At 44.7% G+C, this 72,089-nt stretch overlaps 2 protein-coding genes across 8 annotated transcripts; one reads left to right on the forward strand and one right to left on the reverse strand.

Moving 5' to 3' along the window:
- Window positions 1-17,000: 17,000 nt before the first annotated feature.
- On the forward strand, window positions 17,001-23,129 carry LOC120645408 (wall-associated receptor kinase 5-like). Its single transcript, XM_039922193.1, has 3 exons — window positions 17,001-17,961; window positions 19,998-20,151; window positions 21,884-23,129. Exons 1-3 carry the CDS (start codon window positions 17,001-17,003, stop codon window positions 23,127-23,129), a joined length of 2,361 nt encoding a protein of 786 aa, XP_039778127.1.
- Window positions 23,130-59,566: 36,437 nt separating this feature from the next.
- Window positions 59,567-69,098, reverse strand: LOC120643853 (DNA topoisomerase 2-binding protein 1-A-like). 7 transcript variants are annotated; one of them, XM_039920336.1, is made up of 19 exons: window positions 68,753-69,096; window positions 68,591-68,633; window positions 67,310-67,431; window positions 67,124-67,231; window positions 66,159-66,300; window positions 64,449-64,540; window positions 63,930-64,023; window positions 63,363-63,813; window positions 63,136-63,275; window positions 62,654-63,003; window positions 62,005-62,116; window positions 61,949-61,965; window positions 61,560-61,856; window positions 61,266-61,434; window positions 61,023-61,198; window positions 60,908-60,934; window positions 60,734-60,816; window positions 60,391-60,508; window positions 59,567-60,301 (listed from the first exon to the last, which is right to left on the reverse strand). In XM_039920336.1, the coding sequence occupies exons 1-19, from the start codon at window positions 68,972-68,974 to the stop codon at window positions 60,203-60,205; spliced, it is 2,862 nt and encodes a 953-aa protein (XP_039776270.1). In that variant the 5' UTR covers window positions 68,975-69,096; the 3' UTR covers window positions 59,567-60,202. The 7 variants fall into 7 exon arrangements, with proteins under 7 accessions (XP_039776270.1, XP_039776274.1, XP_039776271.1 ...); XM_039920340.1 differs by lacking the exon at window positions 61,560-61,856 and having other exon boundaries at window positions 68,753-69,097; XM_039920337.1 differs by having other exon boundaries at window positions 61,023-61,156; window positions 61,949-62,116; window positions 68,753-69,095.
- Between the last annotated feature and the right edge of the window lie 2,991 nt (window positions 69,099-72,089).

Raw genomic sequence — 72,089 nt, forward strand, 5'->3', positions numbered from 1 at the left:
GAAATTTTTTGAGCACTTTTTAGGTTTATGTGTTATAGTTAATGTTGTAGCGTAATGTTTTTGTTTATTTAATTTGGATTCTAAGTCAATGATTTGCGGCAATTTCTTCACGTCTTCCTGGTACTCACCTGCTAGTGCTGCTGCTTCTTATTTGTTGTTATCCTGGTTGCTCAAGGGGTGAGACAAAAAAGAGAGGTTTACTCTCTCATTCCCAGCTTAATTCGTAGAATCGATAGAGCGTGTGAACACTATGACACCAACCATTCATTTCTTCGTTGTTTCCCCTAATCCAATAATAGTTCCTCCACACTCCACACTCCACTCCTCCACGTCGTCCACTCCGTATTCGCGCTGGCTTATAGCCTTTTTTCTCATTTTTATTTTTTCTTATTTTTTCTCACCCCCTTGTCGTTTTCTAATGGAATATGGATTTAGTGCACCTATTTTGTTCCTCTTTTAGCCTTGGATACTTATTTCATCAATTCAAATATGCTGCAACTGATTTGACTAAGACAGTGAAATAAACAATGGTTGATATAAGGTTGTTTCTAGTTTTTTCAGCACCATTTATTAGTTTCAACATGACTTTTGACTGAAATGTTAGTAAATAGAACACATATTAACTTTGTCTGTACATGTATCGATTGTATGCTAAAAATAATATTACAATTATTCAACTAAAATGATACTATTTCTCAGTAAACTGTGAGGCTACAACTTTTCTACTTTTTCCAGCGTGGTGCTGTGGTGTGCAAATATTTTTCTGAAGCTTGTCTGGAATTTTTTTATCAATGTTTATGCTTGTAAAAAAGAATTAAAAATTATGATAGTAATTGCCGTGGTGTGCAAACCCACAGCCGGGTGGCGTAGTTGTTGTCGGTCAAAACCCACCGGCGAGTAGCGACAGGCAACACGAAGAGACGGGAGGTCGCCGGGGCGCTGGCAGGCACTGCTCCCTCGTCAACGGCCCGCAATTCCAGCACACGCCGCGGCTTGTGAAGACGCAGGGCGTGCCACCTGACCTATACCCGATTAGGAAGGTGCGAATGTGATTGCAACGATTTGCCTGCATACACAAACAAGTGGAAACGTAAGTCCGAGCCGTGGTCGGCTCCCCGGGACGACTCTTGCATCGGCTTTAAAGAGCCGATCGAGTCCCGGTGTCAGATTGGATCTGTTTGTATCCGGATATCAATAAATAAAGCAAATAACTGTAAAACTGCTTCAATTAAATCTAGCTAATCTAATCCACGATGGTAAAAGCTTCACTGCTAGATCGGAACATCCTACACGTAATTGGGCCTAACGAACGTAATAAATAACTAAACCTTAACTAGAATAGAGGCCTAAGAACAAGCTAAAGCCGATTCCCGGATCAATTCCCTGTTAAGACTAAGGCAGAGCATTTAATACGTCACCGGATCATCCAATCCATTTGCAAGGCCTAACCTAGCAGATATTACGCCAACTCTTAAGTATAAGAGCAAACCGTAACATATCAGATCTACTAGACGGAAATGAAGCAGGGTGTTGTTTCCGTGCAACTAACTCTATGCAACAAGAATTAGCATAAGATTGAAACGTGATTGCACAGAAACAACGTGATATTCGTAGATGATAAGCAATAAACGCACGATGAATCTACTAAAAACCATGCTACGAACATCAGGATAACTAGTACTACTCGCCATCAAAAATGTTTCAGTACGAGTAATACCAAGGTAAAAGCAAGAACAACACTGCCCTGATCGCAAGAAGCGATCAGGGCAGCATGGCGCTTACTTGGATGAAACCCTAGGATTAGGGGTGGTGGTGCGCCGAGAGTTGTTGTTTGCGAGACGTGATGACATTCTTATTTTACGAATAACATAGGGTACATATTTATAGTCCGGAGATTTGGGAAACAATCTAAGCTAATGTGTCCATATCGGACTCTATCTCTAACTCAATCTGAACTAAATCTAATGATACACGGCCCACATGGCCCAAATGCTCACGCAGGAGCCGATTCATAAGTCTTCTTCAATCTCTTCATTAAGCCCAACTCATTCGCGGCCCATTAATTAACCCTGTTAATTTATGGCGATAACACATGCCCCCCTGGTTTTGGCAATGATAATTCCAAAACCACTCCGTCGCTTCATCTTCCCGTTAATGCTCATTAAAACTGCTGCAACCACCAAGGAAGACGCAACGTCTCTACAACTGGCTCCTCGTAGAATGTGAAACTGCCGATCCGTCTCCCATCTTTTTACTATTTAACCTCACCCCGAATTGGCTCTCTTCACGGCAAACTCTTCTTCCTCCCAAGCCAAGTAGCACAGAAAAAACCCCGATCCTCTAGCAGCCATGGCGATTTCTTCTTCCTCCGGCTCCAACTCCTTCGGAGATTCTTCCTCCGCCTCTTCTCCTTCTTCTTCTTCCCTCTCTGCTTCTTCTATCGACTCCATCCCGGAGAGCCGAGAGCCAACTCCTGAGTGGAACCCGACAGCAGTGTACGAAGCGTTGGCTCCTCTGCATTGGGATGCAGAGGAGTTCGACTTCGGGGTCGTCTCCGAAGAGGACGAGCCCATGACCGAGGGGGAAGACCTCCAACTCCTGTTCCAGGAGGAGTTGGAGAGCAGCGATGAAGAAGACTCCTCCTCGGATGGAGCTGATTCCTCCTCGGAAGTGGATATCGGCTCCTCCTCTAGCGATGAACCGATGGGCGGAAAGTCCTTCCACTTCCTCGGGTCCTCCGAGGAGGACAGCGAGGAAGAGAGCAGCGGCGGCGGTGGTCGGAGCAGCGACTTCGGTCCGAAGGCGGCAGCAGCGCCTTCGACAGTGACGACGACGACGACTACGACAGTGACGACGGAGGAGAAGCGCCGGCCCAGAGCCCCAAACACCGTAGGTACTAGGTACCTATGAGTAGTAGAAGTAGTACTGTAGGAGTAGTATTGTAAAGCCGAATGATTAATTCCTTTGTAAAAATCGACTTTTCCTTGTAAAAACCTTTCCTTTTAATGAAGTTAATTTCCTTCAACTGCTGTGCGTCTGATCTATTTTCCAAAAAGCCGATGGCAACGCATCAGGCTTCTATAAATATCTAAGAGCCGACGAAATTCAAACTAGAAGCAACCCGCACAAGAGTAGAGTATCACTTCCATCTTGAACCGAATTCGAAACAAACTCTTAAATCTGAGCGTAATTCGAAAACCCAGCTCTACAAATTCGAGCAAGAACTCTCTAAGCATCCGGAATTCGAGTCAGAGCCCACAGCAACCAAACGCTAAGTCAACAGATCTGAACCATGGCAGACTCTGCAGCTCAGACAACAAATTCTGCAATCGATGATGCGGCAATCTGTGGCCTGAAGGTAACATCCAGCCTAACCCTCCTAACTTTCTTCAGCTTATTAGGCCTCTGAACAAATTAAACTCTGAAATATAACACCATATGTAAATTTCTAAATCTTTGAACTTCAGGTGTCAGATATCCTTCTGCTGCATTCTTCCAATCCAAAATCTTTCTGTCTTGGCCCACGAACTTACGAAAATCCCATAGATTTAATCTCTTGTAAAGCAAATAGGATCCCTTTCATAAGTCAAAACATCGATTTGAACCTCTGGGCCGACTGCTTAAGAGTCTGGCCTAACCCCCCTGAGAGCTGGACTACATGGTACAGCAGAGTAGCAAAAGCTTATATGCCTTTGTCGCAGGAATTGAACATAGCCGATGTACTTAGCTTATCATTATCACCCCTTGACAAAGATGAGAATCTTCTGAAAACTATCGGCTATTTTTGGTCTGATGCCCTGAATTGTTTTCTCTTTGGCCATGGTCCTATGACCCCTACTCTGCTAGATGTCACCATGATCACTGGCCTAGACATTGGATCTCCTAATCCTGCTGCCCACAAAATGGCAGAAGTTCCCTTTAAACTTTCATCCAAGGTTAACTGCACAAACTGGGGCACTTACATAAACCAGCACATGAAGACAAAAGGCCCAGTGACTGAAAAAGAACACACAGCCATCTTAAATCTTTGGCTAGAGCACTTTATCTTCTGTGTCCCTTCCTTAGCTCCAACTAAGAATTATCTTCCCTTGGCCTATCATTTGGCCCATGGCAACCGCACTGGCCGAGGTAAACTTTTCCTTGGAGAAACCTACAGGTATCTCCATTTGATGACATCTAACTTGCTTAACCAAAAGAAACTGAGAACTGGAGGCCCTTGGTGGTTTATTCAGTTGTGGGCACAACTGTACTTTTAGCACCAGATCCCAAACTTCCAAGGCCTGATCAAGAATTCCTTTCCCGATGAGAGTGGCAAACCAATTAGATGTACTAGTTATGGCCAAGCTTTATTTAGTCTTCCTGGCAGCAGACTGAATCCGACAGATGTAGCAAAATGGTTCAGAGTCTTCTACAAAGGTCTAGAGGACCCACTCTATTTTCCTTTCACTGAATCTGAAGCTTTGGAGAACCCAACTGCCTTTAGACTGGATAGTTTTGCCGATGACGACAGCACTCGGCATCTATACTCCTTGATGATTCGACCTGGCTTTCTTCCTGTTGGCATGAGTACTTCCAATAGAATTATTAAACCAGGCTATGAAACCTATCAACCAGTCATAGCAGCTCGGCAATTTGGCTTAGGACAAGTCCCTCCCCACTTCCATATTCACCACTTGGTGGAGAGCAGAGCCGATATGCCTGATGGTCTCACCAGCCCAAGATGCTACAACATGTTCGATGATCTCCACATTCCAATACCAGCCGATCTGTCCTTCATTTCCTCATCAATCGGCTTTAACACATGGTGGGACATGTGGAAAACTCACGTTTTCAGAAGAGCTCTAGGTCCTCGACTGCAGCAAATTGACCCTGAACACGTAATCCCCGAAGAAGAGGTACTGAATTTATGCATTCATTCTTTCCAAGTCTTCCATTTCTTCTCTTAACTAATCCTGCTCACCCTGTTCGCAGCAACAAGATGGTCCAGAACCTATGACCAGCAACGGGGTGCCATTCCACTTTCTTCCAACTGCCCCTGTTGTACTCTTCTGCAAGGGATCACCATCAATGAAGAAAGTGATAATGACTATTCAGCCAGACTTACTTCAGTCGGCTTCCAAACGAAGACAAGCTTCTGCAATTGTTGCCCCCCGAGTTCCAACCAAAAAGAGGAAGATGATTACAAAAATGATCATTAAAAAAATTGTCCAATCTTCCCCAAGTCCATCAGATACTAACTCCAACCAGGTGATCTATCCTTTCTGAAACTTCTTCCTTATTACGTACATATGTACTCTGGTTGACTGTAATTTTATTTTCAGGACATGGCTGAAGACATTCCCAATGCAGAAAGCCCAGTACAACATGAGATGACTGCAAATCCTAATGTACTGATAGAGGCAAGCGAGGGGCAAGCTGACACAGTCAATGTTCTTGATGTCGACACAAGCTCTATTAGGACGATCGCCCTTGAATCGCCCAACACTTCTTCTTTAGAACAGGTAACATTACAAGAACCAATTCTGAACCAGCCGATAGCTTCATAAATGCACCTTGCTCTAACTTCAGATATGTCCATAGGGCTTTGACATTTCAGGTTTGCTTTTCTTTGACCCGGCATCAATGGGTTTGACTGCCCCTGGAGCAAAAGCACCATCTTTGCAGCAATCGGCTAACTTGGCAAATCAGCTCCAACTCATCAAGGATCTACTATCTGCTCCGATCATTACTCTGGTTGATGATTCTAGCAAGATAAAAGAAATTCTTGAGCAGATAGAATCCCAGCTTCCATAATCACTTCGAGTCAAACTTTGGCCAGCCGGCCATCTTCCTTTCTTTCGGGCAGAGGTGAAGGAAGCACAACAGAGAATAGAGTTGCGTCATTCTCAAATCCCTCTGAAAGCTGACATCGCTCAGAAGTGCAAACTACTCAACCAAAAGAAGGCAACTCTGGACGCTAAAGCTGATTTCTCCGAGAGCACAAGACGACTCAACCTCTTGGAAAAGGAACTGATGGAACTTGAAGAAAAGGTCCGCAATACCCAAAGACTGATCCAAGAGGAGAAAGCTTCGATCGCAAACTCCAAGCAGGAAGCCTTAGAAATGACTGAACAAATACAGGCAGAGTTTGCAGAGATAAGCACCTTGAGTCGACAGATAATATCAGGTGATGACAAGGACGACGAAGAAATCATTGCAAGAGCTGACGCTGTACGTGCAAAAGCCATCCATGCCATAGAAGGATTCCTGAACTAGTAGAACTATTCAGAAAACATTTGATGTCGCCTGTTAAACCTGACACTTGTACTCATTTAAAACACCTTAAGTCGATGGTCACACATCAGCTGTCTCGCTTCTCATATATGATTTTTTTACTAGCCAACTCAACATGTTGGCCTCTCATTCATCATTTTTTTTATTTTTTTACTGGCCAACTCAACGTGTTGGCCTATCTCTTTTTTTTACTGGCCAACTTAACGTGTTGGCCTATGACACTGCAGCCAGATGGATCTCATCGGCTCTTGTTAGTCGCCCTCCCACATGCTCGGAAAATATTTCTTGAGGTGTTGGCCATTAACTGCCACAGGAAACTTGACACATTCCAACTCTTCAAGCATGTAGGCATTTCCAGGCAAAACCTGATCAACCTTGTACGGCCCGTGCCAAGTTGGAGACCACTTGCCATATTTTTTATCTTTAGTTCACAATGGTAAAACTGCCTCCCAAACTAGATCTCCAACCTGGAATTCTTTCGGCTTAACCCTTTTATTGTACAAACGAGCAACTTTAGTCTTGTTTTCCTTAATTTTCTCAAGCGACCAAAGTCTTAGCTCTGTAAGATCCTCCATATTGTCGTTCATCAAGGCTGCATACTGTTCAACCGATAGATCATTCTGAAACTCAACACATCTCGATCCGGCCGTAATCTCCCATGGTAACACAACATCTTGGCCGTAGACCAGATGGTATGGTGACGTCTTGATGGATCCATGACACGAAATACGATATGCCCACAAAGCCTCTGACAACACCTCATGCCAGCGCCTACGATATTCATCGATCTTCCTCTTGATCAGCTTGATCAGGCTCTGGTTGGATGCTTCAGCTTGTCCATTAGCCTGGGCATAATATGGAGATGATCTGATCAGCTTGAACCCCGTGTCATCGACAAACTTTTTAAATTCTTCCGATATAAAGACCAATCCTCCATCGGTCGTAATGGTCTGAGGGATCCCAAACCTATGGATGATGTGTTCTTTAACAAAACTGATCACATCTTTCGATGCCACCGACCTCATGGGTACTGCCTCCACCCATTTTGTGAAATAATCTGTGACAGCTAGCACCCATTGGTGACCTTTGCTAGATGGCGGGTTAATCTGGCCAATCATATCCATGGCCCAACCCCTGAACGGCCATGGCTTAATAATAGGATTCATTACTGAAGCCGGCACCATCTGAATCTTGCCGAATTTCTGACATGCCTGACATCCCTTATAATATTTGAAGCAATCTTCAAGCATAGTGGGCCAGTAATAACCCGATCGCCTAATCAGCCACTTCATCTTATGAGACGATTGATGAATACCGTAGGTTCCCTCGTGAACCTCATGCAAGAGCCGATTTGACTCTGAAGGTCCCAGACATTTAAGCAGTAGTCCTTCCAAGGTTCTGTAAAACATATCATCCCCTATCAGAACATACTTCATAGCCTTGAGTCTTATCCTCCTGGGAGCCCCCCGAGCAGAATCCTTCAAGTAATTGAAGATATCGGCTCTCCAGTCTCCAGGTTCTAGAACCCGAACCTCTACGTCGACCCCATCGGCCATTTCCTTGTACCCGGAAGCCATCTGTGCCAAATCATTGGCTTCGTTATTCAGAGTCCTCCGTATCCAGTGGAAATTAATGTATCTGAATCGTGACATCAACTCACGGCATTGCATCCATATCGGAAAAAGAGCCTCACTCTCACATCTATATTCTTCCGTGAGCTGAGAAATCACCAGCTTCGAATCTCCAAATATTTCCACCGCTTCTGCACCAGCTTCGAGGAGCAGTTCCATCCCTTTGCGAACGACTTTATATTCCACCAAATTATTGGTGCATGGGGCAGTCATCCTGATGGAAAAAGAGTAAGTCGCCCCTCGAGGCGACACCAACAGAATTCACACACCGCACCCATCATCACATGCCGATCCGTCAAAAAACATGGCCCAAGCACGAATAAATAGTGCAGCAATATCAGTGCTGATCCTGTTTGCAACAAGATCCGCCAGTGCCTGTCCTTTGACTGCTTTTGCAGGCTGATATCGAATATAGAACTCTGACAATGCAAACATCCATTTTCCAAGTCGGCCTTTCAGAACAGGAGCCGACAGCATGTGCTTTATGACATCCGATTTGCATATGACAATTGTTTCCACCGAGAGCAAAATATGACGAAGCTTTGTACATGTAAAGAATAAGCAAAGGCAAAGCTTCTCGATTTCAGGATACCTGGTCTCGGCGTCTAACATGCGCCTGCTGAGGTAGAAAACCATCCTCTCCTGGCCGTCGTGCTTCTGGATAGGTACACATAGAACGGCCTATCTTGCTGAGGAGGAACCAACACTGGAGGCTTTGATAAATATTCTTTGATTTCATCGAAAGCTTGTTGCTATTCTGCCCCCCAGCGAAACTCATCATCGGATTTGATCTTCACTAAACCCATGAATGGTTCGATGCGCCCAGACAGATTAGAAATAAATCGTCTGACAAAGTTAATTTTACCGATGAGCTTCTGCAACTCTTTCTTCGTAGTAGGTGGCTTCATCGTCTTCACAGCTTCTTGACTCTTCAGGCCGATCTCGATTCCCCGTTCATGCACCAGGAATCCCAAAAATTGTGTCTACTCTGTGAGGCCAGTGGATAAGACCAGTCTCAGTCCGTTTTTTGTCGCTTCGATCCGATCACAATCTTCCAGCGAGATCCCTGAGATCGGCTCTTGCCCTTCCGCGTCCCAGGCGTTCATGTTTGCAATCGAAACCTCGCTGGAGTCATCTGCACGGACCACCTCCACTTCATCGCCATCTCACTGGACCAAACACTGGTGCATCGTGGAAGGGACACAACAATTGGCGTGAATCCAATCCCTCCCAAGCAGCACTGTGTACGTACTCTTGCTGTTGACGATGAAGAACGAGGTTGGGACGGTCTTGCGGCCAACTGTTAACTCTACGTTGAGGACACCCTGTGCCTCCGACGGCTGACCATTGAAATCATTGAGCATAACGTTGGTCTTGATGAGATCAGCAGTAGAACGACCCAATCGGCGTAGCACTGAATACGACATCAGGTTGACTGCGGCGCCAGTGTCGACCAACATCCTGTTCACAGGCTTGCCATCGATGAATCCCTTGAGATACAATCCCTTCAGGTGCTTGTAGCTTTTCTCCTTGGGCTTCTCGAAGATGATCGGCTGTGGGCCGAGATCCAGCTGCGCGATGGCCAATTCCTCCGGTTGAGGTGCCCGAAACTCCGACGGGAGCACGAACACCATGTTCACATCAGCCGATGGCTTGTCATCGGCTCTTGGCTGCTTGGGGTGCCACTCCCTCCTTGGAGGACGCCTCTCCACCCTTTGCGGGAGCCTGACTTGTTCTGCGAGATCCGGACGTGCTTTCCTCAGCACGTCCAGGTACTTTGCTTCCGCATCTTCGAGATTGCGCAGGCGCTGCACTCTGTGCTTCTGTGATTGGCTGAGCCCGTCAGGACACCATCGTGGACGATGATACTTATCTTCCTCTTCTGGTTCGGGATCATCCCTGGATGGCCGCCTCACACGGACATCGTGACGTGTTTTGGGCCCTAAGCGCTGTAACACTGATGTCTCATCTTGCTGGCATCCCCGAGGCCTGCACTCCAAGCAATCATCTATAGTAGGCAATCGGCTCATGCCGGAATTCCAACAGTACCTGAAGAACAGGCAATGCCAGTGGTCTCGTATAGCCTGGCGTCTCCCCAGCATCCTCCCTGTGCGGTGCTCGTACTCATCTTCTTCCGATTCATACCGGCAACGCAACTTGTACTGATACTGGTATTTTTCCATAAGCCGATTAGAAGCCGGAAGCTGGTTGCGGATGTGACGCACTTGTTCTTCAGTGACATGTTGCTGCTCTGGCAATTGCAGCAACATCCTGGGGCCGTTTGCCAGAAGCGGCCTCTATCCTCTGCTCGTCACGGTGGCACATGGGTCCCGCCATGTTGATCTGAAACGCCAAATTCTGGCCCTCAGGTCCAAGATCCAACAGCTCTACCACATTAGCTTGCAGGAACGGTTGACTGTCCACTTTCATCGTGTGCTGGGCCAGAATTAATCGGCCTTGCTCGATAGCCGATTGGATCTGCCGACGCAGCTCCTTGCAGTCATTCGTGGCGTGGGTGAATGAGTGGTGCCACTTGCAGTACATCCTTCCCTACAGCTCTTGTGCCGTCGGCAGCTTGTGATTCTCTGGGAGCTTCAATTGCTTTTCCTTGAGCAGTAGATCGAATATCTGCTCTGCCTTGGCCACGTCAAAGTCAAAGCCCTTTACAAGCCCCTGTTGTCTGACCCACTTGCACGGGACGGGGTTTGCCCTCCGGGTCCACTCTACCACAGCCACTTCTTGTTCCTCGCCAGAACCATCGGAATCATCTGCTTGGGCCATGTTTACATGGCGCTTGAATTTCTCCTGGTACAGGTCCGGATGATAGTGTTCATATGCCGTGAGCTTCTGTACCATGTGTGCCAGCGAGGAAAATTCCAACTGGAAAGCCAGATCCTTGATTGGCTTAGCGAGTCCAAGAACAGCCAAATCAACTGCCTTCTTCTCCATGATGCGCGATGAGTAGCATCGGTTCTTGACTTCTCTGAAGCGCTGTACATACTCTGAGACAGTTTCCCCTCGCTTCGGCCTGACTTGAGTGAGGTCGGCAATGCCGGCTTCAGTAGCTTCTGAATGATATTGGGTGTGAAACTGATCTTCCAGCTGCCTCCATGTCCGGATCGAATCTGGGGGCAGTGATGTATACCATCCGAAGGCTGAACCCGTGAGAGACTGGGAGAAGAAACGGACCCTTAAAGGATCCGACACTGAGATCATCCCAAGCTGCGTCAGGTATCGGCTCACATGTTCAATGGAGCTGGCTCCTTCTGATCCACTGAACTTGGTGAACTCCAGAAGCCGATACTTGGGTGGCAACGGGATCAAATCATAGTCACTTAGATACGGCTTGGAATAGCCGATCGCCTTTCTCTTGGGCAGGATGCCAAACTGATTCCTCAGTAATGCACTGACCTGCTCCACACTAATAACTCCTAGGGCCGAGGGTTCAGCACTCGGCCCGGTAGCGTACTTTGCCAGCCATGCCTGCTTCTCTGCGTCTGCTCCTGAAGTTGCTGTACCTACCAGCTGCCCCGTGTGTGTTGCGCTGATGTTGTCAGGTATGTACACGCACGTGTAGCCGTGCAGGATCTCTTTGGGCAGCTCGCTCAGGAACTGTCCTTCTCCGGGGTCACTGCCGATCTTGTATACGACGTAGATCGGCGAACCCTGCTGCCCTGCTACCGCGAGTGAGTACGATACCGGCGGCCTAGATTGCAATGCAGCTTCTCCGCTGTGGCTCCCCAGGATTGGCCCCGATGGGGAGTACTGGTTCTTGATCACCTCCTGGACAATGCGATGTGCCACGCGCTCAAGCTTGTTCATCAGGCTTTCTGAGTGCCGATGAAGCGCATGGGCCACCATATAGTTCATCTCCTGGCGTAGGGCCCTGGTGCGCTCCTCGAAAGGCACAGACAGATCAACATTGTCGAGAGCGCCCTCTGGTGAGAACTCCTTCCACCTGATGCCGTGGCTGTGGGTCCTCTCAAAAGAGCCGATGAGATCGGCCTCAAACTAAGCTTTGACCTCATCATATTTTAGCTTGTGTTCCAGAGTCAGCTCTTCATACATGACAGGCTTGGTGACCGGCGGAACCGGTGCTTGGTCTTGAGCTCCTGCCATCTCTGCGGTGGGCGTTGTTCATTGATGAATGTCCCACCGGGCGTGCCAGAATATGTTGTCGGTCAAAACCCACCGGCGAATAGCGACAGGCAACACGAAGAGCCGGGAGGTCGCCGGGGCGCTGGCAGGCACTGCTCCCTCGTCAACGGCAAGCAATTCCAGCATACGCCGCGGCTTGTGAAGACGCAGGGCGTGCCACCTAACCTATACCCGATCAGGAAGGTGCGAACGTGCTTGCAACGATTTGCCTGCATACACAAACACGTGGAAACGTAAGTCCGAGCCGTGGTCGGCTCCCCGGGATGACTCTTGCATCGGCTTTAAAGAGCCGATTGAGTCCCGGTGTCAGATTGGATCTGTTTGTATCCGGATATCAATAAATAAAGCAAATAACTGTAAATCTGCTTCAATTAAATCTAGCTAATCTAATCCACGATGGTAAAAGCTTCACTGCTAGATCGGAACATCCTACACGTAATTGGGCCTAACGAACATAATAAATAACTAAACCTTAACTAGAATAGAGGCCTAAGAACAAGCTAAAGCCGATTCCCGGACCAATTCCCTGTTAAGACTAAGGCAGAGCATCTAATACGTCACCGGATCATCCAATCCGTTTGCAAGGCCTAACCTAGCAGATATTACGCCAACTCTCAAGTATAAGAGCAAACCGTAACAGATCAGATCTACTAGATGGAAAAGAAGCAGGGTGTTGTTTCCGTGCAACTAACTCTATGCAACAAGAATTAGCATAAGATTGAAACGTGATTGCACAGAAACAACGTGATATTCGTAGATGATAAGCAATAAACGCACGATGAATCTACTAAAAACTATGCTACGAACATCAGGATAACTAGTACTACTCGCCATCAAAAACGCTTCAGTACGAGTAATACCAAGGTAAAAGCAAGAACAACACTGCCCTGATCGCAAGAAGCGATCAGGGCAGCATGACGCTTACTTGGATGAAACCTTAGGATTAGGGGTGGCGGTGCGCCGAGAGTTGTTGTTTGCGAGACGTGATGACATTCTTCTTTTACGAATAATATAGGGTACATATTTATAGTCCGGAGACTTGGGAAACAATCTAAGCTAATGTGTCCATATCGGACTCTATCTCTAACTCAATCTGAACTAAATCTAATGATACACGGCCCACATGGCCCAAATGCTCACGCAGGAGCCGATTCATAAATCTTCTTCAATCTCTTCATTAAGCCCAACTCAATCGCGGCCCATTAATTAACCTTGTTAATTTATGGCGATAACAGTAGTGCACCCGCCTAGACCCAGAGGGTGAGTACTCGGGGTTTATCTAGGATTAGCCCAATCTAGATACAAGAACACGAGAAACACAGTAGGTTTAGAGTGGTTCGGGCCGTCGGAGCGTAATACCCTACGTTCACTGTGCGTTGTATTGCTTGTGCTCTCAAGAGGTTGAGAACGGGGTTGTTCGGAGTGAATCCGAGCTTGTGTTGTGTCTGCCTTTTCTTGGCCTTAGCTGAGTCTGTGTGTCTGCCTTTTCTTGGCCTTTGGTTAGTCTGTCTGTCTGCATTTTCTTGGCCTTAGCTGAGTCTATGTGTCTGTGTGTTCTAGCAGGCATGCTCTCCCTTTTATATATCCAAGGGGAGCACGTACACTGAGCGGGGCCCCGACATGTGGACCCGGCGATGTATTATAAACTACACTTTGGACTTCAATGCCTCAGATCCGGAGATCTTGTCGTCGGCTTCCGTGAGTAGCTTCTGACCAGGGATGGTCTTGAGCTGTCCTGTCAGAGTAGAGTCTAGCCTCTGCAGCCACGCGTCGAGGTCATGATGAAGCGCCAAACTACTGACTCAGTCCACTGTAGCAGCGTGCATTGTTGCTCCAGTCAGTAACTGGTCATTATGACTCGTCGCCCATGCGCGCGGCGCTGAATCTTTAATGCTTGCCTTGGTAATTGACGAGCCGCCTCGGTAACTGGTGATTCACAATATGGACTGACAAAAGCTGCCCCGTGCCCAGAGGCAGCAGAGCCCGCCTCAACCACTCGCACTTAATGCGGGTGGGTGAGGGAGCTTCCAGCAGAAGGCTTGCGCCCGCGCCCGCGTCTGCATGACACGTGGCGGATCCGGACCCCTCCCGAGCAGCTAGCTGAGCCGAGAGCTCACGGGGGTCCGGATAGGCACGTGGAGGTCCCGGACCCATCTGCGGGAGTCCGGATGGCACGTGGAGGTCCTGGACCCACCTGCGGGGGTCCTGGTCCGCGGTCACAGGTGCTGAGCATTTCCACCTCTGGGACACGTGGTGACACCGGACCTGTCCCCAAGCGGGAAGCGGGTCCGGGACCGTTGGTCCGGTGAGATGGAGTCGGACCCCAGGGGTCCGGCTGCTCAGCCCCTTAGGGTGTGGTTACGAATAACTACGCGAGTCTTGGCACAGTAGGAGTGGGTACCCCAGCTGCAGGGTACCGACAGTAATTTTTAAAAATCTCCAAGCTTACCCAAGACTAGTTGTTTGGAGTCTCATTACTATGTTACATATTGGCTTAGTTTCTTTATAATGACATGATGGGTTATATTTAGTCAAACACAATGGTATTTTGGGCCGATTTTTATCATTAATGGCAGTGGTTGGATTAATTTCTTTAAAATAGTACGGTGTGCTATATTTAGTCCGACACAGGGGTATTTTGGGTCGATTTTTATCATAATGGCAGTGGTGGGTAATTTTAATTTCTCTTATTTTCTTCAATTAATATGGGAATTTTTAGGCCTTGAGAGCGAACGTGGAGGCTCCGTTTGTAAATAATAAGATAATAGATTAAACGCCTGAAATAGGAGAGGATTTTTTCCTAAAAAAAAATAGGAGAGGTTTCAGCCTTAGCTTTCAGGGCTGGGGACGAGTGAATAGAGAGGTCGACGGCAAACCCCAGCAGTCAACGGCTTTATATTAGTCCATGCAACCGGGGTCATATGCAAAGTCAACGGCTTTAGTCCAGTCAACGGCTTAGAGGCCGGTGGAAGGGTTCTGCTGTAAGGAGCTGCAAAATGTGGAGTGTTTGGACGGAGATGCACATCTGAGTGCGTGGCCAGATGAAAAATGAAATCCCAGGCGTCTGATACATACATTGTAGTTTTGCTATTGGTATCTTAATTTATCCCCGGAGATAGGAATCACTGCACGCACCATGCCCAGCCAATAAACCACAGTGTGCCAAGCACAAACAGCGCCTGAGCAGAATCACATACTACTGGACTTTAGTAGTGAAGCTGCTACATTATACATTGATATTTTTTAATGACTCATTCATGTGTTAGGTCATGATCGTGGACATTAATTATATTCTTGTAGAGCTCTTCTTAATTATGTTGGTCCATAATATAATTCTTGTTGTGCTTGTGATGTTTCATCTCTTAAACTATGCCAGTGGATCGTCATTAACTGACTTAATTGAGGGAAGCACAGTGTGTACATACACTAGACTCCCTACTTTTTGGAAAGCTAACCAAAAGCAGCAGCATGCTAATCCTTAAACAAAATATAAAAGGGCATCTTTTATTTAAATATTCAGGCAAATGGCGAAACACACGGTATCTTTCCACAAAGCTAAAGATGCTCGGCTCTAGCATGCATGGATTTGTATATATACAACCTGCACATGTAGTTGCGCACAACCTGCTAGTCAACGGCTTTAGTCGTCAGCCGGGGTCATGCAAAGTTTAGTCGTTAATAACACCGGGCCGGGCTTAGAGGGGGGTGCGATCGAGGAGGCATCAGTTGACATGTGCAAATATGCTGCACAGACGAGGACCAAGGTGTTGGTGGAGAGTGTCTCTGGGAGGGACGAACACTACAATAGTAACGAAAATGCGCACGACGCGAAGTAGTCGACTCGCGAGTAAATATGAAGGCTTCGGACGGCTGTCCGGAAATTTCTCTCTTTGGTCAAATTTGTCCCATCAATGGTCATTACACGGGTATTTATAGGCGCCGGCTTGCCTGCTGCCTTCCTTAATTTACACTGTAGCACCCCTCAACGGCTACATTCTTAGGACATTCCTAGTACAAGGCCGTATTTTTACACTATGCGATGGGTTACAGCTGGACTCTCGCTCTGCCTCCTGGGCCCGATCATGGACGTCACCATCTTCCCACGCGGTCTTCGCCGTCGTCGCCGAAGCCATTCGAGCGGCACCGCTTCGCAGCTCTTCGCGCCTCGCCACTCATGGTCTTCGCCGCTCCTCTGAAGCCACTTGGGCGGCATCGCGATGCTACCCTTCGCGCCCCGCCGCTCGTGGTCTTCTCCGCTCCAGTGAAGCCATTCGGAGCGAAGGCGCCTTCAGCCCTTAGCCTTACTGGCGAAGGCACGGTCGCCGCGACCGGGCCTTCGCCTTGACTCCGCCGGGTCCGCTGACCTTGGGTCGATGGCCGAAGGTGGCGTCCCCAACACAACACAAGGTGGCAGTGGCCGGTGGACGGGTAATGCTGCAAGGAGCTGCGAAATGGAGTGCTTGGATCGGAGATGCACTTCTGAGATGAAAAATGAAATCCCAGGAGTGTCTGATACACTGCAGTTTTGCCATTGTTGTTTTGTATCCCGGGAGCTAGGATTAGGAATCATTGCACGCACCATGCCCAGCCAATGCCAAGCAGACAGCTGCGCAGAACCACAGTACTGGACTTGTTTAGCCAAAATGTGCTCCTCGTGCCCAGCAGCAGATTAAATCAAGTTATCAATTAAGCGCGCGCAGCTGGCTACGCAAGTGCACAGGAAGCCGCGTCGTGCTCGCATCCGCGCGTAGTTGGTGATGCATGAGATCCGTCACAGGAAGCTGTTCCCATTCGTCCATATATATGTATGTACGTCGTCACGCGCTGTGCTCGATCGCATGCATCTACAGCACACTACACCACGCACACAGTAGCACAATCTCCCTGTCGATGATGGCACCAACCTCTGCGGCGGCTGTGCTATTCCTAGCGGCGCTTATGGCCCTGCAGCTCTCGGCATCCGCGTCGCCGCCAGCACCGCCGATAGGGCAGCCCGGCTGCAACACCACCTGCGGGAGCGTGAGCGTGCCGTACCCCTTCGGCTTCGGGCACACCCACTGCTACTGGCCGGGGCTCAACCTCACGTGCGACACCACCCACGGCGGCCCCCCGCGGCTGCTCCTCGGCGACGGCACCATCCGTGTCACCGACATCTGGGTCTCCGGCTCGGAGCCGACCCTGCGCGTCGTGCGCGAGGGCTCCCTCGTAAACTCCTCCTCAACTGCCGCCGGCGGCGGCGGCGGGTGGAGCGCCTCGTTCGGCCGCGGCTTCACGGAGCACGGCTACCTGCTGTCGTTCGACAACGAGCTCGTCGTCTTCGGGTGCAACGTCGTCGCAACGCTCCTGGCCGACGGCATCGGGGGACCGAATTCGAACAACACTGCTGGGAGAATCACCGGATGCGCCAGCCAATGCGCCAAGAAGTTCAATAGTGGCGGCGAATTCTTCATCGACACTGGGGACGTGGAGGGCGTCCCGAGCGGCGATTGCTCCGACGGATCCTCGGGGTGCTGCCGGTATCCGCTCACCATGCCCGCCCCGCCCACACAAGTGCAGGCCGTGCAGCTCTACAGCGGGAGCGACGACGCCGTGGAGGCGGCCGAGAACCAGCTGCCCGTGAACGTGTTCGTCGCCGAGAATGGGTGGATCGGCAACATGTCGACGCGCGCCGACGAGGTCGGGGAGGTTCCCTTCGTGCTCAAGTGGAGCGTCACGCGCGACCTGCCGCCGGGACCGGAACTGGACGACCGGAGCCGGTGCGCCGACCACGTACGCCGCGCGCTGTGCAAGAGCATAAACAGCTTTTGCTGGAACGCCATCCCAGGCCCAGGCTATACCTGCCAATGCGAGGTTGGTTACGACGGCAACCCTTACCTCGCCGGCGCCGGCGGCTGCAAAGGTTGGTTTAATTATTTACTACTCCGGTCAGATCGTAATTAATAATCAAGTTAACTAGTCGATCTTATACGTGGTGTGCATGAATTAATATAATTAAGCAGTTGTTCATTCATAGTGTCAACTAGCTATACATGTACAGCTGCAACTACCTTCTTTCAATCTATCAATATGTGCTCCCGCACAGGCTAGTTAGATATATCTAATAATTATTTATCTCACGATCTCTTTAACCAATTAAATAGTGACACACACACACATTATGGTTAGTATTTTAATTTTATTTTGATGCGCTTTAAGATTTTATTATAATAATATAATTTGATTCAGATTTTTGGTTTATTTTAACTTTTTATTATGTTACGATTGGATAATATATATAAAAATTTAGGAGGTTACTTTAGTCTATTTTTATAATGACAAATGTGAGTAATTTATTAGAAAAAATAACAGATCCAATGACTATTATGATTAGAGTTGCCGAATTGATGGTCAGATATTTTTTTATTTTTATGAGAATTTGTAGATTTTCTCTATTTTTTAGACCGTCCACTTAAGATTCTAAGTGACTTCATCTGGAGCGGTCTGGAGCGGTGTACTTTGGCCACCACATAGTTAATATTAAAAAATTGAATAGTATGTATATATATAAATTATATATATGGCCAAAATATATACAACAGGTTCTCTAGCTAGATTTTGGACCATGAGGTTTATTTTCTTAGTACTTACTCCGTCCCAAAAGGTATGCAATTCTCACAATCCAGGAGTCAATCTATCTTAACTTTGACCAAACATATATATAAAAAAGATGAATACTGATGTATGATATCGAATAATTATAATTAGATTTATCATAAACTATATTTTCATACCATATATATTTATAGTTATAAAAGATAATACTATTATTTAAACTTATTTTCACTGAGTCTAAATCCAGAATCGCACGGTTTCAGGGAGTACATTCTCTGTCCATAAATAAAAGGATTTAGCCCCAGCTATGGGGTTGCAAAAGTAGGATGAATAACAGCCTAGTTATTCCTGTGAAAGATTGTAGGGTTAATCTATACAAGAAAGAAGATGGGTTACGGTTGCCAAATGATAAAATAATATGTGTTGGAGTCTGAAGTGGTGGCCAAAGTATACTATAGTCCTGTAGCTATGAATTAGAAAAAACTACGAGTAGTATATGCTTAATTAGAAAAAAATATACAACCAAAATACATAGATTCCATAGTCCTGTAGCTATGAATTAAGCATTGTACAAGATAACAAATAAACAAGTCTAATTTAAAAAAATCAAGCCAAAATAAAGCCACAAGGATCCGACAACACTATTAGATTCCAAATATTCACTGACGTGAGTTGTTGAAGTGGCCGAGAGGGGCCCCCCTCCTGTACTGGCTGACGATTTGGATTGGACCATTTCCTTTGAGTAAACTATTCACTGACAAGGAATTCGGACCATGTGCACTACTGAGCAAAGGTCCGGTCAGCCACCTACTGCCATCCCTAAGTAAATATCCACAAATCTTGTAGTGGATGAGCAAACTAATAATTTCCAATGTTTGATCTATTGGAGCCTTTTTTTACCATATTTTGGTTAGTGCGGTGCCATTTTCTGCCCCGTTTGGATCCACTGGACTAAACTTTAGTCATGTCACGTTGAATTTTTTGTTACTAATTAAAGATATTAAATGTAAATTAATTATAAAACTAATTGCATAGATGAAGGCTAATTTGTGAGATGAATCTATTAAATCTAATTAAGCAATAATTTGACAATGTAGTGCTACAGTAAATATATGCTAATGATGGATTAATTAGGCTTAATAAATTCGTCTCGCGAATTAGCCTCCATCTATATAATTAGTTTTATAATTATCTCAAATTTAATCCTCCTAATAATTAGCATCCGGGGGCTAAACTTTAATTAGTCCCTGGTGTTACCTATATATCAATTTACTGTAAAGTGGGTCATCTTGAACACATGCATAATTAAGTGCATTTGTTAATCTGTGCGATTCATGCCTGCAGATATCAACGAGTGCGACTTCTCGAGTGAAGAGAATGGGTGCTTCGGTGAATGCATCAACACGATCGGCTCAATGTACTGCCGGTGCCCGCATGGAACCTATGGCAACCCCGGCGTCAAAGGTGGCTGTGCCAAGGTCAACCCCACTACAGGTCAGTACATACACACCCGCGCTCTTGATGACAATTCTTGCTGCGTGGGAGTAGTAATCTCATGTACATTTTCAGCAGATGATGCACCGTTGCCTACGGTAGAGCTGTAAATCTGGGCCGTGCTTAATGGGCTGGCACGAGCACGGCCCGAAAACCTGGGCACGAAGCCCGGCCCAGCACGAAAACAACTGGGCCGTGCTAGCACGGCACGAAGGGCGGGCTGGGCCGTGCCTGAGATTTCGGCCCATCGTGCCGCCCGGCACGGCACGGTGTCCTGGGCCGTGCCTGGGCCGGCCCGGCAGCTGCAGATCTGGAGGATCACTAGTGTTAATTTCTTGTAATTTTTGCCATTGTGGAAAAAAAACCTTTCAAATGGTGGTATTCATGATCTGTGGGCCGTGCTTGGGCTGGCACGGCCCGAAGGTGGCCCGACGTGCTTTTGGGCCGTGCTGGGCCGTGGTTTCAGGTTTTAGGCCCAGCACGGCACGGCCCGGTAAAATTCCGTGCTTTATCGGCCCGGCACGGTTCAGCCCGAAGCACGATGGGTCAGTGCCGTGCCGGCCCGACACGGCCCAACTTTCAGCTCTAGCCTACGGTACGGTGGCTCCGGCGCCGATAACGCTGCCCAACAACTGCAACGACACCTGCGGCGACGTGCGCGTGCCGTACCCCTTCGGCTTCGGGCACTCCAACTGCTCCTGGCCGGAGCTCAACCTCACCTGCGACACCAGCCATGGCGGCACCCCGCGGCTGCTCCTCGACAGCAACGGCACCCTCCAGGTCGTCGGCATCTCCTTGTCCGACTCCACGGTGCGCGTCATCCACCACACCCGCATCACCCCCTTTGACGTCGTCTCCAACTACTCCCGTGTCGACAAACGTGACGTCTTCACGGATGCTGTGAGGTTTCAGCTCCCAGAAATCAGTGAGTCCTACATGCTGTCGGCCAGGAACGAGTTCCTCTTCTTCGGGAACGGCGTGCAGGCCACCCTGTACGGGCACAAGTACAGAAACGGCAGCGGCGGCGCCTACAGCAACATCACCGGCTGCGTCTCCAGCTTCAGCTCCGACCAATTCCAAGAATACCGGAACTGCTCCGGCCGCGACGGCTGCTGCCATGCGCCCATCTTCCCAGGCAGCACGCCCAAGAAGATGGAGTTCAGAGGGCTCGTGAACACGGGCCTGGCCAACGACATGCCATTGGCGTTCGTCTCAGAGGAGGGGTAGTTGGCTGCCCACTGGTGGGACATGACCTTAAACAGGAACGTTAGTCTCAACGAATGGGGCCGCCGTTACTTCTCGTCTCCCCTTGTTCTACAGTGGGCGGTCAAGCAAGGCTTCCCAGCACCTGCCGGCAATTCATCGGGACAGTGCCCCCGCGACGTGGCCAGCCGGCTTTGCAGGAGCGACCTCAGCAGCTGCCGACAAGAGAATGGAGGCTACACGTGCTATTGCGACAAGGGTTACCAGGGCAACCCTTACATCGTCAACGGATGCAAAGGTCACTATACTTATTCTGATTTACTCAAGTGTACACTTATGAAACGGGGTGTCAATTATATTGTCGTTTATAGATTTTTCTAGTCACCTAATGGTCACAATCTTACAGATATCGACGAGTGCAATATCATACCAAAGAGGTGCTTCGGTGTCTGCAAGAACTTGGCTGGGAAATACAAGTGCAGGTGCAAGCTAGGAACATTTGGCAACGCCAACAGGCCCGACGGCTGCGTCAGCTTATCCATTGTTTTGTCTAAGTTCATCAAGAAAAACAAAATTGCTTTGTCAGCTGCCAGTGGCCCGGTGCTCCTTCTCTTGGGTCTTGGCATAATGTTAATACCCCGTAAGATTGAACAACACAAGATGAAAGTGCTGAAGCAAAAGTATTTCAAGCAAAACCGCGGACAATTGTTGCAGCAGTTGATGTCGCAAAGAGCGGATATTGCCGAGAGGATGATCATACCATTGGATGAGCTTGCAAAGGCGACAAACAATTTCGACAAAGCTCGTGAACTTGGTGGTGGAGGACATGGTACTGTTTACAAAGGAATTTTATCGGATTTGCATGTTGTAGCCATCAAGAAGTCAAAGATTACAGTCCAAAAAGAAATAAATGAGTTCATAAATGAGATGGCAATTCTCTCACAAGTCAATCACAAGAATGTGGTCAAACTCTTTGGTTGTTGCTTGGAGACTGAGGTGCCATTGTTGGTTTATGAGTTTATTTCCAACGGAACCCTTTATCACCATCTTCATGTTGATGGGCCAAGGTCACTATCATGGGGCAACAGGTTAAGGATCGCCACAGAAATAGCTACTGCTCTTGCCTATCTTCACTCGGCAGTTTCAATCCCAATAATCCATAGGGACATCAAGTCCACTAACATACTTCTTGATGATACCTTGACAGCAAAGGTATCAGACTTTGGAGCTTCAAGGTACATTCCTATTGACAAAACAGGGTTGACAACAAGGGTTCAAGGGACAATAGGATACTTGGATCCATTGTACTTTCAGACCAATCGACTCACTGAGAAAAGTGATGCCTACAGTTTTGGAGTAATTCTTGTAGAGCTCCTTACTAGAAAGAAGCCATCTTCATATCTGTCACCTGAAGGTGATGGCCTGGTTTCTCATTTTCTAGACCTACATGCCGAGAGAAATCTTGTCGAGATAATAGATCCACAAGTTATAGAGGAGGGAGGCGAAGAAGTCCAAGAAGTTGCTGCGCTTGCAGCTTCATGTATAAACTTATTAAGAGGTGACGAAAGGCCAACAATGCGACAAGTGGAACATACACTAGAGGGCCTTCGAGGTTCCAAGATGCGTAAGAATCATGGTATGGTAGCAGCAGATTTGGAGAATGATAGCATCGAGTTTAGAGCTTCGTCATCAACAAAACAAGGACAAGGATTTGAGGAATCAAGCAGAAGATACAGTTTGGAGCAGGAGATGATGATGTCTGCAAGATACCCTAGGTAGCACTGCATGCTATGTGTGCCTTATGCATTAGCATAATAGATTTGTTAACTTCTCCTAGCCATAACTTGATGTGTCATGATAACATGAACCAGATCCTCTGTATCTTATTTCTGTTGCTTTGGTTTTCTTTTTAGCATGATTCAGCTGTACGTACCTTTCTCAAAAGCAAAAAAGGCATAGCAGATCAGAGTTGGTTGATCTGCTTTTGTCTATGTGGGCCAAAGTTAATAGACTGTCATTTGGCATTATTTGTCGTAGCTTTGTGAGGTTTGCATTACGAAATCTGCTGGTTCTCCCTACTTCGCTTCGCCGGCTCATTCCTACTATGGCCTTCCGTTGGAACACGCTCGCTCAACAAGAGGGCGCACACGTCTTGCGCATACGCCATCCAGCCATCCAGGGCATACGCACGACGGGGATCCCATAATCATCTTCCTGACAGGTGCCAACCCCGTCTCAGACGACCGTCTCGTTCGTTCTGCCGCCATCATCTCCGACTCTGATTCGTGGTTCTCGTCGGACTCGTGGATTGGAGCCCCCTCCGGTGATGCTTTTAGAGCAAATATTATAAAAGGCTGCAAGAAGGCTAAATGCTGAGGTGGAGGAGAAAGAAGAGGTGAGGTAGGCTACAAGCTTGCAGCCAATTTGAACACAAGAACCAAAAATTTTTGTGAAAAAGTCATATGGGCTTTACATTAATGATGAAGGACTGACTAGTATACTAGTTGGCCAAAGGGAACAAAAGGGGCTACCAGCCCCCCCCCCCCCATTTTTTTAGATCCCTACATCTTTTTTTCTTCACGATTCGGAATTACAATATGAAGCTGCCAAGTGATCTACACATGTTGGGGCAAACTGCCACTCATCCAGCCAATTATCACATGAAACTTGTTTAGCTAAAGTTTCCAGAGTCAAAGCATCGAGGCCATGGGGCTGGTACTGACCCACAGCCCACAGTTAGGCAACGTCACAAACCCAACAGACAATGTATTCCCTACTCTAGTCTAAAACCCAGTTGCTATGAACAAGTAAATCCATCGCAAATTGAAGAAGATCCAGGGAATGAGGAGTTGGAGGGTCGCAGAGCGGCGGAGGGCGATTCCAGGTGTGCCCCGTACGGAGGCGCGCGGTCGTTGTCACGCCTATGGCTATTGACTTGCCTTTCCTTGATTTTCCGCTCCCTTTGAAGTTTTTGCTGGCTCCGCCACTACGGTCCAGCGGAAGGAAAAATCCACACCTCGTTTCACCTCGCGCTGGCTCAGTTCGCCACCGGTTCGCCTCGTCGCAGCGCCCGCGCGCGGCTCACCCGTCAATCGGCCACCACAAGAGTGCGGGCCCACCTGACGGGAGGCCGGACTGCCGGAGGGGATACCTGACAGATGGGGCCATCGGGCCACCTGTCTTCAGCAGCCCGAGCCGCGCGAACCCGAACTTGAATCGGACAATGAACTGGTTATCAGCGCAGCAGGTTCCGTGTCGCCAAGCTTCAGGTTCCGTCTCGGATTAATATAATACAACCGTGCAATTTGTGCCTGTAAAGTATAAACCCATGATCATGGGTTCGTGTAACCACGTATTGCTAATAATTCTGATGACGATGCCGCCGCCGCCACACTGCGCCTGGGGCTGGCCTTGCCGCGCCCCCAGCTTCGGGCGGGCGCCGCCGCCGCGGCGGGAGGTGGAGGCCGTGGTGTGGGAGCCGCTGCCGGACCTCGAGGCAGCGCCGCCGCCGCCGGCGATGCCCGGCGCGACCGATGAGGAGGTGGTGGACTGCACGGAGGTACCGGCAAGGTTCTTCACCGTCATAAACCTCCTCCGGGTACGAAGAACAACCGCTCATCCCGTTCTCGTGTAGCTTAGCTTTTCCAATCCCACATGCTGCGTTTGCTGTCGATCGTAGAGCTCTGTGACCAATCTGATGAATGCTTGGCGTCTCTCTGAAAATCTTTTTGCTTGCTGTTTCCGCAGGGAGTGCTGGTCGCACTGTGGGTGTACATGATCTATGCAATGGTACAATACGCGAGGAGTCACCGCCACGAAGAAGGCTGGGAGATCATTGTCATGGTTGAATTTGTTATCGCCTTGGGGGTCACTCCTTACTTTGGCATTGCGGCTCAAGCCTTGGATGACGCTGAAAGTGTGACGTAGGGCATGGGGTTGTATTTTTTTTAGTTATATACTTCTAATAACGAGATGTATTTGCGTGCATTTAGTTTTGGTAGCTTGTGTGTGAGACGATCAACAAAATAGATTTTTGCAGTGATTTGAAAAGGGAAAATTTCTTGTTTGATATTGAAAGATAATTGAATCCCCTCTATGGTATTAATTTTTTTTTATCTCCTTTATATGACACTAGGCAAATATGCTCATGTGTTGCTACAGACACAACAGAATGTTCATCGTATCGGCAACTCCAATTTTCGTGTATCTTCATCGTGTTCTTTGGCAAAGCAGAATGTTCCAATTTATCATTTCCTTTTTGCGGTAGTGATGACATTATAATTCAAAATGCTAGTAATGCTGCTTACATGATCGTAATCGTACCAATTCATCAGGATCTCTTCTCAGTGACTGCATAGCGGCTCAAAAACTTCAAGTGGGCGTCTTTTTGGTTGGCTTGAAGCAAGTGAGCCATAAAGGCAGCTCCAATGGGCATTAGAGCATCTCCAAGAGCTCTTGTATCTTGAGTAAGTTGGCTAAAAAAAAAGAAAATAAGACATAAAATCACATCCAACAGATTAGCTATCTACCTCGTTTTCTATCTCATTTTGTATTTATGGGGTGTGTTGACACAGAATCGCGTCAACACACTCGAATGCGCTAGCACACGCGAACGATCGTCAAAACGATCAACACCCACGAAGCCCTGAGCAGGCCGGTCTGACCGGTGCCGTCGACCGGTCTGACCGGTGCAGGCAGGACGTCGCCGGAAACCTAGAACAGCGAGTTCGGGAGGGACCCCGTCGGAGCTCGTGAACGTAAGATTGTCTTAAGGTCGGCAGGCCACTCAGAACGTCTTCAAAATCCGTCGAGACGAAAGAAGAAAGCAATCTAGGGTTGGAAAATGCTAGAGTTTGAGAGATAAAAGTAATGTGATTTTTTGTATTGATTCGATTGGAAATAACCTCAATCGGCCTTAACCTTTATATTTATAGGCCGGGGAAAACGTACCCCTTCACGAGTAGGATTACATGAGAACTCTTTAAAAAACCCTAATTCTACTCGGACTGTACAGACCAGACCGGTCTGACCGATCGGCCCGACTGGTCAGACCGGTCGGCCTCGGCAGGTGCCAAATTTGGCTGTCAACATATGCTCCCCTACTTTTTAGTGAGTTTACAAGTTAAAAAAGTAAAACAGAAGTATTCTATACAACACTAGGGTCTAAAAAATACTGCTAAGGACGATTTTCACAAACCGGCCATCTTTTCTTCATGCATCTTGCCACACGCTGGGGTAGAATTTCTTCAAGTACTTCCCATTGATAGCTCTAGGTAGTCGATCTCCTTGCAGCGTCTCCATCATGTAGGAATTCCCGAAGATAACTTTAACAACTCTATATGGACCCTCCCAACTTGGCGACCACTTACTAAACTTGTTGCTTTTCATCCCAAGAGGCAATATTGTCTTCCAAACTAGATCTCCAACCTGAAAAGATTTACCTTTTACCTTCTTGTTGTAAGCTCTAGCAACCCGAAGCTTGTCCTTTTCAATCTCTTTTAAAGCCTTCATTCGCTTGTCGGTCACTACATCAATGTTATCCATCATTAAATAATAATAATCAACGGCGGAAAAATCATTTTGCTTGGCCAATCTATAAGCGTCCAGATTTACCTCGACGGGCAAAACGGCCTCTTGACCATACACAAGCTCAAAAGGGGTAACTTTAGTAGCACCATGACGAGATATACGATAAGCCCACAATGCTTCGGATAACACCTAATGCCACCTCTTAGAATTTTCTTCTATTTTTATCTTGATAAGTTTGATCAAAATCTTATTGCTTGACTCGGCCTGTCCATTGGCCTGAGCATAATATGGAGATGAATTGAGCAACTTGATCTTATAAGATTCGATAAATGCGCGTACCTCCTTTGATATGAATGAAGAACCTTAATTCATAGTCAAAGTTTGAGGAATATCAAATCTATGAATAATATGCTCAGTTATAAACTCAATCACCTCTCTATGTGTCATATTCTTCAAAGGAACTGCTTTGGTCCACTTAGTGAAATAATCTGTAGCTACTAATACGAAGCGATGTCCCTTTGAAGATGGAGGATTAATTTGTCCAAGAAAATCCAACCTCCAATCTCGGAACGGCCATAGTTTAATGATAAAATGCAACGATGCAGCAGGTATCAATTGCAAATCTCTAAACCGTTGACACTCTTCGCATCCTTTATAATATTTAAAGCAATCTGAAATCATGAAAGGCCAATATAAACCGGCTCTCCTAAGCAACCACTTCATTTTAGGAGCCGATTGATGTGTACCACAGATACCTTCATGAACTTCTCCCATAGCAACTTTAGCCTGATCCGAGTTCAAACACTTAAGAAGAAAATCTTCGGCGGTTCGACGATAAAGTTCATTATCAATCAAAACATATTTGAATGCTGCACACCGAATATTCTTATCTGCACCACGACCAGGATCTTTAAGATAGGAGATTATAGGAATTGTCCAGTCCTGATCTTCGGCCCTTTCCACGGCCGAATCGGTGTTTTCTAGTGACTGGGTGGTCAGACCGGTCTCTGGACCGGTTAGACCGGTCTGAGCGGTCAGACCGGTCGAGTCAACCATTTTGACCGGTTCGTCCAGAACCTGCAACTCGGTTTCGGTCTGCCTCGGTTTTCTAATGTTGAATTTTCCTTTTCTAACATTATAACCAAATGCTTGCTGAGCCAGCGTATTAGCCTGTCCATTTTCTTCTCTTGGTAAATGTCTTATAACGAATTCATCAAAAGAAGAAATAATATCTAGGCACTTATCAAGATATGCATTTAATGAACCATTATAACATTGGCATACCTTGGATACTTGCTGCACAACGAGAAGCGAATCACCAAAAACTTCAACATGCTTCACGCCCATGGATTGTAAAATCTCCAAACCAAATAATAATGTTTCATACTCAACTTGGTTATTTGCGAAATATTCTTCTAATCGGTTTGAGAATTCAAAAACAGCACCACTTGGAGATATAAGGATAGCACAAATTCCTCTTCCATCATCACAAACTGATCCATCAAAATAAAGCTTCTATGGTGTGCAAAAAATATGGCCGATTTCTAAATCATGCTCATCATTAATCCGATGGTCAATAATGAAGTCCGCTACGATTTGACCTTCCATAGATTTCAAAGGTTCACAAGCCAAATCATATTCAATTAAAGCATATGCCCACTTGCCGATTCTACCACTTAAAATTAGCTTTTGCAACATATGTTTTATTACATCGGTTTGACACACTACTATGCAAGCACTAGATAGTAGATAATGTCGCAATTTAGTACAAGCATGATACAAAGATAAGCACAACTTTTTAATAAAAATATACCTTATTTCCGCATCAATAAGTCGTCGGCCTATATAAGTAACAACATACTCCTTCCCTTCGGTCTCTTGAGTCAAAACAGCTCCAATAACTTTATCTTCGGCCGCTATATAAAGTTTAAAAGGAACACCTCTCCTAGGTGCTTTAAGAACCGGTGGCGAAGACAAGTAGTATTTAATTTTCTCAAATGTCTCTTGCTGTTTTGCCCCCCAAGTAAATTCGGCTTCATTCTTTAACCGAAGAATGGGAGTAAAAACATCAATCTTTCCGGACAAGTTAGAAATAAATCTTCTCAAGTAATTTACCTTGCCCAGAAACTTTGCAAGTCTTTCTTGCAAGTAGGAGCCTCAACTTTTCTCATGGCTTCAATTCTTTTAGGATCAATCTCTATGCCCTTATCATGAATAATAAAACCAAGGAACTTTCCAGCCGATACTCCAAAAGCACATTTGAGCGGATTCATCTTTAAACCATACCGACACATCCTTTCAAGAGCAAGCCTTAAATCGGCTAAATGAGAATCCAAATCAGCCGATTTAATCTTAATATCATCAATGTACACTTCCAAGATGACACCAAGCAAATCATAGAAGATTAAATTCATAGCCTTTTGATAAGTTGCACCGACATTCTTCAAACCAAAAGTCATAACCACCCACTCAAATAAACCAACAAATCCGGGACACACAAAAGCCATTTTAGACGTATCTTCCTTGGCCATAAATATTTGATTGTAACCTGCATTACCATCAAGAAAACTAATAACACGATATCCCGACACTTCATTAATTAGCATATCGGCTATAGGCATAGGATATTCATCCTTGGGAGTAGCTTTATTGAGATCTCTAAAATTAATGCAAACACGAATCTTGCCCGAATCTTTCTTTTCAACAGGCACAATATTAGAGATCCAATCTACATAACGACAAGACCAAATAAAACAAATATCTAATAATGGATTAATCTCCTCTTTAATTCGGTCATAAAAACTAGGATTGAAACGTCTAGCCGGTTGCTTATAGGGTTTAAAACCGGCTTTGATTGGTAAACGATGCTCAACAAGATCACGACTCAATCCCGACATTTCAGAATACTCCCAAGCAAAACAATCGATATATTCTTTTAATAACTTTATTAAATCGGCTTTAAACTCAGCTGATAAATTTTTGTTTACAAAAGTCGGTCTAGGAATAGTACCATTACCTAGATCTACCTTTTTTAAAGGATCAGCCGACGTAAAACCTTGGCCCAGCTTATCCATATCTTCTAACTCTTTAATAGTTTCGCACTTATCGTTTGTACGCGCCTGATAGTGCTCAATGCGCTGCTGGAGCTACTCTGCATTGGACCGGTCTAACCTACCGGTCTGACCGGTCGGCTCTGATGGCCGATCCGAAGAGGACTGGTCTGACCGGTCGTGGGACCTGGTCTGACCGGTTGCACCTGAGTCATCTGTTGGACTCATCTTCATAGCATTAAATGATTTAGTCGATTTTCCATCGGCTTCAGAGTAGCAGGAACAAAACCCTCCTTGGTGCAACTGATAAGCTCATAATCGGACAAATCCAAGCCCGATAAGCACTTGATGTTGTCATTGGCACCAATAGAGTTGGAATCGGCGGTAGCAATAAAGGAAGAAGTATCACCAGGTACAATCTCGACCTCATCGCTGATCCACTGAATAAGGAACTGATGCAAGGTTGATGGAACACATTGATTGGCATGAATCCAATCACGGCTAAGTATTAAACTGAAGTTACCTTGCACTTCCGAGACAAAAAAGGCTGTGGCAAGTGTCTTGCTTCCAACGGTCAACTCCATGGACGCAACCCCCTTGGCACCAATGGGATCACCTCCACTCACGCCGCTAACCGTCATGTTGGTCTTGATCAATTCCTCGTCCTTGCCGCCAAGCTTCTTGTACAATGAGTAGAACATAAGATTTACAATGGCCGCACCATCCACCAACATGCGGGAAATCAGCTTTCCATTAATATGTCCCCTCATGTAGAGGGCCTTCAAGTGGTTATCCGATTCCTTGGGCTTCTGGAACACAGCATCACGAGGCCCAAACTGAAGATGACCCACCTCCTCTTCGGGAATTATGAGGTAATCTGAAGATATATGTACAACATTAATTTCTAAATTATTGCGCTCTGGAGATGCCTCGTAATCCACCAACTCTTCATCTTCCTTTGCTGGAGGAGCTGGTTTCACTTCATCAACATGAGAAACTGAAACAGGCACCGCTGACTCGGCTGTACTCTCTGGACTGGGCTCAACCGGTCTGACCGGTGGCTCAGGGCGATCTGACCGGTCGGGAATACCGGTCTGATCGGTTACCGGTGTCGGTTCGACCGGTCCCTCTGCTGGCTGGTCAACCAACTTGACCTTCCACACATTGCCTTGAGGGATCATAGGCATGTACTTGTTGAAGTATTCATCCCTCGCCTTCTCTGGCTCCTGCTCTCTCTTCTCTTTGTTGCGGAGGCGCTGAAGCTTCCTCTTTTGGGTATGCGTCAACCCCTCGGGACACCAACGGGGTTGATGGTACTTGTCCGCCACCTTGCTGCCACTAGCTTCATGATTGTTAGCAGTAAAAGGTTTCTAGATAGGAGGAGCAGAAGAAGTAGCCGATTTATCAATCACCATCGGCTCTTTACCCTTATCTTGTACAACCACCTTAATTTCGCTGATCTAAACAACAGTATCAGCCTTGGTCTTCTCTGAAGCGGCCTCTGGTTGCACCTCTTACTTCCTCTCCTTTACGCGGTATTCAACCAGTGGAGGAGCAAATCGTACCGGTCTCTGCTGAGACCGGTTTGACCGGTCATATACGACCGGTCTGACCGGTTGGGGCTGTGGCACCGGACCAGATTGGTTTGGCCCCAATCGGTCATGTACTGGTGTCCTCGGTCTTTCCTTCCTCTGATGTGGTGGTGGGTACGACATTGGAAAACACTGGAGTCAGATTCGCTCATGTTCTCAAACTGGATTAACCGCATTTGACGCCGGCGGGGACCAAGGCATAGTAACATACACCTTATGTGGAGGGAACTGCAGATAATCACCTCTGCGCCTGATGAACTCCCTCCTTGGAGGTGAAGCATTGCTCCGACGTGGTGATGAACGAGGTCTCTTTTTTAATGGCCGATCTTGTTGAACGGCCTTAGTGTACTTGTTTAGCAATTGTCCAAGGGTAGGCCCCTGATTTGCACGCCTCCCTTGCAACTTTGGCACATTTGTCTTCCAATTACCCTCTTCCGGACGTTTTGGCTTGAATGTCCGGGACTGCTCCCTGGGCCGGTATGACCGGTCGTTGGACCCGGTCTGACAGATTGATGCTGCCGGTCTAACCGGTCGCGCCTGGACAGCAGGCTGACTGGATGAACCTGCTTGCCCCCCCCCCCCCGGCTTAGGAGCATTCACAAAAATCCTCAAAGTCGGCTTACCATCAGGAGTCTTCTCAACAACGACTTCTCTGGCCAGAATCTTGTCATTTGCATTCATCGACCACGGATCTCCAATCACAACATTCTTCCCTTGAGCCCCTTCGGCTTGCTCTGGCTGAAGGAGGACCTTTGGATTGTGTAGTTCCAAAGTATGGACAGGGAAGGGAGTCTTGTCCACTTGCATCTCAGAAAGTACCAATCGTCTTTCATCTACAGCCGATTGGATCTGTCGACGGAAAATATTACAATTATTAGTAGCATGCGAGAAAGAATTATGCCACTTACAATATGCATACCTCTTTAATTCCTCCGGCGATGGTATAGCATGAGATAAATGAATGTTTCCATGTTTAAGTAATTCATCAAAAATTCTATCGCACTTGGAAACATCGAAAGTAAATTTCATCTCATTTTGCCAATTCTTTTGAATCGGCTTGAGCGAAGGACATGTATAAGGTTTGTCCTTAGATGGCCAAACAAATTCAGCGGCATACACTCCTTTTTCTTCATCGTCTGAACAGTCGGAATCATTCTCAACAACATGCGTGTTGGACCGATGAGGCATAAAAGAATTCTTAGAATTTTTGTACTTAAATTCAACACCAATGGCACGCATTTGTAAATGATTAACTGTAATGAAATCAAAACCCTCAAGTTTTTCTTTCAAGTAGGAATGCAAGCCATTAAATGCCAAATCCGCCAAACCCTTTTTCGAAAGAGATGAATTAAAGCATCGGTTTTTCAAAGCTTTGAATCTTTGGAAATAATCTAAAACCAATTCATCTTAGTTTTGTTTAACCGATGTCAAGTCTAGCAATCTAATTCGGCTTCCCCACTAAAGAAGTGATCATGAAATTTGCGCTCTAACTAATTCTAATTCAAAATCAAACCCGGCGCAAATGAGGAAAACCAAGAGAAAGCGGTCCCGGTCAAAGATAAAGAAAATAAGCGAACCCGCAAAGCATCATTAAGACCCGCTTCTCCCAATTGCAAGACATATTGGCTAACATGCTCCCAAGTCGTACGAGAATCGTCACCATTAAATTTAACGAACTTGGGAACGCGCCAACTAGCAGGATATGAAACAAAACCAAACTCGGGAGGATATGGCTTTTGATATAAACGTACCCACCCATATCAATCCCAAGTTTAGATTTAAGAACACCGGCCAAATCTTCCTTGAATCTGGTGAAATCGGCCTGATAAGTACTGCTGGCCGATGCATGCAAAGAAGATGGAATACGTTGTGTGTTTGGACTGGTGTAAGCCGTGTTGGTATTGGGAATTAGTCCTCGGTGAGGTCCAGATCCCTGCTGTGATGTACCATGAGGTCCTGTATGCAACACCATCTCATTAGTTCGGCTAGGGGCGGCTGAACTAGGGATGGAAGTGTGCGATGCAGAGGGCATTGAGTACTGCCCTGTCAGACCGGTTGACGAGACCGGTTGGACCGATGGTGCATGGACAGTAGATGGCAGTGGAGATTGCCCTGAGAACGAGTTCGGCATCATCCCATAGAATTGATCTTGGGAAGCAGATGTGCCAGCCGAATTCGCCTCTGAGAATTGTGCGCTACCCTCAACAGTTTTCCCCTTTTTAAGCACTGCAATCTCGTCGTTAAGCCCAGCAAAAGTCTCTTTCGCGGCTACTTGTGCAGCAGATATTTTCGAATCTACCATGAGAGAGAATTGCTTAACTAATTCAGAGGGGTCATTAGGGAGTACCTCGATCTTGTCTTTCTTGAAGGATGACATCATGAACTCCCCAACCCTCTTGAAAAGGCTTCCTCGCTCTTTCTTGAATCCTTGAAAGAAGTTTTCCTTCAGGTGCTCTTCAGCGATGAGGTAGGCCTGGCACTCTCTTTAGTGAGATCCTCCATGGTCGCCTTGATGACGTTAGATCCACTGATTTCAGCCTTCTCGGAGCCCATCTTGATGGAGAAACTATATTAGATCGGTTTTAAAATTAGATTAATCTGTTCTCCAGCGGAGTCGTCAAAAAGTATGTTGACACGGAATCGCGCCAACACACTCGAATGCACTAGCACGCGTGAACGATCGTCAAAACGATCAACACCCATGAAGCCCTGGGCAGGCCGGTCTGACCGGTGCCGCCGACCGGTCTGACCGGTGCAGGCAGGACGTCGCCGGAAACCTAGAACAGCGAGCTCGGGAGGGACCCCGTTGGAGCTCATGAACGTAGGATTGTCCTGAGGTCGGCATGCCACTCAGAACGTCTTCAAACGCCGTCAAGACGAAAGAAGAAAGGAATCTAGGGTTGAAAAAGGCTAGGGTTTGAGAGATAAAAGTAATATGATTTTTTGTATTGATTCGATTGGGAATAATCTCAATCGGCCTTAGCCTTTATATTTATAGGCCGGGGAAGACGTACCCCTTCACTAGTAGGATTACATGAGAACTCTTTAAAAACCTCTAATTCTACTCGGACTGTACAGACCAGACCGGTCTGACCGTTGGCCCGACCGGTCAGACCGGTCGGCCTCGACAGGTGCCAAATTTGGCTGTCAACAGGGTGCCGCTAGGCAAAGATGCAAGAGCCCATCGGCTTTGTATCCTCCCCGCACGGCCCCACCCCGCCTCCCGCCCCACACCCGTGACCGCCACGCCGGAGATGCTCGACGCATGGCTTTGTATCCTCCCCGCACGGCCCCACCCCGCCTCCCGCCCCACACCCGTGACCGCCACGCCGGAGACGCTCGACGCAGCCAGCCGCGCAGGCCGCCGCGCAGAGGAGCGCGAGGAGCCGTGCAGGAGGAGGAGCACCACGGCCGCGGGGCGAGCGCCTCCGCCGGACCCATTCGCGCGACCATAGAGCCGCGTAGGGGAGCACCGCCGCCGGACGAGAGGGAGCTCAGCCGCCGCCGCGGGTCGCCGCGCGCGGAGAGCTCTGTCGACCGTGAGCGAGCACCGCCGCTGCCGCGCCTGGGGAGCTCCGCCGCCGGCCACGTTCGCGGGCGGTGTTGGAGGCAGAGCAGAGCTCGGCGCGGAGGTGCTCGAAGCGGATCCGAGCTCAAAGTGCGTTGTTGGAGGTCGATTCGGCGGCGGAATCGATCGATTCGCAGGCGGGAGAGCTCGATTCGCCACCGCCCCTCCTCGTTCTCCGACGAGGGCGTTGCTCCTCACGTTATCCGTGGGCGTGCCGTGAAGCAAGGGAGGGGGCGAAGCCGCAAGCCGGCGGCGGCTCTCGGCCGTGGCTTGCGCCTGGGTACTGGAGGCGTGAACAAGCAGAGGATGAGGCAAGGGGCACACATTTTACATAAACTGTTGGATTACTCTGAAGAATTAGATGGTTTTCTACTTTTACAAAGACATATAATTTGTAAATTAAGCTAACAAAATAGAAGAGCTCTTGGAGATGCTCTTAATAGTGGTTTCTATCTCGATTAAATGAGTCATGAGCTCAGCAAAATGCTGACATGGCAGCATAATTAATGAAGAAAGGGATGACAAATTGAGAAAACGGTTTCTTCACAAGGAAACCACCTCTACTCTTGAACCGTGGAAGCAAGAAACGATCATTTCAGCGTTGGGGAGAAACCAGCGATTTCTACCTACGTAGGGCCCGCCATAGGACCGCAAGGGCTCGTCGTCGATGCACGCCCACGCCGCGCGCTCGCGTGCCGGCCGCTGTGTGCGCTCGCTGGAGATGCCGCGCTCGACTGCAGGCACCGCACGCTCGCGTGCCGGCCACCACGTGCGCTCGCCAGAGCTGCCGTGTGCACTAGTCCGCGCTCGCCTGCTGCCTGCTAGCACCACGCTTGCGTGCCGGCAGCCGCATGCTCTCATTTGGAGCCGCCAAGCTCGCCCGATGGAGCACCCGCGCTTGCAGGTCCGTGCCGCCATGCTCGTCCGCTGGAGCCGCGCGCTCACCTCGAGGAGCAGCGTGTGCTCGTGCTCGTCCACGCCGCTGCGTACGCTCGCCGGATCCGTCGCGCTCGCCGGCGGGAGCAGCATGTGCTGGTGCTCGTCCGGCTGCGTGCGCTCGCCTGAGCAGAGAGCTCTGGTGCTTTGGTTGAGGTCACAAGTGGAGAGAGCTCAGAGGATGGAAGAGATTAGGAGAGAGAAAATGACTAGCATTTATTGCATAGAGAAACCTCCATTGTATAGATTAGTTTCTATAGATCATTTTTTGTTAATATAATTGCTATGGAAACCGTGCATAGTTTCCTGCATTGGCGCCACACAGGCGGACCAACCAAACCTGACGTTTGCCGCAAACGGTTTGCGTGCCAAAAGAATAAACTTACTCTGCTTGCTTCCAGAAAACAGAGTAGCGGGCAGGATCTTACTCTGTTTTGAGAAAAACAGAGTAGTAGAACAGAGCAACCTCTGCTTTTAAATTATGTCTGTAGGGAACGGTGACAAACCAAGAGGGTTAAATTGTGTTTCTCGAAAACTTAATTGTGCTCCATACTACATATCAAAACCTACACAAGATCCTCTCCGTGTATCTAGACGTGCACTATGGTTTTTCTATACAACGTTTTTGCACTGTAGATTTTAATCCTAAAAGTTATACTACCTCCTTTCCAGTATATAACAACATTTTGACTTAGTCAAAGTTAAATATTTTCATCCTTAACTAATAATATCTTAAAAGTAATTAATTGTAAACAGAAAAGTTACATGCTACAATAATTGGTTTCATTATGAATCAACTAATTGGTTTCTTTAAGATTCTTTTACTATCCTTGATCAGAAGTATAAAAGGTTGATTTTGAAAAGAAAAATCTAAAAATACACTACTACAAAAAATATTTTCCGAGCCGGGCAAAATGCATTAGCCGAGCCAGTTTTTGCAAACGCCTCGGAGGTACAGTCACGGTTAATAGGGCATTAACCGAGGCGGTTTGTTGCCCGCCTCGGTTAATCGAGTAAAAAAAATTAAAAAAAAACAAAAGCCCGACAAAGCCCATCTGGGCCCGCCGAGCCCATCACGAGCTCGCCGCCGTCCGCCGCCGCCGCGTCTGCCGTCCGCCACCGCCGCTCCCGGATCTGCCGCCGTCCCCGCCGCCGCCGGGGAGGGGCGCCACCACCGGGGAGGGGCGCCGCCGCGGGCTGCGTCCGCCGCCACGGAGGGGAGCCGCCGCGGGCACCGGCCGCCGCCGGGGTGGGGAGCCGCGGGGAGGGGCGCCTTCGCGGGGGAGGGGAGCCGCCGAGAAGGGGCGCCATCGCCGGGGAGGGGAGCCGCCACGGGCTGCGGGCACCTCCGGGGAGGAGCGCCATCGCCGGGGAGGGGCGCCACCGGGCTGGGGGCGCCGCCGGGGAGGGGGGCGCCGGGGAGGGGAGGAGCGCCGGGGAGGGGAGCCTCCGCCTGCAGGATCCGGGAGGGGCGCAGCCGCCGGTCTGGGAGAGAAGGGAGAGAGGAAAGAGTGAGTGAGGAAAACCCTAAGTCCGGGTTATATACTACGAGTGACATATCGGGTCGAGATGGGCTGTTCGGCTCTGAGATGGGCCACTGTTATTCAAAGCGGGCCTTGTAGGTTGTCCGCCTCAGTTAATGTACTAACCAAAGCGTTTACGTTAGAAAAACCACCTCGGTTAATGTCTATTAACTGAGGCGGACATTTTATGCGTGACCGTCTCGGTTAATCAATTTTGCGATGCGGTTTTCTATAACCGCCTGTATTAATCAAACGTGACCGCCTCGGTTAATGCTGGCTATTAACCGAGGTGGTTTTTTTCCTGCCCGCCTCCGAGCTCATTTTTTAGTGCCTCGCAAAATAGAATTTTGTAGTAGTGATAGCTGTATCTTAGACAGAGACAGTATACGACAATTCTAACAAGAGGAAACACAAAAGAGAAAAGAAAGCAGAAGAGGTGGTGGTGCGCTGTCCCTCGCTATTGTCACCCTGTTTGAGGCGACTATAGTAGCAAGTTCTTCCGCATGTTGTTGTCCACGAGCTCACGGACTCCATTTCCAACGGTTGCAGTGAGCTGCACATCCCAGTTCATTGGCCATTAAATAGACTACCATATGAGCATTTTTTATGATGTAGCAGCGAAGTAAAATGCGTTTCAATCTAGACAGGGAATTAGAGATGAAACTCTGTGTACACTATTTCCTAGACAGTTTGTGTCTTGCATATATCCTAGAAAATAACAATAGCTGAGGAGAGATATTTCATCCTAGTTTTAAATATTTTTGAATGATGTGTCACTCTAGATAATCGTGTCCATGTAGTTGCACATACTACCATTCTCAATGTAGAGTTTCGTATCACATTTTCCTAGACTAGAATAATTGTGCCAGTTGAGTTTTATGAGGATGAAACTCCTCTCTCATCTATGAAACTCTGTCATTCTCTTTTCTCGCCATGTCAGCAAAACTAATGATGTGACATAGACTAATGTCATGAAACTTTCAAAAAACCTCCATTAAGACCAGTCTTGATACTTTTGGCTTCGCCCCCGTCTCATCCCAGTCAAGACTAGCCGCGAGGGCACCCTGCTCCACGAGACAATGATCGAGTGAGCACTGAGGCGTGGCGGAGTAATAAAAAAAGTATTGAATAATTCTTTTCAGAATTTTTTTGGTAGTTTTTTTTCAAAAATATTTGGATAAATTTTACTGTTTCGCATTATTCTAGGAAAATGAGTTCATTTTGGCCCCGTCAACTAATATCACCATGTTCCGATTTATCACACCTTAGTTGCCATGGCACCACGTAGGTTAGAAATTAGAACCGACGGAAATGGAACTCCGAGATCAGGTGCAATTCGGACAGCTTCAAAAGTTCGAGGGAAAGGGAACTCTGATTTTTTTTTTTTGCGGGTATATGAGCGACTCCAAAAGACTAGCTAAACATGATTTACTCGGTAAATTGGAAAACTATCCAGAAAATCAGCTTCCAAAAGTATCGTTTTCTTCCTCGCTTCTTTATCCTGCTCGCCATCCCCACATCCACTAGCCAAGTTTGCCGATGTTTTTCGCCTCCCCGTCTCCCCCGTCTCCTGCGTGTCTGCCAATTTGCTGCACGATTCGCTGCTCCCGCACACACTCGCGCTCCGCTCCCGCCGTGCCGTGCTCCCACCCTAGCTCGTGTGGTCGTGCTCCGCTGTCCATCCATCCCCGCCGCTCGAGCCCCTGTGTACCGACGATCCTCCTCCGACCACATCCAACCTCGGCTCTTGCCTCAATTTGATCGCAAGTGATCCCCTCGTGCTCCCCCGCCACTTCCCCTCCGCTGGCAAGCCCTTCCCTCGCCGGAATTTCATCTCCACCGCTACAGCCATACCCAGGGACTACATTGCAAACTCTAGGTTCTTTCTAGGTGAAAGGATCTTTTTTTTTACGTAAAGACTATGGGGGAGCGCAGAGATTTAATTAAAAAAGGAAAGTTACTTACAAGGAGAGAGGGGTGGGAGAGAATATACAAGACAAATGTAAACTAAGTGATTGTCTCTAAAAACTGAATAAAAGCGGAGCGCATATCCTCTTTAACGCACCCAAAGCTGTAAAGAAGGAGACCCATTGTCAAAGATCTTGGAATTCTGATGTTCCAAATTTCCCAGGCTGCCATGATGAAGAAGTCCATGAAGAACGCTGTATGGAAAAGTTGAGCAGCCTGTAGCACCCGGTCATTAGTGTCAAGTTGCAAATTCCACTGAATACCAAGCTTATTCCAGCAGGAAACAGCGAAGGGGCATGAGAAGAATAGATGATCGATGTCTTCTAGTACATCAAGATTGCATAGAACACAAAAGGCAGTGGGTTGGACGTGAAAGTTCCTTCCGAGCAGCATGCTTCTTGTGTTTAAACGATCTACAAAGAGCAACCATGCAAAGAATTTGATTCTGGGGGTAGACTTTGACTGCCAAAGCATCTTGAAAATTGGGTGACACTGCAAGTTTTGATAAACCATGTGGTAATATCTTCTGGAAGAGTACACCTGATTACCCCAAATAAAGACCCACGAGTCCTTATTTTCAGGTTCCCAGGGGATTGACTGTATGTCAGTTTGCAGATTCAGTAACTCCTCTAATGCCCTAGTGGAAACTGGCAAGTCAAAGATTGAATCCAAATCCTCAGCTTCCATAATCTGCTGTACTGAGATAGCACTCACTGCTAGAAAATCTAGCATTAGTTCCGGTCAGCAACTCCGTTTTAGTACCGGGCGGCTGACTGGTACTGTTTGATCGGTACTAAATGGCACGCCATTTAGTACCGGCCAAAATGACCGGTACTAAAGGGACCATTTAGTACCGGTCGGTAACACCGACCGGTACTAAACGGTTTTGCGCCCAAAAATTAAAGAAAAAAAGTGATGAGCATCTAGGAGGCCCCGCACATGCGAGTTTCGCGCGTGCGCGGTCTGTGGGAATCGAACTCACGACCTCCGACCTCGCGCGAGCCTTCCTTACCATCCCACCTATGCATCACTTGTGACTGGATGGGAGATGCATTTCTTTTAAAGTAACCCCTAGAGGACCATTTAGTACCGGGCCAAGCCATCGGCCGGTACTAAATGTCGCATTTTAGTACCTGGTTCTGGGAGCTTCCAAATTTGGACCCGATACTAAAGTGGCATTGAGGCAACTTTAGTGCCGGACCAAAGCATGACCGGTACTAACGGCCGGGGACGAATGAGCCATTTTCTGGTAGTGACTGTTGGAGCCAAAGGAGAAGAGTCTAGGATACTTTGAAGCAAAAATATCAATAGACCAGAGATCTTCCCAAAAAGTATTTGTAGAACCATCCCCTAGGGAACATCTAGCAATTCCTCTGTAAAGTATGTTTAATCTAAGCAAATCTTTCCACAAAGAATCAACCTCAGAAGAAGCATGGGGGACTTTATTTTGATAATAACGACTCCAAATGAGATTAACCCAAAGAATGTCCTGTTTGGAATAAAACTTGTGCAATTGTTTGAGGAGAAGGGCATCATTTTGCAGCCTGAGATTGAGGACACCCAGGCCTCCTTTTTGTTTTGGTTTGTGTACCATATCCCAAGCAGCAAGATTACCACCTTTTTTTAGCATCATTACCTCTCCAGAGACATTGTTTCCTAGCTCTGTCAATGTTCTCAATCACACCAATGGGAAGTTTGAGAGTACACATAGCATAGGTGACTGTTAGGGTGATCACAGAGTTGACCAATTGGAGTCTACCAGAGTATGAGAGTAGGGAAGAACACGCATTCAGCCTTCTTTCCACTTTGTCCATCAAAGGGGTGAGGTTTTCCATTCTTGATGTCGCCTAGAGGGGGGTGAATAGGCGAGACCTAAAAAACTTCAACTAAAGCAGCAGATTAAAACTCACTGCCAGTCAAAACAGGTGGCACCGGTTTTGCAAAATCGGTGCCACCGGTTTTACTCTGAGCAGTGAACCCCTATGAATCAAAAGTGAGGATAATGAACTCAGTTGCAAGCCAAACTTGGAGATGATGATCAGAGTAACTTTAATGCCTATATCTCTAAGTATCTGCACTCAAAAAGCATATACAACACAAATGAGCAACTTCACCAAATTTACAAGTGAATGCATAAGAAGCTCAAACCAGCAAGGAGACACAAGATTTGTTTCACCGAAGTTTGAATTCACCACGTTCACCACGTGTGAGTCCTAGTCTCCGTTGAGGCACCCAAGAAGAACACTTTCTTCTTGAGCTATCTAGCCTCACCTTAGTAACCCGAGTTACTAAGGGTTCTTTCTCGATGTAGGGTTGAAACAAACTTTTCGAGGCACACCACAACCGTTGGGTGCTCACGGGCAACACCTAGCCATCTCGGAGGCACACCTCCAAGAGTAACAAACACTTCACACGGGCTTGATGATGTTCAACAGTGCTCAAGGGGTTTGAGTGCTCTCAAACTGCTCACTTTGGCTTCTCTCTCTACTACCTAACTCAAAGATCTCACAAGATCAAGCAACCTCATAAAGAGGGGTTGGGGAGAGCAAGAATGGCTTTGGCTTAGCAAGGAATGGGAAGGAAGCACATACAACCTTAGAAACAGCAGCTTGCCACTGAGGGGGTCATGGTGTATAAATACCCAACTTCCCAAAAACTAGCCGTTATAGGCCCAGTAAAAACTGGTGCCACCGGTTTCCAAAACTGGTGCCACCGAAATTCAAACAACTAGCCGTTGAGACGGCTGACACAAAACCGTTCCCACTGGTTTCCAAAAACCGGTACTACCGGGTTTGCTCTGACAAACCCAAGAAATGTGTAAATGTGGCTTTTGTCTCTCAACAACTCACATGGGTTACTTGAGCACTGAGACATAGTCAAAACACCTTGTGATGCATCCCTCTTGATAGTACAGCATACATATACTCAAAATTAAATATAAAAACAAAGTCATGCACTTGAGCTTCGTCAACATGAACCATGCCATACTTTGTCAATAAATCCATCTGAGAGTTGCATCCATCTTTGTCTTTTTGAAATGAGCACTTCAACCTTGAGCTAGTGACTTGAACCTTTGTCTTTGAATGAAATTCATTTCTAGTTCAAATCACTATCTTCCCAATACGATTCTATAAAAATTTGATACTTTGCCAATATGAACACCATATATGATCAAGATTCCTCAAGTTGAATCCAAAGAACATTTGTTCACCCTAGCATTGATCCTTCGGTGCAACAATTAAGTGTTGCAGAAATGCGTATGTTGTGTTGGATTTGTGGGCATACAAGGATGGATCAAGTTTGAAATGATGATATAAGGGATAGGCTAGGGATAGCACCAATTGAAGAAAAGCTTATCCAACACCGGCTGAGATGGTTTGGACATATCCAACGGAGACCGCCAGAGGCACCGGTGCATAGTGGTATCCTAAAGCACGACGGTAATATGAGGAGAGGCAGGGGCCGGCCGAAGTTGACATGGGAAGAAACAATTAGAAGAGACTTGAAAGACTGGAGTATACCTAGAGATTTGTCCTTGGATAGGAGTGCTTGGAAAGCCGTGATTCACGTGCCAGAACTATAAATAATGGTCTTTGTTGGGTTTCAACTCTAGCCTACCCCAACTTGCTTGGGATTAAAAATCTTTGTTGATGTTGATGTTGATCATTATCGGTTTCCTTACTCACGCCAAGTCATCGCTTGCGTAGTCTCTTAAAACTCGCCTCTCGATCTCATCCATTTATTCACAAGAGTCCTCTTGAACTCACATTGACTTGTGCCATTAGAATGAAAATCATTTCTTCAATTGATTTTGATCATTCACAACTCTTCGACTTTGAGTCGTCACGTATGAATTAAAACCAAACTCTTTTTTACTTTTCATGCTTGCTAGATCAACATACATCATACACATTTCTTATAATAAGCTTCTCCAAACTTGAGACTATGCATAATCATATAAATTTGTCTCATTCACAATACCTTTGCTTGTCAATAATGTCTCATGTTATTATAGCATAGCACACATCTTGATGTATGAGCCTTTTGTTGTTAAACATTAATACATCTCTTCACATAGATGACTGATATGATGATTAATTCCTACGCATATACTCAACAAGATGATTAGTCTCTTAATCGTGGTGTCAATCAATCCGCCAAAACCCACTAGGGGCCTAGATGCACTTTCACTAGGGTGTTTAGTGCAAAATCCAGGAACCTCAGGTTGAATTTTACGTTCTTAAGAATTACCTAATTTGTTGGTTTCCTCACCATTTAGTAGGCTCTCTATTTTTCTACAGAGTTGGAAAAACTCTAAATTTAGCTAAGAGGATAGCTATTCTCTGGAGTTGCTCTAAGAGAACTCTGATTTCTGACTACTAGAGTTGAAAGTTTATACTTTTGTCAAGAGTTAAAAAGAGGGGTTAGATAGGGGGTGCTCGCATCATCCGCGTGACTGCGATGCCATCCATTGCAGCAAAGCTGCCCCCACTCCAGATTTCGTGTTTTGGGCTTAAATTAGCCCAACAAATCAGCTCACATGTGTAATTCAGTCAAATTTATTTCGAAATAATTTTTTTTGTCGAACAAATTTTTAATTGTTCTAGCAATACAAATAAATTGTTCCGAAACAAAAAATATTGTTCTGAAATAAAAGAAAATTATTAGGCCTTGTGTGATGATTTGACTACCGGTCGCGACTCTTAATATTTGCAGTTAGATGGACTTTTTTTCCAAGGAAAAATGCGGATAGGCAGGCAGGCAACCCCAACCAGCGAGAGAAATCATAACCATAAAGGCCTTGCCAGTAAATTGTAATGGGCCAAGAGCCCTTAGCCCACTACAATTTCTCTACTAATAATATAAAAAAAAGGAACCCACGTACTGTTCCAACTCCCAAGCCTCCACAATCTTGGTCCCTCAAACAGCCATGCGGCGCAGCTGCACTTGCGGCGCAGGCGGTGAGGTCCCCGCGGATGAGCTCGACGCGCCGCTGCTTGTGCTTGACCTCGAGAGAGGACGTGGCCAGGACCACACCGTCGCCCCAACGATGACGGCGGTGCCGGCCGCCGCCATGACGGAGGCCGTCAGGGCTGCCCTGCTGTTGGATGCCCAGGAAGTGGAGGTGGGGAAGGCCGCCTGGAAGGCCATCAAGTGTATTTTTCGGGTACGTCCCAACCCCCGATCTCATCGATGCGGAGCTGATGGAATCTCATCGATCTGTCTCAACATCGAAGGAAAAAGGGTTCATTCACCTTGACATTGTTATTGATTTCCCGTCGTTTCAGTGATGGCACTGATTTTAGCATTTGTGCCTAGTCCGACGCCCATGAAAAGAAAATAATTGTGACAAAGTTGAGAGGATGTTTTCCTACAGCTAGCTAGCTACTTAATATGATTTTTCATGATAGTCCATTTAGTCATATTTTGGGTGCCGATACAACTTTTTGGTTGATTAAACACTCCTGCACTCACCATTTAGTCCTATATGATTTTTACTGTAGTTCATAGTCACTCATGCTTTGTTTGTCCCTCATTTTTTTGGCTGGTATAAAAAGAAAAAATCTTTACCGAAACTTATGCTTTGTTTAATTTGCAGGGATTGATTGCCTTGCTGTGGGTATATTTGATCGACTTAGTGAGAAGATACGTGGCCACCCACAGTGTAGAGGAATTAGCTTTCACTATATGCCCTCTGGGTCTTCTTGCTCTAGCTGTATCTATGTTCTTTTGCGTTTTGCTGGGGTGCTTGGAGAAATGTTTGCCGCCAATAAGTCCATCTCCAAAGATGCAGAGCAAGTGCTGCGTAGTGTTAATGTAATGGGCTTTCGTTTCCTATATCTGTGCTTGTAGTGGAAGCAGATCTCGTTTATTTTTCCTTGTACTTCAGATAGAGAATTGAAGAAGTGGTTAACCTTATTATGTATGAGATAAACAAAGTTTAAGAAGATATGTCTAAAGCTGGAAAAACAGTTTGTGGCGCAAAGTCTTGAGTGCAAGTTCCAGACTTGTGAACCGAACTTAAAGCTTTGCATATTGTGATTACCTTAATTTCTTTACTCTCATCAGCTTGTCCTAATCTGCTTAGAGCTATGGAAGACGGTGTTTGCTTGAATCTGAGACAAGAACATGTATGCCTCACCTTCGCATGTTGTTGTTATTTGGTTTGGTAACCAATCCGATCAACTTATGAACATACGAGTGAGGATCGAACTCATCTATTTAGCCAATTTACCTATGACCTTGTTAGTCCTAAATAAAATATATAACATATTATTACAAGAAATATGCTGATCTATGATGAAAATCTTATGAAAAATGAAAAGTCATAAATTTACGATGTTTTAGCTGGAATTGTAGGTCTGCCAAAACATCATAAACCGACCAGGATCCCACACGTAAGTATATGGTGACTTGGTGACAAAAGGCCGCCGCTCCTGGCAAAAAAAAATTTGGGGTGCAAATTGATAACTCTTAGGTGCATCTCTATTTTTTTTAGTTCAAATATTTATACTTATTTTCTAAAATAGAACCTCATTTTTTAGAAATAGTACAAATATTTGAACTAAAAAGAATTTAATATAAGGGTCACCAATTTACACTCTAAAAATAGGTTTACTTGCTACTGCTCTCCCGTGAAAGGAAAGAAGGAACAGAGAGAAGACAATGACGAAGCACCCAGGCGCATGTCTGCGGCTCCCCATGGCGGCTCAATCCTATGGTGGCCTGCGGTGGTGTGTTAATCCAGTCTGTAAGGATTAATCGAATTTGCCTAATTTTATTTTTTAATTAAGGTTTTCTGATGTACAGCAATACCGACCTGCTTTATTTGAAAGCTAAATAATGAATAATTGATAGACTGCAATACTCCTACAAATGGTTCTACACTATCTACTCCCAAACATGTAAATGGGATCAATGACTTCATGAACTTTGTTGGTAACAGATACAATGAGGGTGAAAACAATACTCTACTCATGTTGTAAATGCCTGAATCACTGAATCAGAGTAGTCATAATAAAGACGAGGTATGTCTGCACTTATTTAGTAATAATGTAATAGTACGGGAAGAACGTCAATACTCCAGCGTCCCCATCACCACCGGTTTTGGTGAGTATTGGATTTAACTCGACAGTGATAGAAGCCTGGTGATATTGTTAAAAAAAAAAGCTATTGCGCCCCGCCGCGGCCTCTACATGCTGCTCCACCTGGCCGCCCCTTGTGTCAGCCGCTGCCTGCTGCTCCGCCCCGCCGCCAGCAGCAACTTGCCTTGCCCCGCCGCCTACTGATCCGCCTCTCCATCCCGCGCCGCGCGTTGCCTGCTGCTCGTCCCTCCGCCACCTCACGCTCCGCACCGTTCCTCATGGCATATAGGTATGAGTGAACTTTTTAATGGCACATAAGTAATCGCGAACTTTCATAATAGTATACGAGTAAAATACTTATATACCATTTGATTGACGGAAAAGTTTCAAAATAACCCTAATACTGCCGGGCATCGTGGGTCGTGGCAGGCTATCGTCTCATATAAGAACTGCTGTGCTGTGCTTGTGCTTCCCTTGAGAAAAAAAAACTGCCATGCTACCAGAAACAGAGTAGCATGCAGTTACTTCTGTTTGGAGAAAACAGAGTAGCTGCCTTCTAAATTTGTCTGGAACTCGACGAACTAACAGCAATTGAATTAAATTTCTTATTTTACTATATCTATGCTCGTGCATTGCCATGGGAAGTGATAAATTTTTGACACAATACGAGGAACATCAAAAAACATGATGTTTTAAATCACCAGACACTACAAGCTTAACCTCAGCAATAGAATGAGATACACAAGCATCAATCTGGCATAACCATGTCCAGGCAAGCATGAAACTATACTTCTTCGCAACATACATCGCACAATTGCAACTTGTATTTAACATATACATATGTAGCTACAAGTTTTCAATGTAAACCCCTCGAAGCCAATAAATAAAAGGTGCTAATCCATCAAAATAGACAAAAAGCTGACAATCAAATCTTATACTTCCTTTAATTGTAAATACATGTGATATTGATGTGGAAAAAGGATACAACACTAACCGGTACTAAAGGCCTCCAAAACCTTTCCATCAACCATAAAAATTCACACCGGTAATTTTGTGATGGATGGATAACATGTTTTCCAGTAGTGGGATTACTAGGTTCGGTTAACATAGTGTGAACCAAAAACTCACATAATGGGTACCTTCAAATGTCATAACCTTTTAGCTTGTGTGATCGTACTGTAACATATGGTCTCAACAAAATGATACTTCCGCGATCGAGTACCATGCTCTGCCTTTAGTCTAAAAACACACCTTAGGGTTCTCTTACTAGGACTTGCTTTTAGACCATGTTTCAAAAGCACACATACCTTTTCAGGTTTGAACAACATGAGTTTTGGTATTAAATAAAGGAACCCCTCTCCTACATCCATCAAACTCCCCTTCTTTCTCATTCAATTTTGTAGAAGCAACTCAGTAATTGACAGTATGGATCATGCAAAAAAAAAAACTTCAATACAAAAAGTCTGATAGGTACTAATACTTGAATCTTGATCGCGTTCCTAGTCCAACATGAAATTATTTTTGTCCCTGGGCCACAAGTCAAAAGACGTTGGTATTGGGGTAGACAAGACCTGGCCTACAATGCACAAGAATTCAGCTACCGGTACGGCAATAACAGTCACAGCAAACGTACTAAACCATGTATCGTTGCCAGTGTAGCTGATTGCATATCTTCTCATGGAATTATACAAATATACCCACAGTAAGATCAACAATCGCTGCAACCACGGTAACTTTCAGTTAGTACACATGGCCGTAATTAAACCACCTCCACAATAGAGCATGCCAACAAAAAGAACAGAAGAATGAATAGTGTAGACACAAAATAATTCAGAGTACGTTGATAAGCATACAAAAAATTTTATGAGGAGACTGAAAACATCAATTGCTTTTCCATCCAAAAAGGAAAATATATACTTTGGAATCTGTTTATGCAACAGTGGAACTCCGCTGTTTAATTGGATCAAGCAGCTTTCATCGTAAACAGAATTAAATAATTTTTTTATATTAGGCCCTGTTTAGTTGGTGAAAAGTTGTTGGTTTTCGTACTGTAGCACATTTCGTTGTTACTTAACAAATAATGACCAATCATGGACTAATTAGACTTAAAAGATTTATCTCGTGCTAATCAGTTAGACTGTGTAATTAGTTATTTTTTTCAACTATATTTAATGCTTCATGCATGTGTCCGAACATTCGATGTGACAGGTACTGTAGAAAATTTTTTGGGAACTAAACATGGCCTAAACATGGCCGGATCCCTAAACCAGGCCACTAGCTAGATCGAGTTTGCCCAAATTCATGGCGATTGCGTGATTTGGATATTCGATTTGATTTCACAATCCACCATAAAATATAAAATATGTGTTGATAGTATACATGTTGAATAATATAGCTGTTGCTATGATTTTCTATAGATTTGGTCAAAAATAGTTATGTTTGACTTTGGACAAATCTAATATGACATGTAAATAAAAACGGAGAGACTACTTTAATAGTTCGGGGTCAAATAGACTTTTTCTCAACATAAAAAAAGTTACCTAATAGGAGTAATTTAAAAAAAACATTATCCAAATAATTTGTTGATGAAAATTACCCAAATATTTCTTTTGTACTACTTCAAAGAAATATATAAAAAAATTGGCAACTAGTACACCTAGGTGCTCACCAAATGTTTTTTTCCTATAAACTTAGTAAAACTAAAAATAGTTTGGCTTAGAAAAAACAAAAAAGTATAGAACAAAAGGTACAAATAGTTTGACTTAGAAATGTATTTTTCATATGAATAGAGTAAAATTGTACAAAAAATATTTAAATTAGTCTCTCGACTATGGCCGAAGTCTACATGTAACTCTCTAAAGTATAAAACTGTTTACTTAACCCCTGAATTTCTAAAACCAACATATTTTCCACCTTTGGTACAGAACTAGCTAGCTAAAATCAGTTTTAGCTAGTTCTGCGCGGCGCAGCGTGTACGGCCGTGCTTGCGGCCACAGCGGCGAGGCTCTCACGGCGGAGCTGGACTCGCCGTTGCCATTGATTTCCCATGTTTTGGTGATGACAGATTTGACTTTTTTTAAAAAAAAATAGCGAATTCTAACAGTTCATGCCTTTGTATGTATATATGAGGATTATCATTCTTTTCAAATTTAGTCACTACAAACACTTTCCTATTGTTTGCGTAGGACAAATAAAATGGTACCTCTCTCTGATGAGGACATCCTCCACTATTAACCGCTGTCAAGATGCAACAAGGGCCCAACTGGCCCAGTTGTAGTCGGGCGGCAACCGTGTGAGCCTCTGAATAATCCCACCTTGCTTAGCTTGAGAGGAGGAAGCCACAACAAAAAGGAGAGCCACCCTTCCCCTATCGCAATTAATAGTCTTTTAGGGCAATTGAGCCTTTCCCTGAGTGGGTGTGCCTCTTTTCGCTTAGATTTGAGGTAGAGAGGATAAAAGGCTAATATCATGTTTAGACTCTTTGCTATAGGCTATAACATTGTAAACTCTCCTAACCTACTTGTCTAAACTATAAACTATCTGACCCTGCTACATCATATCTATTCTTAAGCTGAAGGACCCAACAATTAATGATTTTAAAATAATTTACCAATATCAGATTGGATGTGCCATTGAAAGTACTTTGTTTTCCTGTAGTCCTATATAATTTTTTTCATGTGCTTCAGATAATCTATCAAGTGTAAAGTCACATTTTTGCTAACTTTTTGGTTGATACAAAGCGAGATGCACTCAAACGACTACTACAAAAATAATTTGTAGGAACGCTCCTATTTTTGGCGGGTTGGATCTTAATTTTCATGGGCAAGTCATGCCCTCCCTCGCCCCTGGAAATGGGTTTTCAGGGGTGGTTGCGTTATCTGCTCCTGTAAACAGCACTTTTAGCTGTGAGAAGCAGGGGCGGGTACCGCACCCGTCCATGAAAATGGATGGTACGGTTGACATGAGCAGTGTAGGGGTGGGCAAAATATAACCGAAACCGATTAACCGAACCGAACCGAACCGCTTTAACCGCAAAAGTCGGTTAATTCGATTAACGGTTAATTTTGCGGTTAAATTTTTTGAGATATTCTTTAACCGCATATTATTTCGGTTTTGATGTGCCACTAACCGATTTAACCGAATTAACCGATTTAGCAAGTTGAGTGTAATATGTATTTATCTTATGTCTTAAATATATGTATAATCATGTGAGATATCAAGAATTCTTGGTTTTCATAATTAAGATATCTAAGTGAGGCTACATTAATTGTTTTTCTAGCTTTCTAAGCTTATTTTAGTGGCCAATAGCTTGTAGTTGATGTCATAATTTCATTCTAATTTGCTTGTTATTTATGTATTGTATACATTACGGTTAACCGCAAAACCGAACCGATTTAACCGCAACCGAATTTACGCGGTTAAAAGATTTCTAGCTACAATTTCGGTTAAGAGTTTGTCATAACCGAAATATTTCAAAACCGAATTAACCGAACCGATTTAACCGCACTAACCGAATGCCCAGCCCTAGAGCAGTGAATCAAATCATCAATTGAGTTTCTGCTTGTATGGTGATCCCCCAAGAGCAGCGTACTCTTCGATCTGGTTGGCTTGGAAACCTATCAGTTCTGTTCTATCTAGCTACTGAATGGCTGAACCGATAGTTAGCGTGTACCTGAAATTATTATTTACTTGATCAACCAGTATCTTAGCAATGAGCTCACTACTGTAAACTTGTTAGGAAATCACGCACACTGTCAGAAGTACGGGCAGGGGCGTAGCTAGGATTTGGTATTGAGGGGGCCAAGCAGTCATTGGGGGTGGACGAGCACCTCGCCGCCCGCCGCCGTTGGGGGGAGCTCCGCCTCTGCTACTGGTGCTAAGGGAGCATTTGGGTGGTGGGGGGGGGGGGGGTGGCCTCCTTGTTTCCGCCAACTTGTAGTAGCTGGCCAACAATGCTCAGATTTTTTTAATTCTTTTTTGCTTTCTCTGACATACGAGTCCACCCCACATAGAATTTTTTTTTAAAAAAAACTAGCGTGTGTCTGGACTTTGAAGCAATGACTTGTCCACTGTGGATCAAGTCTTCAAAACCATTTGTGTGCAAGTATTGTTAGTAACCTTCTCAAATATTTAAAAATTTCAAAGTACAGCAAGCATTTGATAAAAAAAAGTATCGGATTTTGTTGGTTTCGAAGGGGACCAAAAAAATATGAGAAACAAAATTGGAAACCCCATTTGTAACAATATTCAGAGCAACACAAATGCAAAGGGGTCAAAATGTCTAATCCAAGAGCAAGCCCGCCAGAATGATGAAGACATCAGCCATAAGCACGGCCACAGTAATCACTACACAATTGCATAATCATTTATCTTTGTCAATGCTGCTGGTCACGTATCTCATGGAGTCGCACAAGTACAGCAAGAGCAAGAGCAGCACTGCCTGCAACAAGGGGAAGGAAGAAAAAGAAAAAGATAGTGTTTCAAGATTCATATTCCATATGTGCTCCCTCAGGTCCAATTGACAATTTTAGTCCTGCACCCAATGGTACTATATAGATTCAATGGTATGAAATAAGTTTGAGCTAATATATCATTTTAGATATCCTTCTTGCTGAAAATGGCAATTCAGATAAGATTGTGTGGTGCCAACACAACAGACATTTTCTGTTATATCAGCGATGAGTTTAAGTTTGGACGGTTATTAAAAATTCTCTATATAGAGCAAGCATATAATTGTTAAAGAAAGTAAATACTAATATGCTTTATGCTCCACCTTTTAATTCTAATCAACAGTGATTGCAGGCACTTCATTTGGATATACATGAACGACGAGGAAACCCTTCAGCCCAAGAAGTATGAAACAGACAATAGAGATCTAATGGTAGCAGACGTGCAAGTTTTAGGAAGTAGAGATGTAGAGGTCGGTGCAAGTTCATTTGAGTTTTTGAGTCATGTCTACCTGATCTGTCATCATTAGGTAGAGTGCTACATTTGAAGTCATGTTTGCTGGTGACATTTGCAATGTGATGACGGTTTGAAGCTTGACCAATAAGGCTTCGTGATTAAAGGTGGTTCGCAGACATTGGTCTTTGTGGTTTGTGAAGAAACAACTTAACAAAAACACAAGACTTGTTATTTTATTTTAAGTAAAAATCGTATGCATTTTAAATATCTTATCAAACAACACAATAAGAAAATTATCTCATGAACTAACGAGATAGCTACAGATTGCATAGGAATACATCAGATGAATTGGTGGCTGAGGATTTGATTGTCTCAAAATTAATAGCATAGCACATTCCACCTAAGTGCACACATCACCCATCTCAAAGATCGTCACATACCATGTAGGATTTTTTTTATGATGTGGAGTTGAGAGAGAGAAAATAGGAAGAAGTGGTTATTTCAGCAAATAACCATCTCATATGCTAAAATGCTAAAATTTAGGAGTATGAGACTACTTCCTCTCATTATACTAGTTATTGTTATCATGCATTTCATAATATTTCTTCTATTCTATCTACGGAGGGGCACAACTATGAGATAATTATGTTGGAATCCGAGCCGAATTCAATGGGAAGAACGACACAATATAAAGATAAAAAATAAACACATGGATATGCTAGGCTTATGAAACTCATGTGCTCTTCTTCGCAAAAAGATTCGCTAACAAATGTAATAGTGCCTTCTATTTATAGGCCCCATAGTCTAGTCAAGTTCCATCGATAAAAAAATGCAACTCTAACATTCTACACGCAAACCAATAAACAGATAAAAAGACGCATATACCCCTACTAGAGTATTCTCCAAACATGTTGAAACAGATATAACCTTGCCATTGCAACCAAGCCTACTAGTGGACCCGAAGCCTCGTGGGAACCATGTGACATTCTATGTGGTGACCATTGATTGTGTAGAAACAGCCATAATTGTGTAAAACAATCATATGTGCCTCGCGATTTTTTCGTTGTCATCATTATAATTCTTATAAAAGTGGGCCCCACATTAGCTGGTGTATGCTAGAATTGCATTCTTTTGTGGACAATTTTTAAACTCTAGAGTTGCATGAGAGTACAACAAAACCCCTTTTGTCTAGTACAACTCTAAAATATCTCGAGGTACTGCCCTCATTCAAGCCTGCGATCCAGCTAGCGGTTTATGGCCTAGGCTAGCCTTGTACCTTGTTCATTGCGGTGAAGCCCTGACGACGCGCCCAAGTCCTTTGCCTCCATTTGGCACGTGGTCTTCGCAGTCGAGTCTTCGCTTCTAGGTCTTCACGAATCATGCTTCATTGTGGCTGAAGCCTTCGCCCAAGGTCTTGGCTCCGCCTTTCGCGGTCACCATTCCCATGCACCTGAAAGCCGATAAACTGTTAATCTGTTATATTGATTATTTGATAAATCGTCTCAAGATTACATGGCATATACGTGAGCTCTCACCACAAGACAACATCAATGTACTGGCTAAGAAAGAAGAAGTTATGCTAATGAATGGGTGTACTAATCTCAATCTGCCCATTCAATTTTGAATCTCTGGAGAACAAACTAGTATGCTGACTACAGATGAAAGCATGTCTATCAAACAAGGAATTAATTACTATAGGAGGATATATACCCACTCTCGCAGACCAAAATTACCCAAAAAAAAAGGAGCAAAGATGTAGCTCGGGCGGCAATGGGGAGCTGCCGGTTGAGAGTTCCCCAGTTTCTCCTATATGTGTGTATTGCAGCTGCCTCATGTGTGGATGGGTGGGCCACAATATTTAGGGTGACGTGCCCATGATGTACTATACTGGATACCTCTCAGCCACATGAAGTTTCTAGGTATCGGTTGTAGATCTAGTTTGCATGCAGCGTGCTTCCGTGTGTGAGTTCAGATACTATGGTTTTTGTATTTGAAGGGTTGAGATATAGAACAAATTACCCAAAAACCTCAACTCTGGAAGGACGTGAGATCGGAGCAGTACCTGTGATGCCGAGGATCGACTACTCGGAGAGATGGCGAGGCTGGTGGATAGGTGGGGCCACCACTGTGCGGAGACCGTACTTTGCATTTTAATCTTTTTGCAAAAAAAATCACATTTAGACCTCTAAAGAAACAATTTGCGTTTTTGAAGATCCCGTGGGTCGGCACCATGACTTATGGCGATGAGATGTTTACCACTGTGCTGAGCATTGTGCTGAGGTGGCACAGGCGTGGCGGCCACCTCGGCACCATAGCTGGTGGCGCCGAACATGGCACCAACATCCATCGGCGCCATATAACCCGCGCGACCGCGCCCGCCTCTCCTCTCTCAATTGTGCCGCTCGTCTCTCCTGCCCGCCCGCTTGTTCCATCGCCGCTGCCTCCGCTCCGCTCCGCTCCGCTCCGCTCGCCGGCCGCCATCACCCATCCCCGCACCGCCGCCTCCGCTCGCTAGTCCCTGTCCGCACGCCCTCTTGCCTCGCCCCGGCTACCTCTCCTCAGCCCGCAAGTTCTTTCTCTCGGCTCTATCTCTGCACGGCGTTCCGGCCCCCGCCGCCACCACCTCGGCCACAACGGCACCTCGTTTGCAGTGCCTCATCTTGCCAGCCGCGGCACCTCCTTGGCTCCTCCGCTGCGGGCTGTCCTCTCAAGCCCGCTGCGCGCCGCCCGCGGGCTAGCCGGCTCGCCCAGTCGCGACCTCGGCGGCAAGCAACTGCATAAGAACAGCTGTTGTTTTCCATGTCTAGGTTTGCAGTTGTATGAAATTGTTCCAGAAAGTGAAGAGGGAGCATGGTGTCCTGAGGCAGAAACTAGAAGCCCATTTTCAGGTAACCATTTTTCGAAAAAAAAAATTCATCCACTGTTCTGTAACTTGTGCCTTGACACATGACTCATGGCAGGTGAATATGTCTCAGTTTGTGTTTATGTACGCGCAGCTGCTGCGACAAGCTGGTCCCGCTGCCACCAGACCTGCTATGTAAGAACGGAGCCTTGACCCTTGCCATTGTACAAATTTCAGTAAATGGAGTATGGCACAAGAAGATTGACATTTCCATGAGAGAGAGAAGAACAGAGGGAAGGAGGATAATAAGAGAGATGAGAAACTTGTGTAAGAGAGACATTTCCTTGGGTCTTATAGTTGGTCAAAATGATCCTTTTGCCACGCTGGATCAACTTAAAATTCAGTTGAGTGTGCCATTCTTCATGGATATTATTATTATTGTGATGAGCTGGTGCATTTGAATGCAAAGAAATTATTTGATTTTCAAAGGGATTTCGTCGTCGCAAGCTTCCTGCCTTCAACGCTTCAAGAACGAATTTGCCTTAGTTATCCTAAGAGCAAAAGTTAATTAGATCTTTAATGTCATCATGGGAAGCTCTTGTGTAATCTTTTTTATTTTTCTTTATTTCTTTCTTGGTTTCATAACTGTTTTGAACAGCTTTGCTCTTTTTTGTTTCTTTTAATATATAACCAGTAGGGGCCTACTCCTCCTATTTCATAAAAAAAAACATGTGTAAGTACATACACGAAAGATGATACAAATATATAACTGTGGAATAAGGCTACAAAGAGTATTGCGCTCTATTTTTTTCCCTCATTGTTTCCCTCTATTCCAGCAAATTTTCGTCAGCCCCTATTTATCCTCCGGAGCGGTTCGGGTTGTGTCACGGCTCTCGAGGACAGTCACAGAGACGTGAGGTTGCATTGCTTGGATCCTTTGCCTGACACTACTGCAAAACAAAAACAAAAAAGAGATTTTTAGGAGTGGGTGCGGTACCTGATTTAATTCTCGCAGCTAAAAATGTCATTTTTAAGAGCCGGTAATGCACCCGGTTCTACAAATTCATGTTCAGATAATAAAAAAAGATCCAAAAAATTGAAAACAGCAAAAAGAAAAAAAAAATCCTAGCCAACCACCACCACCCTTTAGTGTCAAGCTACGATTTTTTTGATGAAATATACACACTTGCATCACCTGGGAATCAAACTGCCTACCTCAAGCCTCGCGTTTACCTTCCTTGCAACCACACTACATAATTACTTATGACTCTATGAGATATGCTATTAGTTTATATTAACTCAAAAATTGTTTTTTAGGGACGGATGACGCCATCACCCGTCCCTACAAATGTATTTTTAGAGGCAGGTGATGCCATCACCTGCCCCTAAAAATATTTTTCTATTTTATCTGAATATTCATTTAATTGTTTACATATAGCAAAACAAATAAAAAATATGAAACTTCTACACTATGGTTATTATGAACTATAGAAACAGAAAAATATGGCAAATATATTTCAGTGTAAATAAATGTTAAGACTGTGAAAATCTCAAAGTATGACTTGAGTTATATGAGATACTGTATAGTTAAAGCTATTAGAGAATTTATAATAATTTTTGGACCATTAAATTACCTTAAATGAAAAAATTATCAACTACAAAGTTTTAGATCTCGTCATTTTCTATAATTTTGATATAAAGTTTGACTTCATCCAAGATCATATGAAAAAGTTATGATTTTTTTTTGCGTGTAACTATTTGTAGGGTTAGACCATGCCATCACAGGCCCGCAAAAATAATTTTTTTAGAGACGGCTGAGGTCATGACCCGCCCCTACAAATGCCACCATTTTTAGAGGCAGATCATGGCATCATCCCCTCTTAGAAATGCACGCTCATTTTAAGGATGGATGGTGCCATTAACTGTCACGCTCATTTTTAGGGGCGAGGTGAGAGGAATGCATATGGCCTCACATACGCGGCACAGTGTTTGCGCCAGACGCGTGGAGGTGGCTACAGGTGGTGTAGCCACCTCCACGAATAACAGCACATCCCTCGAGACAGCAGAGTTGAGTACCTCGGCACGCAATAGCTGACGCAGCTACGGTGGTAAACATCTCGACGCCATGACATGGTACCTCGGTGCTATAAATCATGGCGCCGACCCATTGGATCCAAAAATACAAATTATTTCTCTAGAAGTCTAAATGTGAATTTTTTCTATAAAAAAGGTAAAAATACAAAAAGTACGGGTGCGGATACGCGAGTCGAGAGCGTGGTTGCGTGGGGAATGAAAGGCAAATGGCCTTGCTTTTGTTGACCAGAAGGTAGCGGCAAGTTTCAAATTTCACGTAGGGCAGTCACTGACGCCATCGTGACGCCCGTACCTGACGGCTCGGTGGCCGCTTCTGCTGGCTTAGTGGTGGGGTGAAAGAGCTCCACAGTCCCTAAACCCTAAATTCTAAATCACTTCAAGCTAGTTGCGTGGGCCCAGCATAAGCACTTTGCCGACCCTGATAGAGGCGGCGGAGCAAGCTGGCGTGGAGATATGGCGGCTGGCGTGGCATCGCTTGCTCAGATTTTCTAGGCAAATCCTATATATTTTTTGGAAGAAAATTACTTATGCATCTTCTAATATTCCAGGTCCGTGCAGCTTTTTCGCAACGTTAGATTCCAGTTCTTATTTAGCAGCATGCATGAGACAGCCAAGTAGGCAACAAGCCTGAGCATGTACATGGGACACGTGTCATCCTCTAGTTAGCTTTAGTGGGTGGGAATTGTTTTTGGATTTTGAAATTTAATTGTGTTTTTCTCTCAAACTGTGAAACCGTTTAAACCATTATGTTTTTAGAGAATAAATCTATCATAATCAGAAATATATTTTTATTATTTTTAAAAAGATCAACATTTGGATAAACTAGCTTAACATTTTCGATATACTACTTCAACTTTTTCATATTAAATGTTGAATTAGCATATTTAGAATGTTGAACTTCTTAGAGAAATGTTGAATATATATTTAAAATGTTGGCTATAGTAGTATTTCATAAATTAACGAATTAACACACAGATTACAATAAAGAAATAAACGTAGCTGCCAGCCTGCCACCGAATGCCTGGAGGCTGAAGCTAGAGCCCAATAGCAATCACGTTGGCTGCCACGCGCGTGCTGCTGCTGTCGGTGGGTTGCCGCCATGCGCTGTCATCGTGGGCCGTAGTGGGCTGTGAGATGGCATGTTTTTTTTTTTGAGAGGGATGGCATGTGTTACGGAAGATGGCGGCTGCAGCGACCGGAATTTTTTCATTTTTATATTAAAAAAATTCAAAAATATATGTCGAATAGAGAAATTTTCAAAAATGGGTGTCTGTCGCTCTCTATTATAATGGGCGACAGGCATCTATTTTTGAAAATTTCCCTATTCGACATATATTTTTGAAATTTTATTTTTTAAAATATAAAAATGAAAGAAGCGCACAGCGACCTCCCTGCGGCCAATTTTTAAATGGGCCGGTGGCCCGGGGAGATCGATCGATGAAGGCCATAAGCCAAACGGGCCTGATGATCACGTCCACGCAGTTGAAAAAAAAAAGAGAAACAAGCCTGGGGAACGTTCCCGTCGCGCATAGCCAGATTTTTTCTTCCCCACATTTCAATATTTGAATTCGTACAAACAATCAGAGTTGTTGGATTTATATCCTAATTTTAGCTTCTTCTCTCTCCTCAAACTTTCCTCTCCTCCCTCATTTTTTTTTTTTTGAGAAACTTCCTCTCCTCCCTCCTGTGCACGCGCCGCGTGCGCCTGCCGCCGTTTGCAGGTGGCGCTGCCTGCACGTGCCGCCGTCGCGCACCTACTCCTTAGAGAAGAAGCATTATGGCCTGCGAGGCGCACGGGAAGGAGGCCTTCGAGGAGCTCCAGAAGAAGAGGATGCATCAGCGTCCTGCTCCCTGGTTTGCTACGGCAGCCGGTCACCGCGCTACCCGTACGGCGGCGAGCCGGCGACAGCACCTTCGACTAGAGCGCCGGCGCGCTGCCGTCGGCGAGGGTGGAGCCCCATGGAGGCGCCTGCTGGCATCCGCGCGGCAACTACGAACGCCGTATGCGAAGCTGCTGTGAAGTGATCATGCATGTGTGCCCCCTGGATTAAGAAGTGATCGTGTGCAAGTACTTTTCTCAACCATGCAATCGTTGCCAGCGTAAAGACAATACAAGTCTGTTTAATTTGTGACAGAAGTCATTAAGGAGCGTAGAGATAATGAGTGTGTTTGTGTGATCATTCATGAATATACAAAACAATTGGCATGATCCAAGTTTAGAAATCCAGGATTCAAAGTAAAAGAGCAAAATCACAGCACCTACTGACCTGCCCAGACCAAACAGGGAAGTGGAAAGCTTTGTCTACAAAAAAAAAAGATACATATACAAGAATCCAAAATCAGATGCTATGTAATGTAAAGCTTTCTCACAAGCTCACCAGATACATCATCCCACTGAGGCATCCACAATACTGATCAAGAGCTTGTTTCGTCGATCCTTGCTGCATTCCTCGCTTGTATTAATATACAGGATCACACATCGCGTCAAAGATTTGATTTCAGAGCCCCTGTCCCGCGTGTTATTCAATCTACAAAACAAGGGTGAGTTCCTTGCACACCAAATCAGGGTGTAAGGGCACTTTGCTTGAGTCATGCCATGAGAATCTTTATCCCCTTATGCCACGAGTAGAACCTCTGGTTGAGTAATAGGCCTCCATACTTGCAATTCCATGCATGCTGTTCATGCCGATGCCCAACAAGGCCAAACAACATCAAGTTGAGGGGGCAGATCTGGCTGCAAGGCAAGAGAAACGTGGCTAACTCAAGGAATCTCGTTTGATGGAGTTATGTTAATGCTCTGAGAGCGAACTCTGTCGATGATCTTTTGCCTGCCGGTCAAATCTTCCTCGTACCCAACAATCTGCATGAAAAAACGGAATTTACAAGAGTTGGCCATCACTGTCAGGTGTTAGTTGTTATTAGGACATCTTAATTATTGGATACACTGACCTGAGATTCTGTCTGCGTCTCACTGAAAGGGTAGTAGGCAGTGGGTGCTCGGGAGGGTGCAGGGGACGAGCTTAAGCTTTGGACCTTGGTGCCAGGTGTGTTCTCTTGCTTCTGTTGCCTAGAGGAAACAAACAGCAGAACCAGTAAGGGAAATCCTATGTGCAGGACTGCAGGCAAAGTAGCTAGATTGAAGTTCCTTCAACGTAGATGCTTTAAAGTAAACATTCCAGATCTGTGTGAATATTCATTTTATCATTGTCTTGTATAAGTGGAAGTTTTAGTGAGCAGGCATGATGATTGAGTGCAGGAATAGCTCCTTGAAATGCATAATATACTGACTTACATATTCAACCAGCTCCTTGAAATGCCAAAGGAGTGTGTATCTTTCTGGTCTTGAACAACAGCAGAATTGTCAGGTTCAAATATCTGCATTAGTTAAGGATAGAATACTAGTACATTTCTAAAGTATGGAGTAAGAAAATCAATAGAGCCATTGATCACAAGAAGAATGGGATACACTACTAGGAGATTGCACATCTTGAATCTGCAAATTTGAAAAAGTGGTATATTTAGATAATGCCCCATAAAGATGCCCTTGTAATAGTGAAGTGTATGAATTGCATTAGCACTACCTTGGACGATAGGACCTCTATCGCATCTGCAACATCAGGAACAGAGCCAGTTTCAAGGTGTTTCTCAGTCCTTCCAATGTTTCCGCATGTATCATTAGCGTGGCCAGAAACAGATAGCAGCCTTCTTTTACTAACTGCAGGAGCAATTGCCTCTTCATTAGCTGAGGCATCACCTGCTAAGCAAACACAATGAGCTAGTGGTGCAAAAAGTTTCTTTTCACAATTTGTATAACGAACGATTACCCAAGTTGTCTGTTGGATTGGTTGTTGTTACTTGATATCCACTAAGCAGCTCAGAGCAGTTAAATCTGCTTGCCTGCGTGGAATACTGACTGACAGTGCACAGATCAGCCTCTTTGTCCTGAGAAGTAAGTGGTTTCGGCTGAAAGTGATCAAAAGAGACAATTGTATCCTGCAATGATAATTCACCATCTTGTTAAGCAATAAGCATCACATGCTCACAAGCTATCTTCAACAGAACAATAACTGAACGGTAAGATGTGAATATGCTCAAAACCATGTATAGAATATGGCTACCTGTTTTACACACTCAAAGAGCCACTCTTCAGTAATGGTTGGAGTTCCTCTTTTGGAGTATACCTCATACTTGTCACCACTTGCAAATTTGCAGATAAGATGGGTCACTCCCTTGAATGCCTTTTCTGTAAATTTAGCGCCTAAAGCGAAGCACAAGTTCTTCAGCAGATAGCTTTCTTTCTTTTCATATTGTGAAAGTGAGATACAGAAACGGAACTTTTCAAATCCTGGTAATGGGATGCGACAGCGCAAAGGAGAGAAGATAGGATGGCTTCCAACTTCTTGTAAGCAAGCCACCTTTACAAAATTTTAAATGTAAGAAATGGAAGGGGGCCTGCCACTTTAAAAAGCATAAACAGAAATAAGAGATCAAGATCACAGAAGCATACCTCCAAACATGAGCGTATCCAATGTGTTGAAACAACTGTTGAATGAGAGAAGTCACAAGGCATGCTGTTTCGTCCATGGCACTCAATTGTGTAATTCACAGTTTTAGATTGTATATCACCCACCACAATGCCTCCACCTTCTCTGATCCAATCAATAACCTCAGGTCTCTGATTCAGATGAACATAGCTGCTTCATCAACAGAAATGAAAGCAAATGGAAACTAAGCATCTATGCATAATTAAAAGAAAAATAGGCACTATCTAGATGCCTATAATCTCTATAACCCCGATACTTCAACATGACCCCGTATCACGTATCCGATACGTATCCGCGTATTTGTATCCTATACTCCGATACACCTTTGTGCCTTTAACTTTTTCAGAAATTTGACATATCCACGTATCCGTATCGGGCCGATACTGATACGCCTATCCGTATCGGTGCTACATAGCCTATAATCACATCATTTTTAGCTCTGCTGTACTACATCCAGTAACTTTGGTGTTATGCAATTTCAAAACAAGTTGTTCGATCAACAAAAAGAGGTTAAAAGTTTTGGCAGCATAATTTACTGTTGACCTGAGCATGCCAGTCATCAAATCAAGGTTGAACCAAGAGTCATCTTGAGAGGAAAAGGGAGGTGGCACAGATAACGAAGTGATGCCAATACAGGAAGTGGATTCAATATTAGCAAAGCAGCATACCTTATCATGAGAAAATGAATTTGAGAAGCCAAATGTTATCCCTTTGAAAACATTTGATCTGCTATTTCCTGAATTCACTGTGGATGCTCCTTGAGATTTGGGATCATGCTTGCTAATATTGACCACTGCATTTTGTTGGCTTGAATTTGCAGACCTGGTTGCTGATCGGGTTTTGTTCATGCTGTTTTCATGTTTGCCTCTAGCTGGTTTTCTTTCAGATGACATATCTTTTTCAAGTTGATTCCCATGTGAGTCATTAACAGTTGGGACATGAAAAATCCCACTAGAGCTCTTGGCTACCTTCGTTTCACGTGTACCAGAAGATTTTTCCATAGTCACATGTGAAAACTCTACATTCAAAAGTTAGAAAACAATGAATGTAAAATCAAGCCAGTACAATATATTTTTTAACACAGCCCACCTAAAAAATGTGAAATACATCTAAATCTGATGCTTCAAATATATGTTTATAACATTTTTACCTTTCAAGAGTAGCTCAGTAGCCACATGAGTTGGAGATACTTTTACTTCCTTTTTTTCTCTATTGCAGTCTTCTAACCACGTTACTTTCACTACATTTATTACACCCCAAGCAGCCAGACGTCTTACTTCTTTTTTCTCACTGCCAAGACAAAAAAGCACCATCAGGTGCAACTGCAACCAGTTCAAAGTACTAGGATATACAGAAGAAACAGTTGCATGAACTTACTACTCCGAAGGCGCACCAAGTATAATATGTGTAAGCTTCTCATTTAACAAAATATGCCGGGATCCACCACCATTGCGTATCATCCTGAGTAGCCTCAACAACTCATTCTCTTCAAAGCCCACCAGAGAAATTCTGCAGTTTGATAAATATAGATCATCATTTTCCGCCTCTGTGTCCTCAGCAACATGACTATCGACCTGCATCTCATTTGCCTCTTGGACACCAGGTGCACCAACAATATCAGTGTTGCTGATCTTTGAAGAATCACCAAATGAAGCAGGCACACATTGTGATGTTGATACTGAATCATCAATTGATGTTGCTGGAACAGGCTGAAAACTTGCACTTGCACTACTGATCTCTGGGTTGTGTTGTTCCTTGAGTGAAGTTTTTAAACCACTAGAAGCAGACCAAGTCTGACAAACAAGGTAGCTATTTTCATCTAGGCAAGCTTCATTCCAATAAAGAAAAATTAAAAATGTTAGACTAACCAAATCACAGTTAGTAACAGTTACAGGATAAAAAAGCAAATCAAAGCAGCAAAATAGTCCCTGGGTATGTTTTTACCTCTACGAGCAACAGATTGTTCAACCCATCTTGGATTTACAATGTGTATATTACCCCATCTTCGGGCCACGACATATTTGTCACCTCCAGGTTCGTAAATAACGTGTTAAGAAAAGTTTCCTTAGGATTTTGTATTGGAAATCAGTAATATTTAACAAATACCAAGCTGCACGTTTCATTAACACTAGAGCAAAGGAAATCAGTAATATTTAACAAATACCAAGCTGCACGTTTCATTAACACTAGAGCAAACATTAAGCAAATGCTGATCTCCTAAAGGTATTTCTTTCAGTGTTATATTTTGTTTTGTCATAATGATAAATGGACACATGGCTTTCAGGAATTCACAGCTGTGTGTACATACCATCACTCGTCAGTCTTTACTAACTTTGGATAAATCAAATTTCCATTCTTCGGCATTTCATTCATGTTCTATAGCTATGTGGGAAACATAATAGACTGTGCGCATGTAACTAATTCATACAGAAAACATCGAGTGCATAAAGCATCAAAGGATATATTTGCAACTAAATGGGTGCACTTCCGTGTAAGACAGCCTGAAAACTGGCCACCATTCCGCACTATTGTTTTCTCCAATTCCTTCCTTTCAACTGATGAAAGAAAAGAAAATTAAAGCATCAATGAAGGATGATCATTCAATAGAATAAAGTATGTGCTAACAGATGTAGCTTTTATAAGAAAAAAAGCTGACAGTAGCTCTGAATGAGGTCAGGAGCTCTTTGTGCCTATAGGCCGCAGTTCATTTACCTTACACGTGGACTAATTGCTATTCCCGCTGGCCAGATTTACTTATTTTAGGACATTTATTGTTATGTGGGGACGGGTGTACCATCGTTGCCAGAAGCCGGCAGCAGAGGAGTAGCAGGCGCAAGTATCTTCAGTTAGTTTGTTAGCTTGAATTGTGGTTCAGTTTGCTAGTTTGTTTGGATAGGCACTATCGTGATTTGGTTTGTTAGGTGTCAACAGACAGGCAAGGACGGCTCTATATAAGCCAGATTGAAATCTGGAACGGCATTGAAGAAACTTGTTAGCCCTAAATTTGTGTTCGTGTTCCATCTACCTAGCTCCAGGGAGGCGAGGCTTGACCTCACCGTCCCGTCAAGCGCCGACTTCCGGTCATCGTTTCTGCCACGCTATCCACCCACAACATTTATATGTTCTCCAATGCACATGTTTGACAAGAGAATGTCATAATAAGTGGCACATAGGAAAAATTGGCACTGAATCTATTAACATCATGTTTATGCATATATAATTTTAGGTATAGTAAGGATCAGGTTTTGTAAGAGATGAAGCTTTGAAAGTTTAACATTTGATTTCGCACATAGTACAATAATATATATCTTGGACTAGTTTGTAATAATCAACTTTTTCTGGTCAGCTTCCACAGGAACATGTCACAAATCCTAGCCAATCTCTGCAAAACCCAGTTACATATATGCAGAAAACCTGAGCATATCCACCTGCCCACTGCATGGTCTAGTCCAATCTCAAAGTGGAAATCGAGAAATCTTATTCTCAACTGATACTGAGAAATCTTATTCTCTATTGCTGTGAGGAAATATAAAAGATGGAATAAATCCATTTTATCATCATAGTCTAATCTAGATGCAAAAATCAGCTCTCAACATTAAAACTGAGCATTCAACATGGCTTGCGTACTAAACAGAACATGAAAATGGGGTATTTTTTGCAACATTTTGACTTTTTGAGAGTTAATGACATGTCAAATACTCAAATACCTGGTTTTGAAGTTGAAGGTAGACTTATTCATGAAAGGCTAAACTGGACCTAATCCTTTTAAAAGGATATCATTTTACAGCAAAGAAGGTTAAAGAGACCAGCAGGTTTTGTCAGCTGCAATTCAAAATACCATTATACAACAAAGAAGGTACTCTTCCATTTAGTAGACAGCAATTACCAGTTTACTGAGATTTGTAATAACCTTGTCTAAAGTATCACATACAATATTACATAATATCAACCCTTTAGTCAACAACCATAAGGGCATGTTCAAAATGAGCGGATCGGGATCCAAATCATAACAATTTAGTTTAGATACGAACTAATCATAAAACTAACCAGAGTAGTCCCCCTCTTCCATATTTCAATAAATATGCAAGAAAAAAATAAAAAATGCATGTTGAAAGAAGGAAAAAGTGGAACTCAATTCGAACACGAAGTTGAATTAAGTCCAACTGCACATACCTGGATTCAATTTGGTGACACAGATATTCAACCCAACAAAGGGAAGAATCCTGTAGGGCTCATGAGGCACAACACGGTGTTCAATCCAGCATTGTTCTAACCAGTTCATGGTGACAACAGGCTTCAAATTATTCACAGCATACTACAAACACAAAGCGAAGCAACCATATCACTAGTACTCCACATCACTGTTAATCCTAGGCCAACATCACAAGTACACAACAGTACCAATGATGGAATTCAGCCTAACCTGAATGGAGTTCTACATTCCATGAAAGAGGACCTACATTTATGGAGCTCGGCTGGGACTCGAGGAGTTTCTCACCTCCTCGCTCTAGTAACCATTTTTGACTAGGTCTGGTCGTGAGTGGGGTTTTTTTTTCCAAGTATTTGTAAGGGTGATTGCTGTTGAAGTAAGCATGTGTGTGTGTTAGTGTGGGTGGGTGGTGCTGTTTGGATTTCTTAAACCCTCTCTTTCTTCTTAATATAATGATACACAGTTCTCCTGCGTCTTCGAGAAAGGAAAAAAAGTACCAATGCTGAGAGAACATGACATTGCAAGCAATTTTTGCTTTGATGCCATCTGCCTCATTCAAACAAAGTAACAGCACTAAAGGTACATTGCAGTTATTCTTTTTTCACTATACAGCAGGAGTATTTAAACCAAAAGTTCTTTGTCCACATCTAAAGAACTCATTCTGCTTATCAGGTATTTTAATGATAGGTTATATAGGAAATGGCCAATTCTAACACCAACATGAACAGTAAGATTAAGCTATTGTTTCCAATTCAGATTTAATGAACAAATACCAACATGGCATTTCTCTTGTAGCATCAATTAATTAAGCTGCTGCTGTGGGCAACACTGCACAGCATCTATATAAAGGTAAAGGGATTGCATATGTTGTAATCAGCACAGGTTTCCATACTATGTTAAAAGCTTTAAACATAACTTATTAACTTACTTTGTATTTAGCAGCCATGACATCCTTTACAATTACAAAGTTCACATCCATGGAGGACTTACTTTCCAAAATGCCTCCCATGGCTGTCACTAATTCTTCAATCTTAGCCTGCAAGCAGCAAATAAAATTTGAAATAAATTAACTAATGAAACTGTGAATTTAGCAGAAGTTTTTTGATATATGCACCTTCTCAGCTTTTTCAAAGCCTGAACATAGTATCTTAACCCCATCCATTGCAAGGCAACAAGTATAACTCTGTTTAGGTAGAAAACGGCGTTCTTTAGCACAGGAAAGAATGCACTGTGGTCCTGTAAAAATACAAATATGGTTTTAAGTCAACTTTTAAACAAAGAACCAGTTGAACGTATTAGAAAATTGGTTGTTGTGGTTCCGAACCACAAATAAATTTTTATGCACTGAAAAAATGCAAAACACATAACTTTTTGGGCTCCATATTAACAATAAAAAGACAAAAAGAGGAAGCCTGAAAAAAAGATAAACAGGTGTTTTATCATAGCTTCACTTGGAATGTTTGCAGAAGAAAAATTTAGATTCCATCCACATTTCTCAAGATCATGATCCTCATTGACTCATGAGACAGGATCACAATCACCACTGCACAGATGCTTCTAATAAATAATTGTTCCTACACGTTTCAGCCCTAAAGCATGAAAACTAACCACCAAGTAAACTGGGGCCCTTTTGCTGCACCTATATGAACAACTAACTTATCCAGGGAATCAAACAGGAGCATAAACAAAATTTGTTCATGGGAGTTGAGAGGAAAAACAATATCAAGAGAAACCAACGTATTCTTAACAAATGAAACATATTTTGCATAACCATATCTTCTGTAGCCTATCTTCACTAGGGACAAACCATATATACAAATCCCACTTGAGCTTTCATCATCATTTTACTTTCACCCAAAAAGGTTGATTGTTGGACTATTTACCAGCCTTAGCTAGCAAGCTATGATTAGTACTGGCATTATTGCACCTATTATCCTAATGAACCTAAACACGATCAGGTTGGGACATAACCTATCCAAATTCAAGAATTTGGCTCCACATAGAAAAGTTCAGCACAACCTCAACCTATCAATCAAATTGATCCATCAGTTCTCGCAACTTAAGTTCTTTTCAAATTGAAGCCACTCTAGTTTGAAACAATCAGACACATTAATCTCTACTGTAACACAAAAAATTGAAAACAAAGTACCAAATTTCAGAGTAATAGTGCACTTACCAATTTAACCTTAACAGCTAGTTATGAATTGAAATCACATAGGCACAAACTTCTCAAAGTGAACACTGGAGTTTCCAATTATCAAGGCATTTTAACAGTTGAGCCTAATCCCACTAACCATTAAACAAAACAATAACTCCAGAACCACCCTACAAAATTTAGGCCCCCCGGTTCCAGAACTACGCAGGTTCCAGAACTACGCAGGTTCCTGCACCTCACCTAGCAAATTGCAGCCTTTAGTCCTCAGATCGGCGAACCTCTCCTGCAGAAATTCACATCAAAACGGAACCAAGCGGTATTAGGGATCGGGAAACCGAAACGGCGGTCTGATTCCCACCGTGGAAGAGGAGGGGGCGAGTAAGAAAGGGCGCCGCGGCGTACGTGGGAGGAGGATGAGATGACGTGGAAGTCCAAGGGGCCCGTGCGGCTCGGGTCGGCGCAGAGGAGGACCTCCGCGCCATTGAGGCGCAGCGCGTCGTGCACGGCGTCGAACACCTCGGGGGCCACCAGGTTCCGCGACAGGAACACGCTCGCGCCGGCGAAGGTCGCCGCCCGCCGCCCTCCGGCGTGACCTGCCGGGCCGGAGCTGTAGGACGGCGTCATCGGCGAGTGGCGGGGGCGGGGGCGGGGGCGGACGCGCCGCCGACGGCGGGGTGGGAGGGTAGGACTGTAGGAGGCGGGAAGTGGCGGAGGAATTGATTTTTTTTCAGAGTTTTTTTCGGGGGAACTGACAAATCGTCTGGAACGGAGGAGCCGGTGTGGCCGCGTGGGTATACTTTGCGCATTTTGACTCTTTTTTATAATCACGTTCCAAATTTGGCCCAATTTCAAATTAATTTTGAGAATCGACTATTTTCAGTGCCAGCCAAATTTTGAGAATTTGACTCTTAACACACGAAGATAACGTGTGAATGGACTCGGCTAAATGGCTTGGATCCTTTAGTGTAAAAAAAATGCTCTGGTACTCCTTGCTAAAATTTGCACAAATCATAAAACACTTCTAAATAACTACTCCCTCCGTTTCAAATTATAGACCTAAGTTTGACCATTAGTTTTATTCTAAAATTTATGCAAAATATTATTTCTTTTGTTGTGTCTTATTTTATCAATACAAATTCTTCAAGAATAATTTAAATTTGACTATGTTTGCACCAATTTTTTGAATAAAATGAGAGATCAAAGTTGGGTTAAAAAATTCAAACGACTATAATTTGAAAAGAGAGGGACTGAGAAAATAGTTGATTTTAGATTATGGTTCAAAGTAGTTGATTTGAATGGGACGTGTACGTGCTTATGATCGAGAAAGCATGAAAAGCATCTCACTAGGGTCACACAATTTGACAAAACTCAACAGAATATCAAGCAGCATATGTGTAAAGGGTTTTTCATGGAATATGACATATGGCTTTGGTAGGACATTGCATATCGCTAGGGAACTTGCCTCTTTTAGATTTTTTTTTTGAAAACAACTCCAGACTTCAAGCATCACTAGAACAAACTTGCACAACCTTATTTACCATATCTGAACTCGCAACAACTTAGACTTGAATCAAGCATATGCAACCCACGGAATTTTCAGGTTCATTGACAAGATATTTGCATAACCAGCAGATTTAAACTCAAGAGAACTCTTATTTTTAAACTAGGCACAACAGACATGATAGAGCAAAGCAAAACTCATCCTTTCAACTTATCACAAGGAGTTAAAACATTCTTACCGCGCATCATGAAAAAGGGAAATAAATCAGTAAATTTTTATTTTGTTTTTGAAAGTTTTTTATCAAATTTTATTGAAAGCAAATAAAGGGATACAGTTGACTTAAGGGAGGGAACCTCCCCCAAGCTAGCTCTTGGTTAGGGTCGAAAAGCAGGACCTTTCTCCATACCTGATTAGGTTGATGTCGTTTCGTCCGTACCTAGAGAAGTAGTAGCGGTCGATGATGTCTTGTTCTTCTTGCGCCACACCTTCTTGGTCTTCTTTGGTGGCGTAGGTAGCGCAGGAACAGGATCCTCGGATGCAGGATAGACAATTTCTAAATCTTACCATACTGTGTTGGTGATGAAGTCAGGGATCTTCTGGTCGTCTTCCACTGGCTCGGTTGATGGAGTATGAATTTCCCAATCCTCCCAAGCTGGCTTGGAAGGGGGATGATAATCTTGACCATCCCAACCTAGCTCTGCCCATAGCCCTTGTTTCTCACTATCCTCATGAATCAGGAATACCTCCCTTTTGTTCTGGAACTTGAATTTCATGGTCTTTCCCATGATACGGAGGCTGATTCTTCCTATCCCCACATTAATTCTGGCGTTTGTATCCTTGAGGAATGGTCGCCCAAATATGAGAGGAATTCCAAGATCTCCTTCCATATCAAGGACTACAAAGTCCACAAATATGTAGATATTCTTAACCTTTACCATTAACCTCTCCACAACTCCTTATGGATATCTTATCGTGGAATCCGCCAGCTGAACACACATAGTGGTAGGGGAAATTGACGGATAGGCTAGCTTTTCGAAAGTCACCTTGGGCATGATGTTGACGCTGGCTCCAAGGTCACAAAAAGGGCGTGATCAAATTCATAATCAAAGATTGAGCAGTTGATCACTAGGGTTTCGGGATCTTCTCTTATTGTGGCTGTTAACTCGCCCCACGCATCTCTTCTTGGGCGTGTGAGTTTTTCTGCATAGCTGAGGGGTGTCCTGCTAAGTGGCTCTTTCCACATAGCATTGATGACATTTACACTCTCTAGAGTTGATTCGGGTTGCCCTGGAATCTTCCCTAGTTCAGCAGCAGGTGTAGCAGCAGCTAATTGAGCCAATTGAGTTTCTAGCGCTTTATTGAAACTCAGTTGGTTCTTCATAGCCGTGGAGAATCCGTCCATCTTGGCATGGATAGTCTCCATAGATTTGTCTATAACAGCCAACTTCTTTCGAAGGGACTCATTGATCTTCGCTTGGCCGTAGACAAAATCTCTCAAGGTAGGCTAGTTAGGATCGAAAGAATTCGAATTCTCATTACCTCCTTGGTAGTATGGGCGTGGTTGATTCCACCCCTGACCTCCTTGTGGACGAAACCCATTGCTGCCATTGAGGAATAGAGCTTCTTCTTGGGTTTCTGGGCAATTGTCACCTGAATATCCAACATTCCCGCAGACCTCGCACGTCAAGCGAGTCTCCAAGACTTGAAGTGTTTGCAATTTAGCCTTATCTTGGGAATAATCCTCAAATTTCTTGAGGAGGAGATCAATCTTTATAGCGAGCATGTCGGCCTCCTTAACGGAGTGCATACCTCGCTGGCGCGGTTGGAGGCGATCATCGCTCCAACCTTTGTTGGAAACCATCTTCTCGATCAATGATGTAGCTCTTTCAATGGTCAACGAGAAGAAAGCTCCACCCGCAGCGGCATCCACATGATCACGGGATGACTGTGTCAGCCCGTTGTAGAAGTTCTGTAGAATGAGCCAATTATCCATTCCATGGTGCGGACGCTAGAATGTACTCCTGAAGCCTCTCCCAAGCTTCCGAAATTGACTCATTTGATGCCTGCTGGAACTTCGAAATCCGACCACGAAGAGCATTGGTTTTGCCCGTTAGGAAGAACTTCGAGAGGAACTCCTTGGCACATTTGTCCCAAGTATCCACAACAGCCTTGTTAGCATAAAACCATTGCTTCGCTCTCCCCAAGAGAGAGAACAGAAACAGACGGAGCCGGATAGTA

The sequence above is a fragment of the Panicum virgatum genome, chromosome 8K (assembly GCF_016808335.1).
Source record: "Panicum virgatum strain AP13 chromosome 8K, P.virgatum_v5, whole genome shotgun sequence".
In the NCBI taxonomy this organism is placed as follows: Eukaryota; Viridiplantae; Streptophyta; class Magnoliopsida; order Poales; family Poaceae; genus Panicum; species Panicum virgatum.

What these genes read in the sequence shown, in the direction of transcription:
- LOC120645408 (XM_039922193.1), top strand. Translation starts at nt 17,001, where the DNA reads ATGGCCCTGCAGCTCTCGGCATCCGCGTCGCCGCCAGCACCGCCGATA. An exon ending in CGGCGCCGGCGGCTGCAAAG is followed by an intron (nt 17,962 to 19,997) that starts GTTGGTTTAATT and finishes TCATGCCTGCAG; the next exon opens with ATATCAACGAGTGCGACTTC. An exon ending in GTCAACCCCACTACAGGTCA is followed by an intron (nt 20,152 to 21,883) that starts GTACATACACAC and finishes CGGCTGCGTCAG; the next exon opens with CTTATCCATTGTTTTGTCTA.
- LOC120643853 (XM_039920334.1), bottom strand. Translation starts at nt 68,974, where the DNA reads ATGACGCCGTCCTACAGCTCCGGCCCGGCAGGTCACGCCGGAGGGCGG. An exon ending in GGATACGCTCATGTTTGGAG is followed by an intron (nt 61,857 to 61,948) that starts GTATGCTTCTGT and finishes AATTTTGTAAAG; the next exon opens with GTGGCTTGCTTACAAGAAGT. An exon ending in CAATCCAACAGACAACTTGG is followed by an intron (nt 61,199 to 61,265) that starts GTAATCGTTCGT and finishes GTGTTTGCTTAG; the next exon opens with CAGGTGATGCCTCAGCTAAT.